At 48.4% G+C, this 71,633-nt stretch overlaps 1 protein-coding gene across 6 annotated transcripts; it reads right to left on the reverse strand.

The window, feature by feature from the left end:
- Positions 1 to 27,634: 27,634 nt before the first annotated feature.
- On the reverse strand, positions 27,635 to 57,192 carry TMEM114 (transmembrane protein 114). Of its 6 annotated transcripts, none has more exons than XM_070779629.1 (4): positions 56,616 to 57,192; positions 56,223 to 56,303; positions 35,938 to 36,098; positions 27,635 to 30,153 (listed from the first exon to the last, which is right to left on the reverse strand). In XM_070779629.1, exons 1-4 carry the CDS (start codon positions 56,833 to 56,835, stop codon positions 30,091 to 30,093), a joined length of 525 nt encoding a protein of 174 aa, XP_070635730.1. In that variant the 5' UTR covers positions 56,836 to 57,192; the 3' UTR covers positions 27,635 to 30,090. The 6 variants fall into 6 exon arrangements, with proteins under 6 accessions (XP_070635730.1, XP_070635733.1, XP_019843933.2 ...); XM_019988374.2 differs by lacking the exons at positions 27,635 to 30,153; positions 35,938 to 36,098 and adding exons at positions 39,540 to 42,516; positions 44,326 to 44,463 and having other exon boundaries at positions 56,616 to 57,172; XM_070779632.1 differs by lacking the exon at positions 35,938 to 36,098 and having other exon boundaries at positions 56,616 to 57,184.
- Positions 57,193 to 71,633: the final 14,441 nt, after the last annotated feature.

Consider the following 71,633-nt stretch of genomic DNA (forward strand, 5'->3'; position numbering starts at 1 on the left):
CAACAGTTCCCAGATAAAACAGAGTCCTAGTTCCTCCTCAAGGGAAATACATTACAATCCAATACAAATCTTTGGGTTCCATAAGAACTAAGGCCCCTACCCAGGTGGAGGTAACTTCAGGCTGAGACCCCAGGTTGATCAGAACCTCAGTGCTGATGATGTTGACCTTTTCTGATCTTTGTGACTTGAATCAACTAAAGCTTGGATTCTGTCAACCTTTGCCCTAATTCTAGGCTATACTTCCCTCTGCCCAAGCCCCTTCATGAATATGCAGGTACTCTTAGCTTCTGTGTGTGTGCTCAGTTGCTTCAGTCATGACCCCATGACCCCACCCCTATTTGTGACCCCATGGACCTGGCAGGCACCTCTGTCCATGGGATTTTTATAGGCAAGAATACTGGAGTGAGTGGCCATTCCCTTATCCAAGGGATCTTCCTGACCCAGGGATCAAACCTGAGTCTCCTGCGTCTCTTGCATTGGCAAGAGATTCTTTACCACGGTGGCACCTTTAGCTTAAAAATTCCCCAATTTTGCCATTCAGGAAGATACTGCTTTGGGAAAGATCCCCAATGTTCTCCTTACTTGCCGCAAATGATCAATCTTTTCCTTTTCCCATCTTTGGCTGACTGTGTCTTTTGACTCGATATCCACAAAGAAGTGAACCCAGTTTTCAGGTAACACCCTGTTATGTGGATGTCAACCCATCACCTTGGATCTGGCTCCTCCCTGTCACTGGAAGAGAAGTGGTGGCTGGACAATGGGCCATGGAGGAACGGAATCAGAATATCTGGGAAGACAAGCCCAGGAACCAACATTTACAATCAACTCCTGCAGTGGTTCTCATGCACACTAAAATTTTAGAACTTCTGAGCTACAGAGCTTCTGAAGAACACTAGAGCTTCTGAAGAACTGTGTCTGGACATTAGAATTTGTCAAAGGCAAGTTTTAAAAAGTACTGATGCTCCAGATCCCAGCCCTCAGAAATCCTGATTTAATCAATGCTCCGTGTTGTTTGGATGTGAAGAGCTTTAAAAGCTGCCCCCAGCTGAGGTGCAACCAAGGTTGACCTCTATGGAAGCAGAGGAACTTTAGGCTCTTACATTCCCCTAAATTCATGTCTGCATTCAACTTGAACTTCTCTAAGTAATGGCACGCTCCCCACTTTACCTGGTTGTTCATCCCTTGACTGATCATCTGATTGTGAGACCTTATACCTCCAACTGAGCTGAAACGTCACCTCAATTCCACTTGCTGGTCCTAACCGCCTTGAGATCAGTCATCTCAATGGACAAACTCTAGAGTTGATGAAACTCATATTTGCTGAAATTGATGAGGTTGCACTCACTTTTCCTTGTTACATTTCCTCTCTCAGGGCCCTCACCTCTTTCCCACCCTCTAATCCCACCTGGAAGCCAGGGTCCTAATCTCTCTCCCTCCATGAAAACACTCTCAAGGAAAGTGTCAGAGATGAGTCAACTGCACCTTGGCATGAAGGAGTTGTTGGAGGGGTGAGTGTTACATGTCAGTGACCTGGCGCCAGCTGGTTCTACTCATGTAGGATCTTGGATGTGACCCATTCACTCTCTGGGCTTCAGAGTTTCTGACCTTAAAACAAGGAAGGGTTCATCTAGATTCATCTTCGGCTCCTGCAATCCAATCTGGGAAAGGTGGGAATAATGGCTGATGTAGATGACCGATAGAAAGAGCATGATGGGGGTAGGTGTGGGGGAGAAGGAAGGAGACAAGAAGGGAAGGAGGAAAGGAAGGTAAGAGACAAGGAAGGAAGGGGAGGAGAGTCAAACAGGAGACGAAGGATGGGAGGGAGGGAGAGAAGCAGAAAATGGGAGGAGGGAGGAAGGAAAGGAGAGAAGGAGGAAGGAAGAAGGAAAGAAGAAGGGAAGGAGGGAAGGGAGGGAGGCAGGGAGAGGAAGAGAGAAGGGAGAAAGGAAGGATGGACCCCTGGAGTCCTTTGAGAACTTTCTAAGGCATCGAGTAAAATATTTTGAAACTGTAGACAACACGACTCTTTATATAGTTGCTTATTACACGGTGCTGGTGTGCTGTTTGAATCACAAATTGCATGCTAATGGTCTAATTCATAAACCATTGACATTCTTTATGAGTCCTTAGCATTCAGAAATGAAGAATTTGTGTGCAAAATGTAATTTGCATTGCAAAATCCAATAATTTAGTTTCTCATATTCATTAATGCCTAAAACCACAACACATAACTTATCCCATTCCAACTCCCTCTTTAGGACGCTGGGAAAAGAAGTGGTTCAGCCAAGATCTCAAGTACTGCCTTTTAGGGCCAAGTAGGGAACGGCTCTGAGAATCATCACCAGGGGCAGCCATGCTTTCCTTAAGGAGTGGACCCTGGAGGAGTCGGCACACTAAGAAAATAGAGCTAGGAGAGCCTCTTCAGCACATGCTTGTTTCAACTTCGCAACTGAAGAAACCCCATCTGAGACTTGCCCAGCTCAGATAGTAAAGAATCTGCCTGCAATGCAGAAGACCCAGGTTCCACCCCTGGGTTGGGAAGATCCCCTGGAGAAGGGCATGGCAACCCACTCCAGTATTCTTACCTGGAGAATTCCGTGGACAGAGGAGCCTGATGGGCTACAGTCCAGAGGATCGTGAGTGGGACACAATTTAGCAACTACAATAACAACCAAAAGGAACCACGTGAGTGTCATTCAAAGCTGTATTCCCAGCACCCAACCTACACATCATACATGCTTGAGAAATAACCCCCATTCATTCAGCAGATGTGCTCTGAACACGGACAGTGTGACAGGCTACCTCCAAAGCAGTGAAGATGCAGTGAAGAACAACACAGATCAAGTTCCTACCTCTGTGGGGTTTCCATTAGAATGGAAGAAACAGGCAACAAACAAGTAAAGCTCACATAAATGAATGCAAGCAAAGAAGCTCGAATAGTGATAAGAGCTGATAAAATGGGCTTCCCGGATGGCCCAGTGTTAAAGAGTCAGCCTGCCAATGCAGGAGACTCGGGTTCTCCCACAGGAGATGCACGTTTGATCTCTGAGTCAGGAAGATCCCCTGGAGGAGGAAATGGCAACCTGTTCCAGTGTTCTTGGTGGGAAAATCCCATGGACAGAAGAACCTGGCAGGTTACAATCCATGGGGTCTCAAAGAGTCGGACATGACTGAGGGACTAAACAAGAGCTGATAAAATAAGGTGACGAGATGGAGAATGGTAGGGATGGGCTATTTAGATTAGGCGCTCAGGCTTATCCTCTCTGACAGTGGAGGGAACATTTAAGCTGAGATCTGGACCAACAAGAGGCAGCCACAGGAAGATGTGGAGGCAAAGCATCGGAAAGAGGGTGCAGCAAGTGCAAAGGTCCTGAGGCAGAAACATGTCTCTGTGTGTTCATAAAAGATGAGCAAAGGCCCAAATGGATGGAGTATTGTGACCGAGGGACAATGAGTAGGTGAGGCGGTCAGAGTAGCACTGGGAATTGATTATGTAGGGCCTCCCAGGCCCCTGGTCAGGAGTTAGGAATTTATCCTAAGTGTGACAAGAAACTCTGGAATGTATTAAGTAGGTTAGTGGCACAATCTGGTCCTTAGCTCTAAAGACACCACTGGGATGCTTCATGGAAAATTGAACAGTTGAATGAATGGATGGGGGTGCAAAATATCTCCTCTGTGAGCCTGGGAGGGTGATGCCCACCCTTGAGAAGGATGCAAACATTCAGAAACCCAGCATGACCCCGGCTATGATGGCATCTGGCCAGGAGAGCCACTGCACCCACCTGGCACCCAGCTCCTCAGTGTGAAGCCAGGAGTGACTCTCATTCCAAAATTCACTCAACATCCGCATCCTCCCATCTCTGCACATGCTATACAGCCTTGTCGTGAGACCAAGTCATTCATCAGCAAATCTAAAATATTTATTAGGCATATTTTAAAGGCCAAAGTGCTACATCACTGAGCTCTGCCCAGAAGGGGACAAACCTTCACGGTGCCAATGACCAGGATGAGGACGTGCTGGACAAAATTGCAGACAGTTAATCTGAACAAATGGAACTCTCTTCAAAGGGAACTGAAGGATTCACTTAGGTGCCAGAGACAAACCAGCCTATAATGACCACCATTAAAATTTAATGCAATTTGCTTATTTTGAGAAAATGAAATTCCTCATGTCCTTTATGGCCATCACTTATCCTGCAGGGGAAACGTGAGAGACGGTAGGACTCCTCTGAGGGCAAATCTTGAACCGAATTCTTCAAAGAGGGTCTCTCCAGAGGCATCCACATTGGTAGATGTTCATCCAACACTACTTTTCCTCGAGGAGAGGTGAAATAAAATGTTTAAGTCCTTGGTGGAGGTGTTGGAGGAAGAAGCACTGGTGGGCAAGGTGCACAAGATGCTGATTGTTACTGACCTTGAGCAAAGGCTCTACTCTTCTCTAAGTCTCAGGATCCTTATTTATCAAAATGAGGTGAGAGGAAAATCTGTTCTGTGGGGTTGTGGTGAGGACTGAACAGGATGGCACATGCAACAGGCTGAGTACTGTGCTTGGCACCTGGTCTCATTGGATCCACATAACCATCGTCATGGTTACGCTGGATCCATGTAACCATCATCATAGCCAATAGTGGTTGGGGCTCCATTATTACGGATATACTACCTAGAGAGCAGCTATGAGGCTTTGGGCAAATCTCCTAATCTTCCCATAAAATGGGGTTACAATTGACTCTTCCCCACGGAGTTCGTGGGAAGATTAGACAAGGCAACATATGCCAATACTTAAGACCGAATACAACTCCAGCTGTTCCCATCATTATCACCATCTTCATCATCTTCAGAGACTGACTTCATCCTCATTCAGGAGTCATCTTGGAACTGAGGCTGGTGCTCAGATGTTATCAGAGTGGAACCAAGCAGTCGGAAGACTCAGCATCCAGGTGTCTGCTTTCCCTAATCCCTATGCTTCTCCATACCTCAGTGTCCCCAGTCGATATGTCAGTAATCGTATTGGACCCACAATTTTCATTAGCACTGTTTTCAAATGAAATGCAAGCATGGATACTGAGGACCTTTGTTGTTGTTTAGTTGCTAAGTTGTGTCCAACCCTTTGCGACCCCCTGGACTGTAGCCCACCAGGCTCCTCTATTCATGGGATTCTCCAGGCAAGAATACTGGAGTGTATTACCATTTCCTTCTCCAGGAGATATTCCTGACCCAGGGATCAAAGCCGTGTCTCCTGCATTGGCAGGCGGATTCTTTACCACTGAGCCATCAGGAAAGCCCACCTAAGGCACTAGAAAGGTTTAAAAAAAAAAAAAAAAAAGCTGTCTATAAATATAAGGTGTGGATGGTTATTATTTATTAAGTAAAGAGGAAGATTTTTTTTTTTGCTATTATTTTGATTCTTCCAGCCCTGAGATAGCAGATAAATCAGAGCAACATCAAGTCAGAGTGAAACACGGGTTTCCAAAATCCAGGGAACCAAGTTTCATGGGGACTTTTTTTTTTTCTTTTGGCAATCTTTGCTGAAAGACATTTGAAGTGAAGTTAATAATTGAAATGTAATGAATAACTGCAGTTTGGGGTCCATAGCACAATCATAATTGCCAGTTTATTACTTTTTTAATATATTTGCCGAGTATTAATAATATTGAAATAATGCGAGAAGATCATGGGGAAAAAATGAAATATATCATTTGTCAAGGAAAAAGGATTTCCAAACTGTAGGCACTGCTCTTATGAGTTCTGTGATGAATGCGGCAGGGCACCGAATCCTTCATCATGGAGACATCACCTGCAAATTTGGCTTCCTGCAGAATTCTCATCAAGTCAAATCAAGGTGAAGATCCAGAAGGTTCCTTGCATAGACAGCCCTGCCATCTTTTATGTGCTTCTTGTGGTGGGGAGGGTGTTGTTTATGGTGCCATAGAAAGTCCCTGAGAGAGGAGGAGCCCTGGCTCTTTGCTCTTGGACAAGTCCCTCCCCCAAAACAGGTCTTCCTGGAAAAGTGGATAAACAGCATGTAAAGTGGAAAGCAAAAACAGAAAAATAGGATAAAGGGGTTAGGAACTTCTCTGCTGATCCAGTGATTAAGAATCTACTTGCCCACACAGGGGACATGGGTTTGGTCCTTGGTCCAGGAAGATCCTGCAGGCCTCGAGGCAACTAAGCCCGTGCACCACAACTACTGAGCCTGCACCCTGGAGCCCATGCTCTGCAACCCGGAGAGAAGCCCCCACAAGGAGAAGCCCACGCACCGCAACTAGAGAGTAACCCACACGCAGCAGTGAAGACCAAGCATAGTAAAAATAAGTAAAGACCAAATTTTAAAATGACACAGCTTGGAATAAGATCCTGGATCCCAACTCTGTTGTCTCTAAGAACCCATGTTATTATTTTTCACACACACACCCCCCACCCCCACCCCCCATCCCTGCCCAGGGACCGCCTGTTTTGAAAGTTCTTCATATACTAATTTGAACTTGACTCAATTCACAAATTTTACTTTGCCCGCTTGAGGTGAGGAGCTGACTCTTTGGAAAAGACTCTGATGCTGGAAAGATTGGGAGCGGGAGGAGAAGCGGGCCACAGAAGATGAGATGGTTGGGTGGCATCATTGACTCAATGGACATGAGTTTGAGCAAACTCCAGGAGATGGTGAAGGACAGGGAAGCCTGGCGTGCTGCAGTACATGAAGTAACAAAGAGTTGGACATGACTTAGCAACTGAACGGTGACAATTCACCAAGGCTTGTCTTCTGCCGGAGGAGCAGTAGAGGGAATATACATCCTCATCCGTCAAGTGAGCAGGTTGATTTGGGCAGAGGCATCTCAGCACTGGAGAACCATGGCTAACGATGGGGAGGTCACAGCTAATTTATTACTACAATCAGCTGAAGTGATGATGTCTGCAAGTGAGGCTCTAAAACAAATGAGAGTAGATTTGAAGATCTCTCTGACAAAGCCATTCCTGCTTCTTTATGTACAGACACTTTACCTTTTATCTGCTACATGTCTAAGGCACTTTTGATATGCCCAGCACCCAGGGAGGAGGTGGGCTTACAGCTGAGGTTCCTAGGACCACCACCATTCCTGGTCTGTCTTCCATCCTCTGCTGCTGCTGCTGCTGCTGCTGCTAAGTCACGTCAGTCATGTCCGAATCTGTGCGACCCCACAAATGGCAGCCTACCAGGTTCCCCCGTCCCTGAGATTCTCCAGGCAAGAACACTGGAGTGGGTTGCCATTTCCTTCTTCAACGCATCAAAGTGAAAAGTGAAAGTGAAGTCGCTCAGTCATGTCTGACTCTTAGTGACCCCGTGGACTGCAGCCCACCAGGCTCCTCCGTCCATGGGATTTTCCAGGTAAGAGTACAGGAGTGGGGTGCCATTGCCTAAAGGGTTGCCATCCTCAGCCTATAGTAAAAGGCAGTACACCAGGTCTGGAGGGTGGGATCACAGCCCCAGTAATCCTAAAGGATAGAGCCTTGAGCCAAAGAGGATTATTCTCCAGTCTTAAGATTTCATGGAATTTGTCTCATAGTTTGGACTCCCTTGAAATCTGGTTTTTTTTCTTATTTTCCATTTCTCTCTTTGAGAATAGATATGTCTGTCCCAAACTTGTCCCAGTATTTCTTATGATGAGCTCTGCACATAAGTTAAATAAGCAGGGTGACAATATACAGCCTTCATGTACTCCTTTCCTAATTTTGAACCAGTCTGTTGTTCCATGTTCAGTTCTAACTGTTGCTTCTTTACTTGCATACAGATTTCTCAAGAGGAAGGTAAGGTGGTCTGGTAGTCCCATCTCTTGAAGAATTTCCCAGTTTGTTGGGATCCACACCGTCAAAGGCTTTGGCGTTGTCAATAAAGCAGAAATAGATGTTTTTCTGGAACTCTCTTGCCTTTTCTATGATCCAACAGAAAATTTATTTGATCTCTGGTTCCTCTGCCTTTTCTAAATTCAGCTTGAACATCTGGAAGTTCTCAGTTCATGTACTGTTGAAGCCTGGCTTGGAGAATTTTGAGCATTACTTTGCTAGCGTGTGAGATGAGTGCAATTGTGCAGTAGTCTGACATTCTTTGGCATTGCCAAGTTCTAGCACCATGGATTAGTTTTGCCCCTTCTCGTAATTTATGTAAATAAAATGATACAAGTTTGTCATGCTGTCATGTCTCAATAATTTGTTCTTTTTTATTGCTGTAGAGTATTCCACAGTATGATTATACTAAAAATAATTTAACCATTCTCCTGTTAATGGCCACTTGAGATATTTCTAAGGTTCTTGTTGTTGCTGTTGTTATTAGTATATCCTAAAGGAGAAGGAAATGGCAACCCACTCCAGTGTTCTTGCCTGGAGAATCCCAGGGATGAGGGAGCCTGGTGGGCTGCCATCTATGGGGTCGCACAGAGTCGGACATGACTGAAGCTACTTAGCAGTAGCAGCAGCAAAGAAGATGTGGTACACATGTACAATGGAATATTACTCACCCGCCATTGTGTTTTAGAAGCTCATTTGTTGGATTTCACATGGTTCATGCTAGAGAGCAATTTGTCTCAGGATAACTCAGACCTGGTGTCTCTCCCATCTCTGATTGAGGTGATGCTTAGATGAGATTTAGGATTTTAGACTTGAAAGCTGATGTTGGGATGAGTTAAGATGTGGGAGTTGTTGGGATGTAATGAATATGTTTTGCAGGTGAGAAAGACATGAATCAGGAGGATCAGGAGTGGAATGCCATAGACCACATGTTCATAGTCCCCCCCCCACCACCACCAACAAATGATACCAAAAGCTCAGCTTCTCTGTACACCAGTGTGGAATTGAATCTCAGAGACAGCCTTGGGTGAAGTAGAAAAGAGGCACTTTATTACTTTGCCAGGCAAAAGGGGACGCGGTGGGCTCATGCCCTCAAAATTGTGTCTCCCAACTTGGAGAAGATAGTGAGAAGTTTTAAAGTAATGATTCAAAGAGCGCATGATCATGTCATGGACATTCTTCTGATGAGTTGGTGGTGAGGTAAGTAGGAGTCAGCATCATCAACCTTCAGGTCCAATTGTTGGTCCGGGGTCTACATGCTTGCGGGCAGTCATACCATCATTAATCTTTAACTTCTCCCACCTGGAGGGCATTTCAGTATCTGCAAAACAGCTCAAAGATACTGTTATGGGTATCAGTCGATGGGGAAACAGGACCCTGCCCTGAGGTTGCTCTTGACCATTTCTCCCTGGTCTCACATCCCCTCCCTTCCCTAATTAACAACTGCTTGAATCTGCCCAGTAGAACTCAAGGAAGGCCATGGAGGCTGAATGAAGGCTGCTTAGCAAATGAAGCAACGGACAAAGAATTAATCTCAAAAATATACAAGCAACTCCTGCAGCTCAATTCCAGAAAAATAAAAGACCCAATCAAAAAGTGGGCCAAAGAACTAAACAGACATTTCTCCAAAGAAGACATACAGATGGCTAACAAACACATGAAAAGATGCTCAATATCACTCATTATCAGAGAAATGCAAATCAAAACCACAGTGAAGTACCATCTCATGCTGGTCAGAACGGCTGCTATCAAAAAGTCTACAAGCAATAAATATTGGAGAGGGTGTGGAAAAAAGGGAACCCTCTTACACTGTTGGTGGGAACGCAAACTAGTACTGCCACTATGGAGAATAGTGTGGAGATTCCTTAAAAAATGGAAATGGAACTGCCATATGACCCAGCAATCCCACTTCTGGGCATACACACGGAGGAAACCAGAATCGAAAGAGACACGTGTACCCCAGTGTTCATCGCAGCACTGTTTATAATAGCCAGGACATGGAAGCAACCTAGATATCCATCAGCAAACGAATGGATAAGAAAATGTGGTACATATACACAATGGAATATTGCTCAGTCATTAAAAAGAATACATTTGAATCAGTTCTAATGAGGTGGATGAAACTGGAGCCTATTATACAGAGTGAAGTAAGTCAGAAAGAAAAACACCAATACAGTATATTAACACATATATATGGAATTTAGAAAGAAGCTAATGATAATCCTGTATGCGAGACAGCAAAAAAGACACAGATGTATAGAACAGTCTTTTGGACTCTGTGGGAGAGAGCGAGGGTGGGATGGTTTGGGAGAATGGCATTGAAGCATGTAAAATATCATATGTAAAACAAATCACCAGTCCAGGTTTGATGTATGACACAGGGTGCTCGGGGCTGGTGCTCTGGAATGACCCAGAGGGATGGGATGGGGAAGGAGGTGAGAGGGGTGTTCAGGATGGGGAACACATGTACACTCATGTCGGATTCAAGTAAATGTATGGCAAAACCAATACAATATTGTAAAGTAAAATATATTAATTAATTTAAAAAATAATAAATTTTTTTAAAAAATAGGGGACACAGAAAGGCTTTGTGCCCAGGAGACTCGCTGAGTCCTGATGGGTACCACAAATTCATATGATGAAATTCTAACTCTCAGGGTGATGGTGTGTGGAGGTGGGGCCTTTGAAAGGTGATTAGGTCACGAGGGTGTGGCCTTCATGAATGCAATTAGTACTTTGATAAAAAAAAAAAAAGACCCCAGAGAGCTCCTTGTCCCCTTCTGCCTTGGGAGGACTCAGAGAAGACAACTGTCCGTGAACCAGGAAGCAGACCCCCATCAGACCCCAAATTTGCTGGCACCTTGACCTCAGACTTTCAGCCTCTAGAACTGTGAGAAATAAATGTCTGTTGTTCATACCCACCTGGTGCGCCTCAGATGGTAAAGAATCTGCCTGCAATTCAGGAGACTGGGGTTCAATCCCTGGGTTGGGAATTTCCCCTGGAGAAGGGAATGGCAACCCAGCCCAGTTTTCTTGCTTGGAGAATCCCCATGGACAGAGTACCTGGGGGGCTACAGTCCATGGGATCACAAAGAGTTGGACACAACTGAGTGACTAACACTTTCACTTTTTCATATATATATATATATATATATATATATATATCTCCCTGCAGTACAGGAGACCTGGATTGGGAAGATCCTCTGGAAAACAGAATGGCAATCCACTCCAGTATTCTTGCCTGGAGAATTCCATGAACAGAGGAAACTGGCAGATTACAGTCCTTGCACAAAGAGTTGGACACGACTGAGCAACTAACACACAGTATGTTTTACACAAACATGGTAATATAGGTGCTCAAATATAATCTGTTTTTTTTCCACCAGTTCTTTTCTATCCCAGGAACTTCTTTTCATGACAGCAAAGCCCTGCAGAAGTTTTCCATTGTATTGGTTTACTATTAATAATTCACCATTGACATCCCCACGGCTATCAAAAAGTAGCAGTAAAAGAATATGAAAGCTTTTTTGTGTACTTACAGGGAACAATCTTTACGATCAGTTGTTAAGTGTAAAAAGCAAGGTTAGAACAATGTTTACTTTGCTCCAATTTGTGTAAAAATAAAAGAAAGGAAAAGTAAGGTGGAGTAGGAAGAATATATAAACACACCTGCTCTGGAGAACCTAAAGGGACGGTGCTGGGTGGTTTCTGGGAGAAGCCCCAGTGGGCAGGGACCTGAGGCTGGAGAGAGACCACTCACTACAGACACGAGTCTATCTTCAGAAATTTGGGGCCGTATGATTGTATTAACCCAGACAAGACATGTGTGTGTTGTGTTTTTCGTGTTTTATACACTTTACTGTGTATGAGTTAAGGTTTGGGGTCTGTTAGGATATAATGATCGGAGAGGGCAATGGCACCCCACTCCAGTACTCTTGCCTGGAGAATCCCAGGGACAGAGGAGCCTGGTGGGCTGCTGTTTATGGGGTCACACAGAGTCGGACACGACTGAAGTGACTTAGCAGCAGCAGGATATAATGAATGTATTCCAAGTATGAGAAAGACATGAATCTGGGGGACCAGGAACGAATGCTATAGATTGGATGTTTGCCTATAGCCCTTTAGGTTCTCCAGAGCATATATGTTTATGTATTCTTCCTACTCCACCTTACTTTTTCTTTCTTTTTATTTTCACACAAATGGGAGCAAAGTAAACACTGATTTAACCTTGTTTTTCACACATAACCACTGATCTTAAAGATTGTTCCCTGTCAGACAAAATCCACCCAGTGCTTACTGACCACTCAGTGTATAAAAACATATCATTTTAGACAGGGTGCTCAGGGCTGGTGCACTGGGATGACCCTGAGGGATGGGATGTGGAGGGAGGTGGGAGGGAGGGTGAGGATGGGAACACATGCACACCCATGGCTGATTCATGTCAATGTATGGCAAAAACCACCACAATATTGTAAAGTAAACAGCCTCCAATTAAAATAAATTTTTTAAAAAACATATCATTTTAGATGACACAAATGAGCTTATCTATTAATACGAAATAGAAACAGACTCACAGGCATAGAGAAGACTTGTGGTTGCCGGGGTTGGGGGGTGTGGGGAGGGAAGGATTGGGTGTTTGGGGTTAGCAGATACAAACTATTATATATAGAATGGATAAACAACAAGGGCCAATTGTATAGCCCAGGGAACTACATTTGTGCTGAGTCGCTCAGTCGTGTCCAGCTCTTTGTGACCCCACTAGACTGTAGCCCACCAGGCTCCCCTGTCCATGGGATTCCCCAGGAAAGCGTACTGGAGAGGGTTGCCATTTCCTTCTCCAGGGGGGAACTACATTCAATACCCTCTAATAAGCCATAATGGAAAAGAAAAATAAACTTTTTTTTTCTATTTCTACCTATTCTCCTTTTTTTAAAATTCTCATCAACTTCTACCATCTTCAAAAGATGATTCTGGTGTTGTTGACTATAATTATTCAAAATAAGTATGTAAAAGCAGCAATGTATATCATTTTAATATAATAGAGAAATTTGTGCTATATTTAAATTATACCGTATCTATTTGAGACTTAAAAATACATCCCCAGTCACTGTATCCCCAGTCCCCAACCAAGTGCCTAGAATATAATGAAGGGCTCAATAAATCTTTATTGACTAATTTAATCCTTGGATAAATTAATACATTGATTACTAAAATACCATATTTGTGAGTTGCTATTTTTTCCACAGTTACTTCCATTCTCTTAAACTTGGAGGTTTTGTCACCATCTGGCTGTCATCTGTGTGAACAATATAGGGGGGATGAACAAATGTTTGAGATCCCTGAGCCATTTTTGCTCAGGCAGTCCAGGGTTCCAGGACAGTATCTGGAAGACACAAGAATCAGGAGTCTTTTCTCTTGTGGGATGCTTGGGGAGGAGGGGAGGGGAGGTGGGGGCGTGGCTGGGGAAGAGGATGGGATGAGGCTGGGGGTGCTGTACAGTAGGACCTTGCTGGGTATCTATTTTATATATATGTAGTGTGGATATGTTAATCCCAAACTCCTAATTTATCCTTCTCCCCTTTCCCCTTTGGTAACCACATTTCATTTCTGTTTTGCGTGTAAAGTTCATTTGCATCATTTTATTTAGATTCCACATATAAGTGATAACATATTTGTCTTTCTTTGGCTGGCTTACTTCATTTTGTGTGATAATCTCTAGGTCCGTTCACGTCCCTGAAAATGGCATTGTTTCATTCTTTTTGGTGGCTGAGTCATATTCCATTGTATAAAATTCACCCACTTCTTACTGACCACTTGGGATGTCTCATCATTGCACTGGGTACCAGGAACCAGTGACATGCAGACGGGACACAGCTCCTGCCCCCTTGGTGCTGACAGTCTGGCAAGAGAGATGAGCGTGAACCAAAGGATCAGCAAACTGAATGGAAAAGCACTCCAGCGTCAAGTTCTACAGGAGCGAGGTGTACGAGGCTGCAGGAGCTGATAATGGGGGATTTGATCTCACAGGAGGAGTCGGGGAAGGCTTCCCTGGGAGTGATGTTTGAACCAAGAGCTGAACATTAATTAAGAATCATTCAGGTGGAAAAGGGAAGCAGCCAGTGGCCTGAGGCAACTCGACAAAGAACCGAAAGAAGTCCCAAGTTGCTGGAGAGAGGCTGTCTAGGGGAGTGCAGTGGGGAGGTGAGGCCACGAGATAAGTATGGACCAGGCCTCTGCAGAGTCTAATGACAGTAATGACCACAGTTATGATGGCAGCGATCATATATTAGTCACTTGCTGTATGCCAAACACTGTGCCAGCCACGTCACTCATCTAAACTCCTAATAACATAGAAGCAGTGTTACTATTATCTCCTGTCTACCAGTGAGAATCCAGGCTAAAGAGAGGTATTGTGCTCCAGTGTTCATCGCTGCACTCTTTACAATAACCAAGACATGGAATAAAGAACATAAAGTGTCCACCGACAGATGAATGGATAAAGATGGGATACAAACATATAATGGAATATTACTCAGCCACATAAAAGAATGAGATGTGCAGCAACACAGACGGACTTAGAGATTATCAGACGGAGTGAAGTAAGTCAAACAGAGAAAGACAAATACCGTGTGATATCACTTATATGTACACACAGACACACACACGTGGAATCTACAAGATGACACAGATAAACCCAGCTATGAAACAGAAACACACTCACAGGCTTAGAGAACGAACTTACGGTTGCGGAGGGGAAGGATGGGAGGAAGGGCTGGTTAGGGAGGTCGGGATGGACACACACACACAGCTTTATTTCAAACGGATAATCAATAAGGTCCTACTGTGTAGCACAGGAAACTCTGCTCAATGCTATATGGCAGCCTAGATGAGAGGTGAGTCTGGGGGGAGAATGGATACATGTAATAATATATTAATGGCTGAGTCCTTTTGCTGTCCACCTGAAACTATCAAAGCATTGTTCATTGGCTGTAGTCCAGTACAAAATGAAAAGTTTAAAACAATAAAAAAAAAAATTTTTAAGCAAAATTTACACTCCGTGGGGGAAAAAAAGTGCTGGGGTGTACCAAGAACTTGAACCGGTTATGTCTAATGCAAAAGTCCTTGCAGTCTTGGACTCAGAAGGCCATATAATTTGTCACCCAAATAGGAACAGCGATCATTATCAATAATGCCAAGAACACAAACATAAACCAAGACCGTCCCAGGCCATACTAGAAAATATCTCAAGATAAAGAAAATGAAAGCACTTTGCAAACAATCCCGTCTTGTAAGAGACAAGAGACTTTATTAAGCTGAGCATGGGGTTCAGGGAGAGAAAACTTAGTGTCACCAGAAGATGGTTTCTTGAACCAATTCTTCCCTCTGCTACAACAGGAGACCCTGTTCTACTCTGGTCCCACCTCTGAAATATCCTTGACATTTCAAAAAAAAAATTCTGTGTCAGTTTTATTAATGTTTTAAAATATAAATTAAAAATGTGACAAATGAATGAGAAACAGCAGTCTGTTTTAATGAAAATTTCATACTCTCCATCAATAAATCATAGATCAGAGAGAACCCAACATGGGCCACAATATTTCTTGCCTGTCAGGGTAGGGGTTACTGGAGTTTACTAATGTTAACCTGACAGGATTCCACTTGGGGACTGGGAGTCGCTTGTCCCGGGAGGATGGGAAGCCGGCCCCCTCCCACCCCCGCACCTCGGAGCCCCTGGTCCAGGCTCTGTTCCAACTCGAGGACCTGTTCCCCAAGTTTTCATCCAGAACCTCTACTAATATTTTGTCTTCTCTTTTTTGAAGTCTTATAAAACATGCTTTGGGCTTCCCTGGTGGCTCAGCAGTAAAGAATCCACCTGTAAGGCAGGAGACACAGGAGACAGGCGTTAGATCCCTGGGTCAGGAAGATCCTCTGGAGGAGGGCATGACGACCCACTCCTGTATTCTTGCCTGGAGAATCCCATGAACAAAGGAGCCTTGCAGGCTACAGTCCATACAGTCGCAGAGTTGGACACGACTGAAGCAACTTAACACGCACTTGGAGGGTCTTTAGTTGTGGCGTTTGGTATCTCTAGCTCTGGTGTGTGGGATCTAATTCCCTGACCCTAGGACTAGAACTTGGAGCCCCTGCACTAAGAGCGCAGAGTCCTAGCCACTGCACCACCAGGGACGTCCCCATCCAAGCTAGCTTTTAATCCGAAAGTTGGCTCCTGCCTTCAACCCCATCTTGGAAAACCTTCATATTTGATCTGGGGTTTACAAAGAATTGAGTCAAGGACTTCCCTGGTGGTCCAGTGCTTAAGAATCCACCTACCAATGCAGGGGACACAGGTTCAATTCCTGGTCTTAGAAGTGACCACTGGCCATTAAGCCTGTACACCACAATCACAGAGCTGGCCCTCTAGGCCCTCTAGAGTTCATGAGCTGCAACAAGAGAAGCCACCACAATGCAATGAACAGTGGCCTCCACTCAGCACAACTAGAATAAGGCTGCTGGCAGCAACCAAGACTCAGAGCAGCCAAAAAGAAATAAAATAATAAATACAATTTTTAAAAATTCAATTAAAAAGAAAAGCAACAAATGGAGTCAATTCACTGTGTCTGGAATTAGTTGTTGGAAAACTTTAAGTATACAAGAATGATTTGGGGAAAGCGGGGCAGCTGAAAATGCAGATTCCTGGGCCAAGGTCTTATAAATGCCGATTCCCTGGGTTGGGGGAGTGGGGGCCAGGAGTGTGCCTTAGACACAAGCATTCCACCAGGTCTAATGAAGGTCATTTGAAGACCATGCTTTCAGAAGCACTAAGCTGAACAAACCTTGGCTGGGGCATGAAGTCTGAAACCTGGGTGGGCAGTGGGTGGGTGCTTGGGAAAACTGGGATATTTCCCAGCAGAACCACCTCAGTCTCAGCTCTCCAGTCTTCCTCGACTCTTTCCTCCTTCTACGCCCGAGTTGAGCAAACCTCGTCTTCCGAGGCCAGATTGAAATGCCAGAATGTATGGAGATTAATCACAGAATAATACAAACTGCCGCTTATCATCTCCCATATATTTGACATAATTACCCTACAAGCAACATGAAAATGTTATACTGTAATAACTCCCAGGCAGAAGAAAAAGCAGTGTTGCTGATAACATGAAAATAGAGTAGACAGAATAGAGCCCTTCGAAAACTTTTAATTAATTTTCTCCCCTTTCAGCATAATTGATGTCAATTCAGGCTTCAGAGTTTTCAAAGAGCTTGGCCTCGGAGCAAAGGAATTTAGGGCTGGTGGAGGCCAGCTACAGAGCAAAGTTGGGTCCTCCTGCATTTCTGCATCTTTTTAAATTATTCTATTGAAGGATAGTTGATTTGTGATGTTGTGTGATGTTGTGTTAATTTCTGATATATATCAAAGGGATTCAGCTATATGTAAATACACATTCTTTTTCATATTATTTTCCATTCTGGTTTATCACAGGGTGTTGAATATAGTTCCCTGTGCTATATAGTAGGACCTTGTTGTTCATCCATCCTATAAATAATAGCTTGCATCTTCTAACTCCAAACTCCTAATTGACCCCTCCCCACCCTCCTCCAACTTGGCGATCACAACCTGTTCTCTATGCCTGTGAGTCCGTTTCTGTTTGAACGTTCGTTTGTGTTGTACGGTAGATTCCCCATATAAGTGACGTCACGTGGTGTATGTCTTCGTCTAACGCACTTCACTTCATATGATCATCTCTAGATCCATCCATGCTGCTGCAAATGGCGTTATTTCATTTTTCACGACTGAGAAATATCCCACTAAGGGCTTCCCTGTTGGCTCAGCGGTAAAGACTCCGCCTGCCAAAGCAGGAGACATGGGTTTGATCCCTGGGTTGGGAAGATCCCCTGGAGAAGGAAACGTCAACCCACTCCAGTACTCTTGGCTGGAGAATTCCATGGACAGAGAAGCCTGGCAGGCTACAGTTCATGGGGTTGCAAAGAGTCTGACATGACTTAGTGACTAAACAGCAACAACAATATATGCTGGTAAAGAACCCACCTGCGATGCGGGAGACCTGGCTTCGATTCCTGGGTTGAGAAATCCCCTGGAGAAGGACATGGCAACCCACTCCCGTATTCTTGCCTGGAGAATTCCATGGACAGAGGAGCCTGGCTGTCTACAGTCCACGGGGTCATAAAGAGTAGGACAGGACTGAGTGACTAACATTTTCATTTTCTGTGCATATAAAGAGGAAAAACACACAGGTCTCCTCACTGAAGGAACTCTTTGTCTCCTGGGAAGCAGTCATGATTACAGCACAGTGCAGGAACCTGACATGATGGAGGCGTGTCCTGGGTACCATAGGAGTAAAGAAAGCAAAACATGAGGCTTCCTGGGGAAGTTGGGAGGGGCTTCTTGCAGGGGGTGGTGTTGAGTGGGGTCTTAATGGACACATAGGAGTTCATCAGTTTGCTTCAAGAAAGTGCAGCGATATTACAGGGGGACCACATACGAGATGGAGGGGTCAGTAGACGACCAGCCTGTTAAGACAAGGAAGGCTAGATCATGAAACGCGCAGAGGCAGACCCTGCTGCTGAGTTTAGATTCTATCCTACGGGCCACTGGCCTATAATAACTGTTTTGCATACCAGGATCCTGTTTCAATGTTCAGAAATTTCACGGCAGTAGTTTCATTGCAAATTGTCTGAGAAAACATATCACAGCAAAAGTTATGGTAAGCTCAGTGATGCATTTAAATTAATTTGTACTTTGATCAGCCCAATCAAATCTACAGATGTTTGAGAAATAGCTGTACCCAGCAAAACATACGCTGTTCTCCTCGTAGCTATAAATAAAATATGACTGGGTCTATTCTACTCAGTAACCCTTCTCCCCAGCATCTTACATGGTGAGGCTCAACACTGAAGTACTACGATCTCTGTGTTATGTCTTTCTACGTGGTACCCACTTGTGGACTGCTTCTATCAGATGCTCCTCTCTTTTATGTAATTAGGCCTGTTCCGCACCTTTTCTCTTCTTTATAATTGCTTTCTGCTTTCTTTCATGTTCTTTCTGGATAATGTGTTGTCAAATTGCACTCTGAGGTGTTCATCTAAATCAGTGGTTCTCCAACTTTCCTGCTCATTGGCATCCCCAAAGGGCTGGTTAAAACACAGAGAGCCCAAACTTCCCTGGTGGTCCAGTGGTTAAGAATCTGGCTGCCAATGCAGGGGACATGGGTTCAATCCCTGGCCCAGGAAGATCCCATAAGACTCGGGCCAGCTAAGCCCATGCACCACAGCTACCTTAAGCCCTCGAGGCCTAGAACCCACTCTCTGCAACAAGAGAAAGAAAATGAAAGTGTTAGTTGCTCAGTTGAGTCCAACTCTTTGCGACCCCACAGACTGTAGCCCTCCAGGCCCCTCTGTCCATGGGGTTCTCCAGGCAAGAATACTGGAGTGGGCTGTCATTCCCCTCTCCATGGGATTTTTGCAACCCAGGGATCAAACCCAGGTCTCCTGCATTGGAAGCAGATTCTTTTACCAACTGAGCCACCAGGGAAGCCCAAACGGCTACACCCCAATACAAGATAAAAAGTTAAATGTTTTTAATTTAATATAGAAAATTAATTAATTAATTTTTAAAAATACAGATTGCTGGGCCCACGCCAGAGTTCCTAGATCAGTGGACTGGGACCTGGAAATAAGCATTTCTAACAAATTCCCAGGTGATAGTGATGCCACCCGTCCTGGAGCCATTTATTTACATTATTTCTCTTCTACTTTATTATCAGCCTGTCTATGGTTTCATGGATTTCTTACAGTTTTATCTTCTTAAAATTTTCAACTTCTTGATTTCCTAAGGAAACACTCAAAAAATATGAAATAAACAGGTTAAAAAATAAATGTCAGGCAGTACATACAATCCTTTTAAGAGTTTTACATCTGCTTGATGTTTTAGATGGATGGTACATATCCCTAAGAATTATAGTGTTGCAGAAACCAGCACCCAAGAAACCAAGCCCCACACCAGAGAGTTGGAGAACTCAGGTTTATTATGCTGGCGGGCCCAGAGGAATTACCACTCCAAGCTCTGAGCCCCAAACAAAGGGGTTACAGAGTTTTTATAGACAGACTATAGTGGGCAAAACTAGCTGCTAATAGGCTGGTTTAAACTAAGGGGTTTCACTCGAGGGAACAGCGGTTAAGATGGGGAGGGGGATGCCTGAGCTTTACACAGGCATGATTAAGCAGGATTGCAGGGGCCAGGCAACTGCAAAGAGCAAGACAAGGGTGAGTGAGATAAGCTCCAGTTCCTAGTATTAGTGTAAGTCCCCACTTTCCGAGACTACATGACCTACGTGATCTAGACTTTGCAAGGAGCAAGCTGAGTTACAGAGGCAGAAGGAGCAGGGGGTTATGTAAAATTTTAACTTTTCCTCTTCAATAGGAATCCTTAACTCATTTCAAACTAGGTAAATAAATGCTTATAATTGTATTACCTCTGTCTCCAGTCAGTATATGGAAACATATACATCTATTAAGAGCCAAACTTTTCCTCTTATCATTCTGTTTATATATTCATTATGGGAAAATGAATACACAAACAATGACCAGACCATATTTAAAAGATATTTGTGCTCTACTCAGCACTCTGTAATGATCTATATGGGAAAAGAATCTTAAAAAAAGAGAGCGGATATATGTATATGCATAACTGATTCACTTTGCTGTATACCTGAAAACTAATACGATATTGTAAATCAAATATACTCCAATAACAGGACTTCCCGGTGGTCCAGTGGTTAAGACTCTATGCTCCCAGTGCAGGGGGCACTGGTTCAATTCCTGGTGAGGGTACTAAGATCCCACGTGCCAAACAATGGGGCCAAAAATAAATAAATAAAATAAAACCCTATAATAAAAATTAAAAATAAAATAAATAGAGTTCTGACCCATAGTCTACAGCAACCAGCCCTGGAAACCGTTCCATTATGTACTCTAATCTGGCTAGGAAGCCAGCCTGCTCTCTATAAGTACATACATTCTGTAGGTCAGTCTGCAGGAAGTTGGACCACCATCTCTAGCAGCCAGTCCAGAAAGTCAAAACTTTGTACTGGCCTCAAATGATCAGGAGTTGATTAATAACTGACATCTTCCCTAACTGTTGTCCATTCTGGAAAAATGGGACTAACCAGAGAAAGTTAGATACACCTCTAGCCATCCACATAAGATGCCCTACTTTTTAAGAATTTTTAAAAATATTTATTTATTTGGCCGCTGCAGGTCTTAGCTGGAGAACTGGGGATCTTAGTCAGGGCATGTGGGATCTAGATCCCTGACTAGGGATCATGAAGGAGGAAACAGACAGAACAGGCTCCGTCTTGAAAGCAGGACTCCATCTTGGGCTGGACTGTGGACTTTGAGCTCTACGCCCAGTATCTGTGGAAACAACATACCAACTGGAAAACCAGACCCCCCCCACCCCATGGAAGAGCCCCAGGGCTCGTACCTAGACTCTCCTTCACCTAAAAGAATACCCTAATTATCTGTGTAACCGAATAGAATCATAAATTCTATTATGCTTACTGGGGTATGACCACAGGCCTATTGATAATTGTCCACTGTTAACTGCCTAGGCTTAAGGCATATGAATCACAGGTCAACTTTGATTGTATCTTTCTTTTCCTTTGTTCAGACTAGTTTCAGGGAATTTAGGGAGGTGGGTTTGAACACGAACACTTAGGGTATATAAGGTTTTCACAAAAATTGGTCAGGGTCCTTGGCTAAGAGGAGACTCTGCCTTGGGCCCACCAGTGTAATAAACTGCACTCCACTACCTGCATTGTCCTTCTAAGTGAGTTTGTTTCCCGGAACGTGTGGCTACAACAATCGAACCCCAGGCCCTCTGCATTGGGAGCCTGGAGTCTTAGCCGCTGGAAGACCAGAGAAGTCCCAGTGCCTCACTTCCAAGTGGCTCATCCCCAACCTCCCCATGCCAACAGCCTCCAACCTGGGCACATCTGAAGCCTCCCCCTTGTTCTCCTACAAAGCTTTCCCACTCCTCTGCCTGCCTTCGAGCCTCTGCCAAAACACAAGGGAGTCAGCCACCATCACTTGTGTTTTGTCAAGCTCCGAATAAATAGCCTTTTCTTGTTCTCATCTGGCTGGTCTTTGTTTATTTCCTCTGTTAGCTGGAGGAGCCAAAGGAAAGAAAGCCACAGCCAACTGAACCCTGGGGAAAAGTGTTAGTTGCTAAGGCATGTCTGACTCTTTGCGACCCCATGGACTGTAACCTGCCAGGCTCCTCTGTCCATGGAATTCTCCAGGCAAGAATACTGGAGCAGGGAGCCATTCTCTTCTGCAAGGAATCTTCCCAACTCTGGGATGGAACCTGGGTCTCCTGCATTGCAGGAAGATTCTTTACATCTGAGCCACCAGGGAAGCCCTTAGGTGTATAGAGGGTGGTGTCTCTAAAAAGCATTTCATGAAAAGAGTTAGACTTGTAAGATCCATGAGGGTATTTTTCCAGACTATACAGTGGTGGCTGTGCACATGTGTTCTCGGGCCCTTCTTTGTAATTTATGTTAAAGGATCATGTGGCCTCAGGGATGGCAACCATGACTGTAGGCAAGGGGAAGCCCTCTAGGAATTTTTGAGCTGAGACATGTATGTTCGGTGAGTTGAAAGCACCATCTTAGCTGTGTGGAGGATGAAGAATAAGGAAGAATAGGATGAGTCAACCAGGGTTTCTTTAAGGAAACAGAACTAGAATTCTAGATGAATCCTGTATCCAGGGCACCTTTCCCTGTCCTGACATGCATTCCCATTGTCCTTGGAGAGCCAAGCTTTCATTCCTGATCAGAAAGGGTGGGGTCATTGTCTTCCCAGGCTTTCCCATTGTCTTCTTAGGGTCTTGAGTGAAGCTACATGGAGCCCCAGGCCACAGTCATGGTTATTTAATTAGCAGGGTAGATTTGCAACAGGAAGCCAGGGGCATATTCACAGCTGAGAATCCCCTCTTAATTGCTGGGTATGGGATGCCTATCATTCCTTTGATGGGAGTGAGGCTTGCTCTTTTGACTTCCAACATCTGCCTTGCTGGGGCCCTGGAAGTGATTCCAGGCTCGGTGATTGGAATCCCAGGAATGAGACTCTGGCCTAACATTTGGCGAGACTTTTTAAATTTCATGAGAATGGGAAATGCACACTTCATACTCTCAGAGATGCTGCAAGCAAGACCCCCCAGAAAACCCTGCATATAACTGATCTGAATGCGTGCTCAGTCGTGTCCGACTCTGCAACCCCATGGACCATGGCCCGTCAAGTTCCTCTGTCCATGGGTTTCTCCAGGAATCAATACTGGGGTGGGTTGCTATTTTAACCCTGATCTCCCAGTAAGGTCAGATGTCCCCAAGTTTGATCCAAGCCTCAGCGCTTAGCAATGGCAAGATCCTGAGGGTGCAAGGGCCTCACCGCTCCACCCCTCCACTTCCTCATTTATAAGATGTTGCAACGTGAACATCTGCCTCTCAGAGAGAGATGGTGGATCTGAAGGACTTGGTGGCCTGGCCCGCAGCAGATGCTGATGACAGTTACGACACACACATCTCAAGTTCCAGGTGATACTTTATGGCATCCCGCAGTTCAAGTCAGCAATTCCCAAATGCCAGCCCCTAGGGCGCAAGAAGATCCACAGCAGCTCTTCATGACCTTTTATTCACCATCACCTCCCCGAAAGAGTCTTTTAGACTTCTTTTCTTAATTGCTACCCCACCTGTGAAATTTTAATAGCACAGATACGCTGTACATTTATGGACTACAGTTCTTTGGAGAGTCAAAAACCATGAATTTTTTCACCTTTAAGAGCCAATTTTTCTCAGCAGAGATGAAATCTTACATGCATCTTTGATTCTTCTCCCCAGTCAGAGGGAAGTTAGCAAAGATTCACTGTTATCGATACATGTGCAAAGAATATACGGGCATGTATGGATGATGGTAGCTTTCTTTTAATTAACAGATATGTTAGGGGAAGCACACTGATTGAAACCGCCCACCCTGGCCAGGCACCATAGTAACTATTTGCATGAGTTGTTTTATGACAGGAGATCCTGATAAGGAATACGGAACTAATAAGCCACCACCAACCGGAAGAGTTCGGGAAAGGTCGAAAGGAGACACCGCGTGTCCATCCACTTCCCAGAATCCTTCTCGCTAGCATCCATCTTGGCTGAGCGATGCCTGCGCCACCAGGAAAGACTCTGAATTAGAATGATTGGCCAAAGACCACCCGGAAACTAATCCTATCACCATAAAACCCAAGACTTCGAGCCACATGGCAGAGCAGTTCTCCTGGGTTCCCTCACCCTCCTGCTCTCCACCTGGGTGCCCTTTCCCAATAAAATCTCTTGCTTTGTCAGCACATGTGTCTCCTCGGACAATTCATTTCCGAGTGTTAGACAAGAGCCCAGTTTCGGGCCCTGGAAGGGGTCCCCCTTCCTGCAACAGATATGACAATGTAAAATATTTACATTTTACACAGTAGAGGGTCCAGTGTTAAATAAAGCACCTCCTAAATTTTAAAATTAGAAAATGTCCATTTTCGCTCATGTTAAGACTGCATGGGGACTTCCCTGGTGGTCCAGAGGTTAAGACTCCAAAGCAGGGGGCCCAGGGTCCATCCTGATCTGGAAATGAGATCCCACTTGCTGCAACTGAAGATCCCGTGTGCCACAAATAAGACCCAGCACAGCCACATTAATACATATTTTTTTAAAAAAGAAGTTACATACTGTATGACTCCACTCATGTCATCGTCCCTAAATGTCAAAACTCTGGTGACGGAAAATGTGACCAACATAGGGCAGTGGTGGATATGCAACTCGAAAAATGTAGCACAAGGGCGTTTGTTTATGACTGGGGGAAAGTTCTGCATCTTAATTATAGTGGGGGTGCAGGAATCTATATGGAGGAGGAAACTGCATAGAACTATACATCAGGGGCTTCCCTGGTGGCTCAGACAGTAAAGAATCTGCCTCCTACGCAGGAGACCCGGGTTCAATCTCTGGATCAGAAAGATCCCTTAGAGAAGGGAATGGCAACCTACTCTGGTATTCTTACCTGGAGAATTCCATGGATAGAGGAGCCTGGTGGGCTACAGTTCATGGAGTCACAAAGAATTGGACAGGACTGTGTGACTAACCGGAGAAGGCAATGGCAACCCACTCCAGTATTTTTGCCTGGAAAATCCCATGGATGGAGGAGCCAGGTAGGCTGCAGTCCATGGGGTCGCTAAGAGTTGGACACGACTGAGCAACTTCACTTTCACTTTTCACTTTCCTGCATTGGAGAAGGAAATAGCAACCCACTCCAGTGTTCTTGCCTGGAGAATCCCAGGGACGGGGGAGCCTGGTGGGCTGCCGTCTACGGGGTCGCACAGAGCCGGACACGACTGAAGCGACTTAGCAGCAGCAGCAGCGTGACTAACAGTTTCACACACACACACACACGCGCGCACGCGTGCAGAAATGAAGTCTGTACTCCCTCTTGCATTGCACCAATGTCAACTTCCCAAGCTTAACATTGCACCCCCATAACAGGGTGTCAGCCCTGGGGTTCACGGGACTCTGTGCACTATTTTTGCAACTTCCTGTGAATCTATAATCATTTAAAAATACAAAGTAAAAGCCCCAGCAAAAGACAATGGCTGTTGATTCAGGTTTCTCTGGAGTTCTCCAACTCTGAGACTTGAAGGGGAATCCTCGCTGGCTGGGCACCAGCCCCTGCCCTTTCTGCAGCCAGAGTCAAGGCTGACACAGCTCTCAGCCAGCTGCGCTGTGAGTCCAAAGCGCCTTTGATCCCTCCCTGTCCGTCTCTCATCACTTAACGCTGCCTGTGTTTCACGCTCCCTGACTGATCTCCATCGTTTCATCCGGGCCCTTTGATGACTTCGCTCTGGTCACTTGCTAATCCAGCCAAGCTTCCTGCCTCCCACTAGGTTTTCTTCCATCTTCTCATCATCTCCTTTGTTGCTGGCCCTTTGCTGGGCTGAGAGGCCATGACCAAAATGCCAGGAGACTGAGGAACTACTGACCACAGCTGGGGCCTCCCTCTGGCCTGAGGAACACTAAGCTGACCCCGGGACTTTGGCTCACGAATTCCGCATTCCCAACCAAGACTTATGATTTAATGGGCATCGTTTCATAATACTTTGAAATTGGAGTGCTGGGAAAATCCATCGACAGGTGGTTCCTTCTGTGGGTACTTGTGGCCAGAGAACTCATTCAGGAGCACTACAGAGGCTGTTGAGTTTAAAGAATCAGGAGGTGGGGATTCACACAGTCGCATCACCACTTGCCAACAAGTGGTTACCTCTCCTAGAGACAGAAATAACTCATTCTGGACCTATAGATGTGCTCCAAGCAGATGATAAGACAAAGGCGGGAAAGGGATCTGAAAATAGGACAGCACTTTGCTAATCAAATTTATAAGTTACTACTCTAGTGACTTCCTTGGTGGTCCAGAACCCACATGCCACAGGGAGAGATCCAACATGCTGTGTCCTGCAATTAAGACCTGGCACAGCCAAATTTATTTAAATATAAAAAATAAAAATTAGTACCCTAGTTTTATCTTTCTCTTCTTAGAACATTTTTTTGCAGTTGCCTCACTGGCGGTTCCATCAATGTCTTTCTGTCATTAGACAAACCGAAGATGTCCCATCTAAAGGCAAGGAAGCTGGAGTATCTACAAGCTCCACCCTGTTGTAGGTTGAGAGATGTTCCCAGGGACCCTAATCCCTCTATGCTTACAGCCTAACCCAGGTATTAGGCAAGCAGACGTCTGAGGACAAAGAGAGGGTCATGGATACTAGATACAGAAAACCATCGGTCCAGAAGGAAATGGTGACAGCCAAAAGGAGACGAGTGGGCACTGATGGTCTCTGCTGTAAACACAATATTCCACAGAGTGCTGATCTACATGGCCTCCCCAGTGGCTCAGCAGTGAGGCATCCGTCTGCAATGCAGGAGACAAGGGAGACGTGGGTCTGACCCCTGGATCAGGAAGATCCCTGGAGGAGGAAATGGCAACCCACTCCAGTATTCTTGCCTGAACAATCCCACGAATAGAGGAGCCTGGTGGGCTACAGTCCATGGGGTCCCAAAGAGTCAGACGCAGCTGAGTGACTGAGCAGGACCATAACTGTTCTACATATCTAGTGCTGCCTAAAAAACCACCCCGAAACAGAGTGATCTATCACCACAAACGCGTTTGTTTTGCCCATGAATCTACAAGTCGGCAGGGCTCAGTGCAGAGGACCAGTCACTGCTCCACTCAGCCTCAGCTGGTGGTACAGCTTGGAGGATGGGATTTGGAATCCTCTGGATGGTCACTCCATCGCACATCCAGGGGTTGATGCTGGCTGTCGCCAGGACCGAAGCAGGAACCAGAGCTGGCACACTGCAGATGCTCCCTCCACCTGGCTGCCTGGGCTTCCTCACAACGTGGCAGCTCAGTTTCAAGGGCACAGAGAAGCCGGGAGAGGGGGAAACCGGGCAGAAACTGCATTCTTTTATGACCGAGACTCAGAAGTCATGCAACAGTACTTCTCCTGCCTGTTGGTTGAGAGCAAGTCATGAGGCTAGCCCGTATTTAAGAGAAGAGGGGCACTCGCTGGTGGGCCAGTGGTTGAGCATCCACCTTCCAATGTTGCGGATCAACACTTGATCCCTGGTCTGGAAGCTAAGATCCCACCTGCTGCAGAGCAGCTAAGCCCACATCACAGCTAGAGAGAGCCCGAGCACTGCAATTAAGACCCAGCACAGCAGCCAAAACTTTTTATTTTTTTTTTAAGAGAAAAGGAATTAGATTTCACACTTTCAGAGACTCTGCAGACGTATTTTAGAGCCACCACACTGTACGCTTCCATTCCATTTTACAAACACAGAGCATTTCCTCTCTGTCAAGCATTTTGCTGGATACCAAGATGACAGAAAAGGACAATCCATTTCGAAAAGAGATTTTAAAAAGAATTCTGGAGTCAGTGTTTAGGTTCATTGCCGTACTTATCTCAAGAGTAGTTTTATAATTTGCATGAATTTTTGATTAATGCTGATTTCTTCAGAAATGATTCAGAAATACGTACGTTGTTCGAGAATGCTTTTGTGCTCAGGGCCAACACTTACGGTAGGGCAGGTTGAGCACGGCACAAAAGCACCTTCCCCTTCCCCAAGGAACCAAGGTCGGGAAGAAATCCAAGTTGCACCTGCTCATCAGACTGTGCCCTGCTGCTGGGCTGGTTCATAAAAGGGTGTTTTCTGGTTCCATGTGCTAAACCATTCACCCCTATCTGGAGAGGGCATCTTTTATTTATTTACTCAAAGGTACCAAAAAATAGAACATAAATGACAGAAGCAATATTATTAAACATTTAATAAAGATTTTTAAGAAATATGTAAAAATATTAATAGATGTCATCACTGCGTGGTGAACTATAGGAGGCTTTTATTCACTTTCTGTTGCTTATGTGTATTTTTCAAATGTTCTATAATGAACACATACTATTGTTGTGAAGAAAAAAGTAATAATAAATTCTTAAAGTCATCTGACAAGACCCATTCAACTGTACCTGTCAAGCTGTCCAGGGAATGGAGCAGAAAAACCCCCTTGAACTTGGATCTGACCCTGGACCCTAGTTTGTGACCCTGAACACACTATCTTTTTTCTCTGGAAAAGTTTCTTCATCTTAGTTTCTTCATCTGTGAAATGGGTGAACAACACCCCCCATCTTGGGTATTTTTTGGGACTCCCAAAATCTCAAAAGAGATCTCAGAAGTGAGCGAGCTTTGGAAGCCATAAGATGCTCTACAAATAGGAAGAACATTTCAACCCAAATACCCTCAAAGTAAAGGGTAGGTCCAGCAGGGACCCACGAGAATCAGAACTAGAGCGAGGCAGTGAGCCACTGGCCCTGGGTGCAAAATCTAAGACCACCTCCACGACTCGCTCACCTGGATAAATAACACAGCCGTGTCCTGCTCTTTTTAAAACAACTTTAAACTTTTTCTTTTGTATTGGACTATAGCCAGTTCACAACGCTGTGATAGTTTCAGGTAGACAGCAAAGGGACTCAGCTGTACATATACACGTATCCATTCTCCCCCACGCTCCCTTCCATCCAGACGAGCACAGAACGGTGAGCACACTTCCCTGTGCTATACAGCGCGTCCTTGTTGGCTGTCCATTTTAAACGTAACAGTGAGTACACGTCCATCCCAAACTCCCTAACTACCCCTTCCCCCATCCGAACTTCCTCCGTAAGTTCCTTCTCTGTTTATGAGCCTCTTTCTGTTTCGTAAATTCATTTGTATCATTTCTTTTGAGAGTCCACTTTTAAGGGGTGTCATATGATATTTCTCCTTCTCTGATTTACTTCACTACTGTGACAATATCTATGTTGCTGCAATTGACATTATTTCATTCTTTTTAATGGCTGAATGATATTCCATTGTATGTATGTACCATATCTTCTTTATCCTTTCCTCTCTCAATGGACATCTAGGTTGCTTCCATGTCTTGGCTATGCTGCAATGAACATTGGATACACTGCTTTTTTAAAGCCTCCAAACACCCATGGTGAACAGAATAGCAACATCTGTAAATGAAGACAGGATCTGATTCAGCACCTCCACCAGCCTCCCTCTCCTCACCCTGGTCTCGACCCTGAGACCTGGACTCTAGAGCAGAAGTGATTGGAGGTTTAGCGTCCAGGAGGGGAATGGCCTGAACTCCAGGTCATCCTTCTGGTCTGGAGGTCGAGCCTGAACCAGGGTCCAAACCTCCCAGCCTTTAACCAGGAGTATTTTCCATCATGCCAGGTGGTATCCCCCCTACCAGGATGACGCTTTATGGAAGATGTGTGTATGTGGGTGTGTCCCCTGTCCCCACCATCTATGCTAAAATCAACCCGAACAAGCAGGTGGTTTTCTCCAGAAAAGCCAGGAGGCTTAGGAACAGCTTTAACGCTGCCCCTGTTTCTCTACATTCTCATCCACATTTTGAGAACTTGGTGTTTCAATCCAAAGCTGAGCTTGAAAAGACTGAAGCCCCCTTCAGTAGAAATAGTAGGCCCTAAGACTGCTTCACAGGAATGCTTTCTCCAGGATGATGAAAGATGCATTGGAGAGGGTTTCCATCCTTGACTTGCTCCCTTGGTGGAGGGTCAGGCCCTGCAAACAGCTGTTGCTGAGTTGCCTGAGGAAGCTGCCCACAGCTGAACCGAGAAGGCAGCTAAACCGAGAAGGAGTCTGCATCCCAGCTTCTCTTGCCCTTCATCACAGCGCTTGTCTCCATCTGTAATTACATGTGTGACATTTGATTAATATCTGTCTCCCCACCCCTCCCCAAGCCCAGGCTTTCAACAGGCCAGGGTCTGCCTGCCTCCTGCTCACTGCTTCTCTCCCAGGGGGAGCATGGAGTAAGGCTCCTGGACATATTTGCTGAATGTATGAATCATGGAGTTAATTAAACCCGTGAACTAAGGCAAAGTCCGAGGTCTGGAAATGAGTAGAATACTAAGAACAGCAACCCCGATTTACACTTTCAAATGAGAAGCCTGGTCCGAAGCTCTGTGCGGCGGAGACGCATGTAATCGCCACAACTCTCTGGAAGGCAGGTACCACTGGGAGCCCTGCCTGTATTAGGGCTGAGGAAGTGCAGACATGAGAGGCTTAAGCCGTTGGCCCATCGCACTCTGCGGTCCCTCCCCGGTCACAGAGTCCAGGCAGAAAGGTGATGCTCATGGCAGGTGAAGGGAGGGAGATGGGGTAGCAGACCACACCCTGATCTGCCTTCTTCTGGGCTTGTCCCTCCTTCCTCCCCCCAGTCCCTCTTTCTTGATGAGTCTGGTGGTCTCTGCTTGTTGTGCCCCATTGGAGCTGGGGCACAGACAAAGCAGGCCTCTCCGCTCTCACACCACACTGACCCTCTGAGCATCTCAAGGAGTCCAGAGGTTTACACCGCCCTCTAGATACAGATTCTCCAAAGCACTGGACCAAGTGGTTCTCATCCGGAGCAACTGTGCCCCCCACCCCCAGGGGACATCTGGCAATGTCTGGAGACATTTGTGATCGTCACGCCTGAGAAAGGGATGTAATTGACATCTCCTGGGTAGAGTCCTAGACAGCATATTTAAAAGCAGATACATTACTTTGCCAACAAAAGTCCATCTAGTCAAAGGTATGGTTTTTCCAGTAGTCATGTATGGATGTGAGAGTTGGACTATAAAGAAAGCTGAGTGCCAAAGAATTGATGCTTTTGAACTGTGGTGTTGGAGAAGACTCTTGAGAGTCCCTTGGACTGCAAGGAGATCCAACCAGTCCATCCTAAAGGAAATCAGTCCTGAATATTCATTGGAAGGACTGATGTTGAAGCTGAAACTCCAATACTTTGGGCACCTGATGCGAAGAACTTTTTGAAAAGACCCTGATGCTGGGAAAGATTGAAGGTGGGAGGAGAAGGGGACCACAGAGGATGAGATGTTTAGATAGCATCACCGACTCAATGGACATGAGTTTGAGTAAACTCCGGGAGTTGGTGATGGACATGGAAGCCTGGTGTGCTACGATTCATGGGGTCGCAAAGAGTCGGACACGACTGAGCAACTGAACTGAACTGGGTAGAGTCCAGAGATTGGGCACCCCATCAGTGCACAGGGTGGCCCCCACAACACACAGTGATCTGACCTCAGACTTCACTAGGGCTGAGGCTGGGAAGTCCCAGCCAATCTGACCCTCTGTGCTGAGAAGTATTCCCAGGAATTCCCTGGCAATCCAGTGGTTGGGACTCTGCACTCCCAGTGCAGGGAGCACGGTAGTCCCTGGTCGGGGAACAAAGATTCCACAGGCAGCACAACACAGCCAAAAATAATAATAACCTGGAAAGCAATGTGCACGTACGTGTGCTGTCGTGTCTGACTCTCTGCGACCCCATGGACTGTAGCCCGCCAGGCTTCTCTGTCCATGGGAATCTCCAGGCAAGAATGCTGGAGTGGGTTACTAGGGGATCTTCCTGACTCAAGGATGGAATCTGCATCTCTTGCATCTCCTGCATTGGCAGGTGGGCTCTTTTTTAAAAAAATATTTATTATTTATTTGGCTACTCCAGGTCCTACTTGTGGCACACGGGATCTTTAGCTGTGTCATGCAAACTCTTCCTTGTGGCATGTGGGATCTAGTTTCCTGACCAGGGGTTGAACCCGGGCCCCCTAGCTTTGGGAGCTCAGTGTCTTAGCTACTGCACCAGTCCAGGAAGTCCTGGAGGGTGGATTCCTTACTACTACACCACCTGGGAAGCCCTTTCAAAGCAAAGCATAATTAAAAAAAAAAAAAAAAGGATTCCCAGCTGCCACCTGGGTGGGTCCGCTTGGACGTCCCCCGGGGTCTCGTGTCCTCCAGAGCGGAGTCACAGTTTGCACCCCTCCTCCAGCACCACCAGTCGGCCGGCCTTCCAGCATTTTCCAGTTCTGGAAACGCCAGTTCCACTCACGTTACTCTCCCACCTGGGAAACTGCTATCACCTGGGCACGTCAGGCACCCACCCACTTCCGTAACCCCATCACCTAAACGCCAGCTCTGAATTCTTCTTGCCTTCCCATCACCTCCACCCTACCTGAGCCCCCACGCTCCCTGCACCGACCAGCCTCTCTGCTGGCCTTGATCCCTGCAGCTTCACCACCACCCACTCTAGCCCGTCACCCACGCAATGAGCAGAGAGATCCTTCTCAAGCCTGAAAGTGTCGCCTCTGGGACTTCCCCGGAGATTCAAGGGTGAAGACTCTACATTTCCAATGCAGGGAGCACGGGTTCAATCCCTGGTGGGGGAACAGAATTCCCATGTGCCCCACGACTCAGCTGAAATATAGAAAATAAAAGCATCACCTCCTCCAGAAAAACCCCCATTTAGTACAGCATTTCCTTCTAGAGTGAGGATAGTGTTCTAGAACGAGATGGTGATGCTTGTTTAACACTGTAAAGGTGCTAAATGCCCCTGAATTGTGTGTTTTAAAATGTTTAAACTTTACTCTGTGGATATTGGACCACAATTTCTTAAAAACTGCCCCCCTTGACCTCTGGGCTCCTCTTTGTGGCTTCCACAATCTGGGCTCTGCCTCTCCCTCTAGTCTTGCTAAGGACTCAGATCAGTCACTGGGCTTTGCTGGGGACTGGAGCAGGGCGCGGGGGGGAAGTAGAGATGCCTGAGATCTTGCGAGCGGAAATAGTGAAGCAGTGAGATTAAGAAAGCAAATTAGGCTTCCCTGGTGGTCCAGTGGTTAGCACTTCGTGTTTCCACTGCTAAGGGCCCAGGTTCAATTCCCAGTCAGGGCACTAAGATTGCACAAGTGGTGTAGGGCAGCCAAAAAATGATAATAAAGTAAATGAAAAAAAATTAATTAAAAAAAAAGTAGAAACTTCCCTGGGAGCCCAGCAGTTAAGAATTCACCTGCTGATGCAGGGAACACAGGTTTGATCCTTGGTCCAGGAAGATCCCACAGGCCAAAGGGCAAGTAAGCCTGAGACTAGAGCGTAGCCCGTGCTCAAAGACCACAAGAGAGGAAAAAAAAATGATGGCTGCTGGTTTTAGATGCTGTTTTTGGGGTGATGTGTTATGAAGCAACAAAGAAACAGGCAGCTGGTCAGCCAGCCTCGACCCGTGTCCCAGACCCACCTCTCACCAGAGGTGTGCGCTTGGGCCATCATTTCCCCTCTGGAAGCCTCAGTCTAACTTCCCTAGTGGCTCAGATGGTAAAGAATCTGCTGCAACGCGGAAGACCTGGGTTCGATCCCTGGGTCAGGAAGATCCCCTGGAGAAGGAAATGGCTACCCACTCCAGTATTCTTGCCTGGAGAATCCCATGGACAGAGGAGCCTGGTGGGCTACAGTCCATGGGGTCACAAAGAGTCGGACACTACTGAGTGACTTTACTTTAGCCTCCGTCTGCTCGTCACGGAGGAGAGAAAAACAGCACGTGCCTCACAGGTGTCTTCAGACAGAAGAAGAGAAAGTACGCTCAGCACGTGACAAGCACTTACTATGTAGCTGCGGTTACTATTCTGATGTGTTTTTTAAAGTACGGATTTGGCTACACCAGGCCTTAGCTGTAGCGTGTAAATCTCTGGGTGCAGCACGTGGGATCTAGTCCCCAACCCGAGGTGGAGCCCCAGCCCCTTGCATTGGAAGTGCAGAGTCTTAGCCACTGACCACTAGGGAAGTCCCTATTCTGATTTTTCAGAACAACCCCGGTTATAGGGCCTGTATTCATTTCCCAAGACCACCATGACAAAGGACCCGAAACTGGGCACCTAAAAACAACAGAAATTTATTCTCTCACAATTCTAGAGGCCAGAAGTCTAAGACCAAGGTACCAGGGGACTTCCCTGGCGGCCCAACTTTCACTGCCAGGGCCCAGCCTCAATCCCTGATCGGGGAACTAAGATCCTGCAAGCTGAGTGGCATGGCCCAAAAAAAAATTTTTTATGAAAAAAAAAATAATAAGATCAAAGGTCAGGAGGACCACGCTCCATCTGAAGACTCCAGGGCAGGATCCTTCTTCTTGTCTCCGGAGGCTCCAGGTGTGCCTTGGCTTACGGCAGCATCGCTCTGTAAGCCGGGTCCCTTCTCTGTGTGTCGGTGGCTTCCTCTGGCTTCTTATGCCTGCCAGTGCAGGAGACAAAACAGACTTGGGTTTGACCCCCAGGTTGGGAAGATCCGCTGGAGGAGGAAATGGCAACCCACTCCAGTATACTTGCCTGGAGAATCCCATGGACCTGGTGGGCTACAGTCCACAGGGTTGCATAGAGTCAGAGATGACTGAAGTGACTCAGCACACGCACACATGGCTTCTTATAAAGACACCAGTTACTGGATTTACCCTGGTACAGTGTGACCTCGTCTTAACTAATTACACCTCCGAAGATTCTCTTTCCAGATGAGGTCGTGTTCACAGGTACTGAGTTATGAGTTTTGGAGTATACCCCTGAGCCCACCTGTGTGTGTGCACACACGTGCCTGTTCACCTCCCACTCTTTTTTGACCTCATGGACCATAGCCCGCCAGGCTCCTCGGTCCATGGGATTGCCCAAGCAAGAAAACTGGAGTGGGTTGCCATTTTCTCCTCCAGGGGATCTTCCTGACCCAGGGATCGAACCTGCATCTCCTGCATTGGTGGGCAGGCTCTTTACTACCGAGCCACTTGGAAAGCCCTTGAACCCACAGCAGTCCCTTTGCAAGTAGGTGACTACCTGAACACACACGTCCCCTCTCAGGGCCTCATGGGTGAAAGGTGAAGGTCAGGTGTGGACATCAGGCCGTCTAGGACTGACGCCAGCTGTGGTTCCATGGTGCAGAATCAGGACCACGTCCTCGGTGAGGAGGAAAACCAACAGCTGGCTCCAGGCATCACAGGTGAGGCCTCAGTTCGCCACTCGGGCTCCCCCAGGCTGCTGCTTCCAGGCAAGGACTCAACCACCCAGGGAGGCGCAGGAGGGAGCGAGCCCCACAAAGGAGCGGGGAGGCAGGGGACATGGGAACTCAGCTCTCCCAGCGCATAAATATTGTATTAGTCATCCCAGGCTTGTTCCTCCTCTGGGGCTCCGAGTATTCCATTAAATTAAGCATTTCTAATTGAGGAAATAGAAAGGAACACGGAACAAATGCCAATGTTCTGAGAAAATCCCCATATCCTCCTGACGGGGAGAGGTCCGCTCCCCAAGCTGTGGTTGGAATACAGGCAACTTAACCTGGTTGCTGTTGAAAGGGCAGGATCTCCAGGGACAGCTGCATCAGGTGCCCTGGGGCAGGGGGATCCTCAGACCCCAAGGAGGGTGGAGGCGGAGGCAGAAGCCCGTGGCTCAGTTGAGTGATCAGAGCAGCAGTTTGGGGTCTCGGTCCCGGCCCATGACCTTGGAGCGTCCTTGGCCTCGCTGAGCCTCTGCTGGTGTGCATCTGATGGTGGGAACCACAGAGGACGCGCCCCCCTGCCCCTTGCAGGACAGTGGCAGGGGTCAGATGGGAGCCAGGAATTTAGGAAACTCTCAAATGCTCCCAGGTGTAAGTCAGTCACGTCTGCTGGGTGACCCACCTTCAACGGTGCTCCCAGGAAGCTTCCAGAAGAGGCCAGAGCAGATGACCCGTGATTGGGCTCAGCAGGGACGCCTCCTAAGGACAATCGGGGACATCTAAGCAGCCGGGAGGTGATGTGCTCCCTCTCCACCGGCCAGTCCTCCCGAGAAAAGCTCAGACCTGCCAGGGAGGTGAGAAATCGAGACCCGAACACGAGAAGGGACTTTCCCAAGTCATCTGTCCAGGAAGCAAAAGAGCGCGTTCCCAGGAGCATGGCGGCCCAGGCACAGCCCGAAGCCTTTCGCTGCCTGAATCATGCTTTCTCCCCACCAGCCTCAGCCCCACTTACAGAGTCTCTTGTCCCCTGGCTGGACCCCTGCTTATGAGAGAGGGTGACGGGGTAACGGCCGCCAGAGAGCCAGTAGAATAGGGGACGCCATTCCCCTAGGCGGGACTTCCTCGACCCAAAAGTCACATCCACACCTAGGGTTTCGCAGGACCTTGTGACAACCTATTTGGCTGACTGGTGTGTTCCCAGTGCCTGGCTGAGGACTTGGCATGAAACAGCTCTCAGGAGAAACTTGTGGGATTGAACTGGATGAAATGGGCTTGGGGAGGATGATCCGTGTGCCCATTTTACAGACAAGAAGACTGAGGGAGCCAGGGACTTCCCCAAAACCATGCCCCTGAGCTGGAAGAGGTGCATCGGCTGTTCCTGGCCTTTCTCAGACCTGACATTTCACAGCTCCCCAGTCTCAGCTGGGCTTCCTGAACCTCCCTCAGCCTCTTCCTGTCTTTCCCTCTTCTTTCTCTCTGGACTTGGCTCCTTCATTCTCTGTCTGTCTCTGCCTTCAGTCCACTCCTCTCTGTCTCTCTCTCCACGCCTGCATGTTCAGTTGTGTCTGACTCTGCGACCCCATGGACTGCAGCCCTCCAGGCTCCTCTGTCCTTGGGATTCCCCAGGCAAGAATACTGGAGTGGGTTGCCATTGCCTTCTCCAGGGGATCTTCCAACCCGGGGATGAAGCTTCCTCTCTTACGCCTCCTGCATCGGCAGGCAGGCTCTTTACCGCTGCACCACCTAGGAAGGCCCCTCTCTGCCACTACCTCTGTCTTTATCTCTATAAAGGTGTTGCTATGTTTCTCTGAGCCTCTTGTGTCTGTGCGTACGTGTCCCTCTGTCATTCTGTCCTCTCTCCCTCTCCCTTCCCCTATCCTCCAGATGCTCCAGGAGTGGGGGTTGGGGGGTCCCCAGTTGTAAATATTTGGGAAAGCGCAGGCTTCCCGGGTGGCACTAGTGGTAAAGAACCTGCCTGCCAACGCAGGAGATATGAGAGGTGCAGGTTCGATCCCTGGGTCGGGAAGATCCCCTGGAGGAGGGCATGGCAACCCACTCCAGTATTCTTGCCTGGAGAATCCCATGGACGGAGGAGCCTGGCGGGCTACAGTCCATAGCCCGGGCTACAGACTTGAACACAGCTGAGCAACTAACACTTTCACTTCATAAGTGAGTGAAGAAGTGAATGAAGAATATGAGTGAATCACTACATATTGATAAATGATGAACATATCTGTGAATGGCTGGATGGAGGGTGGACAGTGAGTCAACGAATGAGCGGACGAATGAATGAATGAACTTTCTCACCAGGCAGAGCCATCCTGAGTAGGGAGTGGGTCAGTTCCATGGACCATCCACATCAGAGGGTCCAGCCAGGTCTGGACCGAAGGACACAGGTCCAGGCAGAGCTCCCTCTGCAAAGGGGAGGCAAGTGTTTCCTCCCCTTCTTGTCCTATTTACTTTTCTGAGAGTAAAAGCCCACTCCCCTCAACCCCCAAAGCCCACCCTGAGTCCAAACCCCTGAGTCCAAGTCCCCCTGGTCCAAACACCCTCATCCCCCTAGATGATGGGAGAAGCCCCTCCTCCATCTGCTCTCCACCCCCAAGACCAAAGGAGCTTCTGTAGGGGTTCTCACCCCACCCCTGCTCAGCACAGTCACCTGGGGAACTCTTTTTTTTAAATACCAGTGCCTGGGCCCACTTTCGAAGTTTGGATTCCTTTGGGCTCAGTTGTTAGAAGTTTGGTTTTATTTTAAAGCCCCTGAATGATGCTAATGTGAAGCCTGTAGTGAGAACCACTGGGTTAGAGCCGACGCACCTCTGCCGCCCAGACAGCAATGGAGGGACTTCCCTGGTGGTCCAGCGGTTAAGACTCTGCACTTCCCCTGCAGGGGGCACAGGCTTGATCCCTGGTCAGGGAACTAAGACCTTGCATGCTGCACTGTGTGGCCAAAACATTGAAAATATATTCAAAATAGGGACGGAATAAAATGGAATGGGGTGTGATAGGACTGAATCCCAAACACAGCTCAACCATGAAGAACCTCCTTACCATGGACCAGAGGGAACCCCTAGCCCTGTTCCTATGCCTCCTCCTCACCTTTTCACCTCCTACCGCCATCCCCCAACACGCCTTCCTTCCCTCCCTCAAACACCTAAGCCTGTTTCCCACCTCAGGGCCTTTGCACGTGCTGACACCTGCCTGGTCGGCTGTTTCACATATGAAGGGCTCCTCATCTGAGTCTTTGCACGAATGCCACCTCCTCCCAGAGGCCCTTCCTGACTGTCCTTCCGAGAGCAGCCCCTCCCAGCACCTTCCATCTCATGACCCTGTTTTCTTCACCATGCGAGTTTCTCATACTGGTTCGAACGTGCGCCGTCGGTTTCCATGTAACGCCAGGGATCTTGTCATCCATGCCCACGGATGTGTTCTCAGACCTCAGCACGGTTTTCAGCATATAACAGGTGTTTGGTAAGTATTTACTGAATGAATGAAATTCTTTACAATTGTGTCAATGGCACCCCACTCCAGTACTCCTGCCTGGAAAATCCCATGGACGGAAGAGCCTGGTGGGCTGCAGTCCATGGGGTCGCTAAGAGTCAGACACGACTGAGAGACTTCACTTTGACTTTTCACTTTCATGCATTGGAGAACGAAATGGCAACCCACTCCAGTGTTCTTGCCTGGTGAATCCCGGGGACGGGGAGCCTGGTGGGCTGCCGTCTATGGGGTCGCACAGAGTCGGACACGACTGAAGTGACTTAGCAGCAGCAGCGGTCAGTTCTTTGAAAACACAGGTGCTCTCTCTTTGTAATTATTTCTTTTCGTTTCCACAGCCAGGTTTCTCACACTTGGTGCTTTGACAGGTGGGACTAGATCTTTCTTTTTGGGGGGCAGGGGGGGCATCCCATGCCCTGTGGAAGTTGATCAGCGGCCCTGACCTCCACCAACCGGAGGCCAGTAGCACCCGTCCCCAGTAACGACAACCAGAAATGTCTCCAGATAACCCCAAACGCCCCAAGTGGAGAGGGAGCGGCGAATCTCCCCCAGTGAAGAACCCCTGCCCTGAGTGTTTAACCCACTGAAAGGCTGAGAACAAATGGCCTTGGTCTGATTTGAACATCAAAACCAGCCTCTGGTGCAGTTCCCCCATGTGACCAGAAGGTGGCAGCAGAGACCGCCCTCTTACCATCACAGTTTGCTCTCGCTTTGTGAAAACTTTTTCATCTTTCTCCCCAGACTAGAAACTGACTTTGGGGAAAGCACTCACCCACTGCCACGAGGTGTTGTGACCAATCCACTTTATTTGCACTTTTCCAGATTAGACAGAAAGGGAAGCAGCAGCAATGATTTGAACCCAGAAGTGAGCTGGAATCAGGTAGATGTGAATTTCAGTCCCAATTGTACCCCTTTCTCTCCTTAGCTTGGGCTTCCCCGGAAGTTCAGCTGGCAAATAATCCACCTGCAACGCAGGAGACACCAGTTCGATTCCTGGATTGGGAGGATCCCCTGGAGGAGGGAAAGGTGACCCACTCCAGTATTCTGGCCTGGAGAGTTCCATGGACTGTATAGTCCATGCGGTCACGACGAGTCGGACACGACTGAGTGACCGTCACTCTCTCCTAGCTTAGTCCATGTGTACCTCAGTTCTGACCTGTACGCACTTTGCGCATCTCCATAGTCATCACCATCAGCCATATATTTCACCTGCCTCTGTCCTCAACCACGTGGCAACTCAGGGAGCAAGGGCTCGCTCTGGTGGGGTCACTGCCCCTGGTTCCTAGCATAAACGGCCGGCCCTCAGAGGTTTGTCGAACGACTGATGGATGGGTTCACTGGACGATGCAGGGGCAGAGTAAGCAATGACTCAGTGGGTGTCAGCCGTGACGATGACCATGCCCTACTCAGGATGCCCTTCTTCACGAAGGTGAGGGGAGGACATCATAGTGAAGGCAGTGACGTTGTGGCAAAAGTAGTGATGTCATGGTAGAGTGATGTCATGGTAGAGTGATGTCATGGTGAGGATGATGACATTATGCAGTTGATCTTAATGTTCGCATCTTACATCCACACCAGTGGTCCCCAAATCTGAACCATCAGCCCTTCCTGAGGAGTTTCTTTAACAGGTATTTTATTTTGTTTTTAGCCACGCGATGCAGCGGGTGGGATTTTAGTTCCGAGACCAGGGATCAAACCTGCACCCCCTGCATTGGAAGCACAGAGTCTTAATCACTGGACTACCAGGGAAGTCCCTCCTGGGGAGTTTCTTAAACCTGCAGCTCCCCGGCCCTCCACACATCTCATGACTCAGAATCTTACAGGAGCAGGTTCTCAAGCTTAGCTGATGTTGAGTCATCAGAAGAGGTCTTAACAATTATCAGCGCCTAGGCTGCCCCCCTGGAGACCATCAGAGCAGATGTTCAGCCCCAGCATCAGGCCTTGTGATTCTAATGGGCAGCAAGGCGACAGCCAGCCCTGACACTTAACAAACTCCCCAGTTCAGTGTGATACAAAGGGTGGTCCCAGCCCAGGAGTGTCTGCAGCACCTGGAAACTGCTTAGAAATGAGCCCCACCCAGACCCACCAACTCAGAGACCCCCTGAGTCAGGAAGACCCCCTGAAGGAGGGCATGGTAAGTGGGTCTGGACTCCCGGTGGACTGACATGTGAGCAGCACTGCCCCAGGGGAGTTCAGACACACAGCCACTCTGGGGACCCCCATCCCCACTGGCCAGAATATCAGGAGGAGAGAGGGATGGAATTTTCTGGAGCAGGGAGGAAGAGTTATGATTAGTCCCCAGAGATCGCCCTAGCCATTGACCAACTCCTCGGGGACCTCCCAACTCCCTATTCTAGACTGAACCTCCCTGCCACACGAGAAAAAGCCAAACTACAGTGATTTTCACCCCAAAGGAACCGAGTCTTCTCCGAAGAGTGTTCAGTGCCAATGGGGCCACGGAGGTGGGCAGAAGTCCCCAGGCAGACCCACTGGGGCCACACCAAGGAAACACCTTCCACCTCCAGTCACAGAACTGCGATGGGGTGTTGTTTTTTCACAGAAGAGCTGTCATATGTCCCCACGACCTGGCCTGTGACAGCAGACCTCCAGTGTTTGCAGAAGCAGCTCACAACCCCCACTGCTCCAGAGGAGACCGTGTGTGTACACAGTGTGTGCGTGTGTGTTTAATCACTTCAGTCGTGTCCGACTCTGCAACCCCACGGACTGCAGCCCGCCAGGCTCCTCTGGCCATGGGATTCTCCAGGCTAGAACACTGGAGCAGGTTGCCATGCCCTCCTCCAGGGGATCTTCCTGACTCAGGGGTGGAACCCAGGTCTCCCGAATTGCAGGCAGGAGAATCATCGTACCAACGAAGCCTGTTCTGCTGAAGGCTCAGGATGGGACTAGGTGAGCATGAGCCTGGCTGGGGCAGGTGAGGCAGGACACATCCACCACCTGCCTGTCAAGGAGCCCACGTCTCTGCGGTCTTCCCCCCGGTTCCCCACGGGACCTCCTGCCTGGCCCCAGGTCACGGGGAAGCCTGAAGCCCAATGTCTGAGATGCAGCCGCCTCCACACGCAGGATCCAGGTCGCAGCCAGTCAGCCGGAACCACCCGGAGAAGCTTCGATGTCGGAGAATATGCCTCTATCTTGCTGTGTCTTTTTCCAACACTTACCTAACCTCTCTGGTCCTCCATTTCCTTAACAGAGAGGCTCATCCAAAGGGCAGGTGTGAGGATGCAGTGAAGCCAGAGGAAGTGCACAGAGGCTGCAGTGACGCAGGGGGCGCTTTTTGTGGTCTCATGGGTTCGGGCTCCTCCAGGCCACAGACACACAGGTGCCTGGACACAGCATCCCCCACGCCAGGCAGCGCTAACATGACCGCCAGGCCCCGAGTTCAGCCCACAGTGGCTCTCTGGTGGTGGCCTCAGACCAAGGGGAAGCCGCAGCCCACCAGGATGGTGTCCCTGAGCACCAGCACCTCCAGTCTAAGCCGCTCCCGCCACCCTCGAGCTGGAGCCCGCCCGCATTCAGATGGCCTGGTCCTGCCGCCGTCTCAGGCTGAGCACACGGGCCGCCACCAGGAAGGTGGCCCCGGTGAGCAGCTCGGCAATGCAGCTGACCCAGCCCAGGGCCAGGGACCAGCCGAAGCGGATGTCCACCTGGTCCAGCAGTGTCTTCTCCTGCAGAAGACACAGCGCCTCCTGGAAGGCAGCGGCTGAGTAGGCGATGTAGACGCTGATGCCGGCGAGGGTCACCAGGGCTGCAGTGGACAGAGGAGAGCTGGTGGACCCCCACACACACCCAGCACCACCCCTCCTTCCCTCTGCTGCCCATCCTCTGTCCCACCCCCTCCTGCCCCTGGTAGCTCTTCCCCATCCATCTTTCACGCACGCGCTCGTGTCCCCTCTGTCCAGGGGATTCTCCAGGCAAGAATTCTGGAATGGGTTGCCATGTCCTCCTCCAGGGGTCTTCCCGACCCAGGGATAGAACCTGCATCTCCCCCAAATTGGCAGGCGGATTCTTTACCACTGAGCCCCCTGGGAAGCCCCCATCTATCTCAGCTCGTGTCGATTCCTGGATGCCCTCCCTCCCACTGCAGAGCTGGCCAAACCACCCCCTCCCATGGTTTCACAGCGTCTCACAGCGCTCCATCACTACCCAGGTCAGAACTGGAATTTTGCAACTATTTGTGAACCAGTTAATGTCCGTCTGCCGCAGTGTGAGTCCCAAGGGGTCCGCCCTGGATTCCCCAGCACCCAGAACAGCACCCTGCACACGGCTGGTCCCTGTCCCTGTGTGATTAGGGCCCGCTGTCCAGTTGACGGTCCTGGGTGGCTATGTAAACACATTAACCTCAGTCTACATCTCAGCTCCATGTTGGCATCTGCCTCGTGTCAAGTGCTCATTGCCTGGTCTCATGGCAAATCAGGGATGGAGACTTCTCCTGGGGAGGCGCCGTTTGGAGAATTCATCACTGGGCAAACTGTTAATGCCGATATTCTTAACAATATTACAGTGGATGGTGTTCGCACCTCCAGGCGCCACTTTGCCGTTCCCTCCATGGACTCCGAGTGTCATCCCTGCTCTTGTTTTGTGTTGCTTCTGTGACTGTGCAGGGAGTTTAGCTGCAGCATGTGGGGTCTAGTTCCCTGAGCAGGGACAGAGGGCGGGTCCCCTGCGTGGAGAGCATGAAGTCTTAGCCGCTGGACCACCAGGGAAGTCCCTGTTCTTGTTCTTTTTTAAGGGCCATTTCAAATGACCCAGGAAAATTCCCCAGTGGCCCAGTGGTTAGGACTCCACACCTTCACTGCCAAGGGCTCAGATTCAATCCTTCGTCGGGGAACTAAGACCCCAAAAGCCATGCAGCGCGGCCAGTAAATAAGTAAATAAGCAGGAGGCTATAAAACTACCGGAGAAGGCAGTGGCACCCCACCCCAGTACTCCTGCCTGGAGAATCCCATGGACGGGGGGAGCCTGGTAGGCTGCAGTCCATGGGGTCGCTAAGGGTCGGACACGACTGAGCAACTTCACTTTCACTTTTCACTTTCATGCATTGGAGAAGGAAATGGCGACCCACTCCAGTGTTCTTGCCTGGAGAATCCCAGGGATGGGGGAGCCTGGTGGGGTCTCACAGAGTCGGACACAACTGAAGCAACTCAGCAGCAGCAGCAGCAAGTGCTAGATCCCATCTTTGAAACCCAGCTATTGCCTGACTTGCCTGATTTTAATCAATCAAAGCAAAGCAATGTGTCAGGATGGCAGGTGTGCATGAGACAGCGAGGGTCTCCCGCCAGCCCGTGACCCTGACCCTGAAGCTCTCGGGACTCGGCTTCTTTTATGAAACAATGAAGATGATTCTCAGAACCTGCTCTCACCCTCAGGCTTCTCTCCTGGGACCACAGACCCAGGGACCCTGGGCAGGAAATCTGTTCACCCCTTCCAGCTAGGAGATCACAGCGGGGCAAACCGAGCCCCAGAGGCAATGCAGTCTCCTCCACCCTCCTTCCTTCTGGGGGACCGTGCACAGACCCTCTCGGCACCTGGGGCTCCATGCCAGGCAGGCACCTACCTCCAAAGAGGAAGAGGGTCCCCGTGAGCAGAAGGAGGCAGGAGGCTCGCAGGAGGAAGCTCAGAAAGCCCGTCATGCCCCCGAAAACCATAAGGATCAGGCTGAGCGGCAGCAGAATCACGAATGTCCCATGCATGGCTTAGGGGAGACAGAAGGAGGCAGTTACTAACATCCTTCAGTCAATCAGCAAACACCTACTGAGCACTTCCTGTGACCTGCACCCAAACGCTGGGGGGAGGGGGGAAGTTGCCACTACTCTGCCCGATAATGATGATGATCTGGGCTTCCTGGTGGCTCAGGGGTAAAGAATCTGCCTGCTAACACGGGAGACCCAGGTTTGATCCCTGATCTGGGGAGATCCCACATGCCACAGAGCAACTAAGCCCATGCACTACAACTATTGAGCCTGTGCTCTGGAGCCCAGGAGCTGCAACTACTGAAGCCCGTGCTCTGAAACAAGAGAAGCCCTGGAACCACCACTAGAGAAAAGTCCGAGCAGCAACAAACCCAGCACAGCCTAAATAAATAAACAAAATTATAAAAAATAGCCATGATAATAATATGATTAATGTGCTGTACTAAGTCACTTCAGTCATGTCTGACCCTATGAACTGTAGCCCGCCAGGCTCCTCTGTCCATGGGATTCTCCAGGCAAAAATACTGGAGTGGGTTGCCGTGCCCTCCTCCATGGCATCTCCTGACCCAAGGATCGAACCTGCGTCTCTTATGTCTCCTGTACTGACAGGCGGGTTCTTTACCACTAGCACCATCTGGGAAGCCATTGATATGATTAATAGCCACGGTTATCGAAGCTCAGTTATGCCAGGCTTTGTGCTGCGTAAGTACCATCTCGTTTAAATCCCATGCACCCTATAAGTAAGTATTGTCCTTGTTCGTTCGCTTATTCACTCAGCACATGTGTATCGAGTACATGCTGGGTGCCAGGCTCTGTGCCTAGATTGGCAGATGCATAGGCAAATTCACCAAGGCTCCTGCCATGCGGGGTCAGCAGTGAACAAGTAAGTGATGAAGTTGAGAAATGGTGACAAATGCACGGGGAAGGGCGTGAACAACGCTGAGAAGCGGGCAGGGCAGTGGCTCTACTGAGGAAGTGACATCAGAGCAAAGACCTGAAGGAGGTGAGGGAGGCAGCCGTGCAGGAGGGGCAAGAACTGAGGGACGACAGGGAAGGATGGAGCAGGGGGGAGTCAGAGATGGGAGGGGTTGTGCCCGGTGGGGCTTCCTCTGGGAGAGCCAGCGAGGGTGGCTGCGGGGAGGGAGAGTGAGGACGTGGGGAGGGGAGATCGTTCACAGCAGCTCGCGTGGGGCTCGGGGCTCCGGAGCCATCAGGAAGATTTTTCATTTCTCTCTGAATGAGAGGGCTTCCCTGGTGGCTCAGATGGTAAAGAATCTGCCTGCAACGCAGGAGACCTAGGTTCGAGACCTGGGTTCGATCCCTGGGTTGGGAAGATCCCCTGGAGGAGAGCGTGGCCACCCACTCCAGTATTCTTGCCTGGAAAATCCCCACGGACAGAGAAGCCTGGCGGGCTGCAGTCCATGGGGCCACAGCAAGCCGGACAGGACTGAGTGACTAAGCGCAGCCCTAATTAAGACGGAGGCCACCAGACTGTCTTGAGGCACGAGGGACACGGGCTTTAACTTCACTTTCTACAGGTCGCTCTGGTCGCTATATTGCGAGTGGCCAGCAGAGGGGTGTAGTGGGCTGAAAGAAGGCTTCCAAGTTCACGTCCAGACTTCTTTTCTTGGGCTCCAAAATCACTGCAGACGGTGACTGCAGCCATGAACTTAAGACACTAGCTCCTTGGAGGAAAAGCTATGACCAACCTAGACAGCGTATTAAAAAGCAGAGACATCACTTTGCTGACAAAGGCCCGTCTAGTCAAGGCTATGGTTTTTCCAGTAGTCATGTACGGATTTGAGGGTTGGACCAGCAGGGAACACCGCCAGAGAAGATGCAGGAGTTCACCCCAGCCATGGCCCCACTCCCTTCCCAGCCACTGCAGGCTGAAGAGTGACAGGTGGGGGCGGGGGGGGGGGGGGTTGAGCAGGAGAGAGGAGGGGGAAGCCAGAGAAAGAACCACTCAGAAAAGTGCCACCAGCATCCATCCCCTCCCCCTTCTGTCCCCAAACTCCCTGTCTTTTGTGAGTCACTTCATTCCTCAGAAGCTCGTTTTCATGTCTCTGACCTGGAGGTCATGAGATCCGGTTCGCTGTGTTACCATAAGGACAATGTGCGTGGAGGAAATGGAGAGGCCCATAGAGCCCGGATTAAATCAACCATGACCCCACCAACCATAAAGATGATGAAGGTAATCATCCGGTCTGCCTTCCCCTGTGATCACACCCCTTGGTCTGCAAGCCCCTAAATGCCAGCAGCCTTGGCAAGTCAAGGAGACAAGGCTCATCTCCTTCCTGGGGCTGTCACAGGACAAAACGTGATTCCAGGGGACGGGGACCTGGGGTCTTTCCTCCTTTGCTCCCTCCCTCTTTTCCTTCCTTTCTTTCTCAAGGAAAGATCTTGGGCAAGGAAGCACAACAGCTGGTGTGAAAACCGGGTTCTGTTAAGATCTGTCGGCTGCACGGCATTGCCTCCAGACGCTGGCTGAGAACTGAAATAATTTCTCATTTAGAAATTAATGAGGTTTCCCAGAGTTGGTTCGTCCCCGCAGCCCCACGTGTGAGCTCCCCAGACACGCTGCCGGCTGAGTTCCTGTACATGTTCAATTAAATATCCGGACGAGAACAGTGCTCCCCCTGGGAGAGTTGTAACATTTCCTGCTGAAATTTGGTTTAGTACTTTTTTTTTTTAATGTGCCTTGGTCTTTTGTTAGTTTTTTATTTTCATGACTGCTGTCTGGGGACATAAATATTGATTCTGAGTTCTGTTCTACTTGGAAAGGTCCCCAACTCCAGGTACATCTCATTCAGAAACGAATGTCTAAGGGCCCCATAGAGCCTGGGCATCAGCAGGGGACAAGGTCTCTGGCCTCCCGGAGATCACAGTCCAGGAAGGACACAGACTCTCAGGAAAATAAAGGGGATGATTACAGACCGAGTGTCACAAAGGACATGAGCATGATGATGTGGAAAAAAACAAGGTGGCCACTTCTATAGCTGAGATGGCTGTTTTAATTTCCTAAAGCTGACATCATAAATTACTACAAACTAGGGGTCAGGTATGGATGTGAGAGTTGGACCATAAAGAAAACTGAGCACTGAAGAATTGATGCTTTCAAACTGGGGTACTGGAAAAAACTCTTGAGAGTCCCTTGGACAGCAAGGAGATCCAACCAGTCAATCCTAAGGGAAATCAACCCTGAATATTCATTGGAAGGATTGAAGCTGAAGCTGAAGATCCAATGCTTTGGCCACCTGATGCGAAGAGCTGATTCGTTGGAACAGACCCTGATGCTGGGAAAGCTTGAAGGCAAAAGGAGAAGGGGGCAGCAGGAGATGAGATGGTTAGATAGCATCACCGACTCACTGGCTATGAGTCTGAGCAAACTCCGGGAGATAGTGAAGGACAGAGGAGCCTGGCGTGCTACAGTCCATGGGGTCAAAAAGAGTCAGACTTGACTTAGCAACTGAGCGACAACAGCAGATGTCTTAAAAGCAGGAGGAATTTATCCTCTCACATCAAGGTGTCAGCAGGAACTTGGTCCCTGCAGAGGCTCCAGGGAAGACTCCTTCCTGCCTCTTCCAACCTCTGGTGGTTGCTGGCAAGGCTTGGCATTCCTTGGCTGGTGGCAGCATCCCTCTGATGTCCACCTCCATCTTCCTATGACCTTCTTGTCTCTCCTCTGCGATTCTCCTTTTCTTACGAGGACACTTGTCATAGGACGTAAGTTAGTCCACAGTGATCTTGAGAGCCTTAACTAAATTGCCTAAGATATTTTTTTCCAAATGAGGTCCCATTCCCAGGTACTAGGATCTGTGAGGACATGGTCACATTTTTCTGGAGGGTGATACCCTTCAATCCACTACAGCGTTGGGACTTCCCCGGCAGTCCAGTGGCTAAGACCCTGCACTTCCAACGCAGGAGCCTGAGTTTGATCCCTGGCCTAGGAAATAAGATTCCACGTGCTGTGTGGCAAAAACAAAAGAATCAATGAACCCAATCCAATACAGGGTTTACAGTAGGAGCACAACCCAGGAGAGCTAAGATTACCATCTAGAATTAATCATGGGCTTTCCTGGTGACTCAATGGTAGAGTCTACCTGCCAATGCAGGAGACACAGACATGATCCCTGGACCAGGAAGATCCCACGTGCCATGGACCAGCTACAGCCTGGGAGCCTCAACTACTGAAGCCCGAGAACCCTAGAGCCTGTGCTCCACAACAAGAGAAGCCTCCGCAACGAGAAGCCCTCGTGCCGAAACTAGAGCAAAGCCCTGAGGCAGCACTGAAGACCCAGAAGAGCCATAAATAAATACAAGTATTTAAAATAATACTAGTAATCGTGTTGGCGATCAGGAAGACGATGAAGGTGCAGTCCCGGTCCTACAAGGAGCCACGTTCTGGTGACAACAGATTCGAAAATTCACAAAAAATATAAAAATCCACTTCCTTACCAGGTATAATAGGATTGAATGTCTCTGAGGATCTCGTGGAGTCTCCAAGTCATACTGACAAGGTTTGAAGCTAAAGATAGCGATGTTTTCCCCTTTGGGAAATGGTTCCTGAGACTTTCTTCTTTTGCTAGCACTCTGATGTTGTTGGAGAATGATACCGCTCTGCTCTTTTAGCTTCTCTGATGGCTCAGTGGTTTAAAAAAAGAAAATGTGCCTGCAATGCAGGAGATGCAGGCTAGATCCTTGGGTTCGGAAAATTCCCTGGAGAAGGGCATGGCAACCCACTCCAGTAATCTTGCCTGGAGAATCCCATGGATAGAGCAGCCTGGTGGGCTATAGTCCATAGGTCACAAAGAGTCGGACATGACTGAGCACACACGCACCTCTCTGCTCTCTGTAACAGAAAGACTATTACTTCGTTACCTACCCTGGGGCTTTCTGACCTCACAAGCATTCCGGAAGCCTGATCTGCCCATCAAGCTATTCTTTGAACAGTGCGATAATGAATCATTCACGCAGTTATTCTTGGCATGAACATCTTGGCTTTTCTCTGGGTTTGCTTTTCCTTTGCAACAAAGCATTTCTGAATCAAAAAAATCTCTTGCACCTGGGTACCTATTTGCTCTTGATGAAAAAAATGACCTGTCAACATTATTAGTATTATTAATTCTACATGGTAATCTTAGTTCTTAAGTGAGCTCCTACTGCGGGCAGTGGAGAAGAGCGGGGCTCCGAACCCAAAAAAAACAGGCTAGGAATTTTTCTTCCGGTCTCAGAACACTCACATTATACTGAAATTATCCTCGGTGTAGCATCATTCTAAAAGAGTAGAAACTGCCTGTGTTCAAATCCCAGATCAACCAGTTACTGTCCAAACTTTGGTCACTTACCCAACCTCTCTGTGCCTTGGTTTCCTCGTTTGAAAAGTGAGGAGGATAAATCACAGTAACTGCCTCATGGGACTGTTGTGGAGTTTAAATGGATGGAAACATGTGAAGACCTCAGGACAGGGTCTGACACACAGCACCTGCTCTGTAAGCACTGACTGTTATTTTTACTGCTCTTCAACCACTCCACAGAAAGGGGCCCCACCTCCCTTTACTCCATGCCCCTGTTTTATTTCCTTTGTTACAGCTACTACTATTTGAAACCATTTTATGTTTATTTATTCACTGCTCACCAGGTGTTTATTATCTGCCTCCTGCACTAGACAGTAAGCTGTAGGTGGCAAGCACCCCACAATCTCACCATGTTTTATCCCCCAAATTAAGTTTAAAAAAAAAAAAGGAGTTTGCAATAATTAGCCCCATTTTAGGGCAGGAGGAAAAGGGGAGGACAGAGGATGAGCTGGTTGGATGGCATCATGGACTCAATGGAAATGAGCTTGAGCAAACTCTGGGAGATAGTGAAGGAACAGGGAAGCCTGGCGTGCTGCAGTCCAGGGGGTCACAAGAGTCTAACACGACTTTGCAACTGAACAACAACACCCCATTTTACAGATGAGAAGCCTGAGGCTCAGGGAGGTAACATGACTCAACGCAGGAGAAGGAGACCACAACTCCCCTCCTGTTTTGGGTAACCTAAGCTGGATGCTTTACCATCTCCTAGCGACTAAAACAACTATGCTGGAAGTTTTGCTTATATGACCTCATTTCATCTCAAAGCAGCCCATTTATTTTTTAAATTTATTTTTCATTGTAAGTGAAAAGTGAAGTCACTCAGTTGTGTCCGACTATTTGCCAGTCCATGGACTGTAGCCCACCAGGCTCCTCAGTCCATGGAATTCTCCAAGCAAGAGTACTGGAGTGGGTTACCATGTAACATTAATTATTGCTGTACAGGAAAGTGACTCAGTTATCATATATATATGTTCTTTTTCATATTCTTTTCCATTATAGTTTATCACAGGATATGGAATATAGTTCCCTGTGCTATACAGCAGAACCTTGTTGTTTATAAAACAGCCCATTTATGGAAGCAGATGACTAGCCAGAAGTTACAGAACTGGTCAGGGGGACCTTATCTATGATGAGGTTGACCCCACCCCATCTTGTTGAGAGAGGCACATGACTCAGCCTGACCAATCAGCACACTCCTTGCCCTCGGCCATAGTGATTGGCTCAGTCCTAGGCATGTGATCCGATCTGAGCCAAAGAGAGACCTACCAGGAGTTGCAGAATGATTGGGCAACAGTCTCCTATTTTGGTTGCTGAGACTGGAGAGGATTTAGTTGAAAGCAGAATCTAGAGGCAAAGCCCAGAGAGAAGAAGAAAGAAATTGTGCTTAACTCTTTAGGTCCTGGGGGGCTTGAGCTTTTCAGCTCCATGGACCAGGAATTCCGTGTTTTGTTTTAACTAGTATGATTTGGGAGCTTTCCCGGTGGCTCAGAGATAAAGAATCTGCCTGCAACACAGGAGCTGCAGGAGATGCGAGTTCGATCCCTGGGTGGGGAAGATCCCTGGAGGAGGGCATGGCAACCCTCTCCAGTATTCTTGCCTGGAGAATCCCATGGACAGAGGAGCCTGGTGGGGTACAATACATAGGATCACAAAGAGTCAGACACAACTGAAGCGACTTAGCATGCACGCACAGTATGATTTGAGTTTCCATCACTTTCAAAAGGCTGATACAGCTAGCCTGGGTGGCTCTAAACTGTGGCTCTTTTATCTAAACTGTGCTGGAACTTTCCTGGCAGTCCAGTGGTTGAGACACTGAGCCTCCAATGCAAAGGGCGAAGGTTCAATCCCTGGTCAGGGAACTAATATCCCACATGCCATGCAGCGGGACCAAGAAAATATTTTTAAAATATAAAAGTAATAATAATAAACTGTGCTGAATTTGAAGAGTGCCTCTCTGCCAAAAAAAAAAAAATCCCAGTCCCTAGCCAGGGAACCAAACCCTTGACATCCCCAGGGCTAATCAAGAAGATAAAATATCCAAGCAAGGTGGAGTTTTACTGGGTACAGAAGCAAGCTGCCCGCATGGGTTTTCTTGGAGGAAAAATCAATTGTTCTTCCCATCCACCCTCAGGAGGGACTCTGTCTGGAAGGCTGCCTCACAGAGCATGCAGCTTGTCACTTGGCCTCTGTCCTCTGTGACTCTTCTGCAGGTCCAGAAAGGAACACGGGCTCCTTTTAAAAGAACTTGGCCAACATTCAAAACTCTTTCTGGGGATAAAGAGATTCTGGGAAAAAGCTGTCTCTGGGGGTGATTTTCAGTGAGCACAAGGTCTGAAGGGCCAGCCTCCTCTCTGATGATACAATAGTACTAAGAGCAGCTAACACTCAGGGTACACTTACAGGGCCAGACACTGCGTGAGGCTCTGGAAATATACTCTCTCGTTTCACCCTCGACTGTTCTTATGAGGAGAGATGAGAGTTATTTTCAATTTGCCTATGAGGGAACTGAGACTCAGAGAGGCAGAGGAATTTGCCCAAAACCATCATGTACGGATGTGAGAGTTGGACCATAAAGCAGGCTGAGCACCGAAGAATCGATGCTTTCAAATTGTGGTGCTGGAGAGGACTCCTGAGAGTCCCTTGGACAGCAAGGAGATGAAACCAGGCGATTCTAAAGGAAATCAACCCTGATTATTCATTGGAAGGACTGACGCTGAAGCTGAAGCTCCACTGCTTTGACCACCTGATGTGAAGAGCTGACTCACTGGAAAAGACCCTGATGCTGGGAGAGATTGAGGGCAGGAGGAGAAGGGGTGACAGAGAATGAGATGGTTAGATGCCATCCCCGAGTCAATGGACATGAGTTTGAGCAAACTTGGTTAGATGCCATCCCCGAGTCAATGGACATGAGTTTGAGCAAACTCGGGGAGATACCGAAGGACAGGGAAGCCTGGCGTGGTGCAGGCCATGAAGTCACAAACAGTCAACATGACTGAGCGACCAAACAGCAACAACATGCCTGGCTGGCGGTGAAGCTGGGGCTTAGATCTGGGGCAGAGGGTGAACAGAGGCGCAGACTGTGGACGTGGGTTTTGCCTGTTTCTCAAAACCCTGGACCACACAGGGCTGCTGCATTATCAAGCTTCACGAAGAGGCCAGACCAGTGCTGAGTGGTTAGCCATCCAGTGAACCCACTGATGTGATAAGTAGGCTGAAGGCCAGCATGCAGCCCAGCAAAGGGCCACAGATGTGACTGCGTCTAAAAGAGGCGGGAAGGAACGGTACAGAGGACTAGTGTTTACTGACCACTTAGTGCGTGTCTAGCACGTTTACATCAAGTCATTCTTTGATGCAACAGGGAGATCACACAACAACAGGCACTAAGCCGGGTGCCAGGTCAGGTCCATCTTTTCAATCAGCTAGTTCGTGGAATCCTGACCCCACACCCCTTTCGGGTTTTGTTATCTTGTTTGGATAAATATGGAAGCTGAGGCTCAGAGAGGTTAAGACACCAACCCTGGGATCACAGAGGGGTCCTGGGAAAGGTCTAAGCTGGGCTTTGACTTCCAGCCCTCAGTTTATGGGCAAAAATTCTAGATTATTCTCTCCCCGCCCCCCACCATGGGAAAGCCCTCTTGTTTATTTGATTAAACAAATAAACATAAATAAGCTGGGGCTTCCCTGCTGGTCCAGAGGCTAAGACTCTGCACTCTCAATGCAGGGGGCCGGTGTTCAATCCCTGGTTAGATCCAGGGTTAGATCCCATGGAACTAGATCCCACAAGCCACAACTAAAAAGATCCCTCATGCCACAACAAAGACCCGAGATCCTGTGTGTCGCGACTAAGACCAGGCGCAGCCAAATAAATACATTTTTAAGTTTTAAATAAATAAATAAGTTGCATAGGCACAATTTTCACATGCAAAGGGACACCCAACTTTGTTTTAAGGCTGTAGTAACTGATACAGCATCTCCTGGTTACATTCTCCAGCCTTCTCTGTGGACCAGAGTGATCCATTCAGAAGCCTGCTAGCTAACACGTAACAGGAGTTTTGGAATGGGAATTCCTGATGATGCTTGAAATGCTCTGAGAATACCCAGAGGTCCTCCTGGTGCAACTTGGAGCTGAGGACAGAGTTCGTGAGATCCCTTCCTTTCCTCCATGCCCACCCACCTCACTTTCCAAGCACCTAGCGGATATTCCCTTCAGTGGGACTTCACACAGTAGTGTGCAGGTGGTGGTTTAGTCGCTAAGTCATGTCTGACTCTTGTGACTGCGTGGACCGTAGCCTGCCAGGCTCCTCTGTCCATGGAATTCTCCAGGCAAGAATATTGGAGTGGGCCGCCATTTCTTTCTCCAGGGCATCTTCCCGACCCAGGAAGCGAACCTGGGTCTCCCGCATTACAGGCACGTTCTTTACCAACTGGGCTACAAGGGCAGCCCGTGGGGTGCTGGAGTTGGATTATATCAGAGTTGTTCTATCGCTAAGTCTTGTCCTACTCTTTGTGACCCCAGGGTCTGGAGCACACCAGGCTCCTCTGTCCTCCACTATCTCCCAGAGTTTGCTCCAATTCACGTCCACTGAATCAGTCAACTGTTAAGTTTTCAGGAATATGCGGAACCAGTGGACGTCATGTTGACAGCTTGAAATTGACCGCAGTGGGAATATTTATTCCACAGAGGTTGGCAAATGCCACAAATCAAGATGCTCCCCTCCCCCAGAGAGCCAATTATTAAGCATTTTCCAGCACACCAGTGGACTTCAGAGAAGCAGTCTGGTTCACTCATGTACTTATTTATTCATTCAACAAACATGGATTGAGTTCCACCTCTAAAAAATAGTTTACATTCACTCTCATACCTGCTCAGCCAACCTTGGCTCATGGGCTACTCTGTGCCAATGCTGTGTGTGCTAAATCACTTCAGTCGTGTCCGACTCTGCAACCCTATGGACTGTAGCCCACCCAGCTCCTCTGTCCATGAGATTCTCCAGCCAAGAGTACCGGAGTGGGTTGTCATGCCCTCCTCCAGGGGATCTTCCCCACCCAGGGATCAAACCTGCATCTCCTGCATTGGCAAGCAGGTTCTTTACTGCTAGCACCACCTGGGAAGCCCAGGCTCTGTGCTAAATACTAAATATTCTGTGCTAAATTCCAGCTGTGGCAAGAGAGACATGGTCCCTGCTGGCATGGAGCTTGTTTAGTGAGGGGGTCAGCTTTTAACTCTAAAAATGTCACACAGCCTGTACTGTGAGTAGGAACTGACTAAGTCAAGCTGGCAGGATGGGAGCAGGGAGACTCCGAGTGGAGGCAATGGCGTGTGCAAAGTCCCTGTGGCGGGAGGAAATGTGCCACCTTCCAGGAACTGGTGCCAACACAGCCGGAGAGGAAAGAGCAAAGGGGAGAGTGGAGCTGAAGAGGGGCCCTGGCAGCCCTAGTGGGCCATGCCAGGGACTTGTCTTTATTCTAAGAGTCCCATCCCCAACCCTCAGTAAGTCTATCAAAAGCTGCCCATACTTGTCAAGGTCTATGGAACTCAGCTCTCATTTCCTCATCATTTCCTTTGTATGGCACCTCTCTCTCTAGGAGTGTTTCCTCTTTGGAAAAGTAAAGATTAAGATGGAGACGACAAGAACTTTGCAGGAAGGCTGTGAGGATTAAATGAAGGCTGAAATGGAGTTCAGCTCCAGGTCTGGCCGCTGGTGAACTGAACTATGGCTCTGATTTTCCCTCTTCCCTCCAGTGTTTATTCAGCCCCTTTGCTTTCCCAAATTCTATCCTCAAATCCTGCCGGCTTTTCTGACTTCGGAGCACCGTGCCAGGCACTGGGAAGTCAGCCAGGAACAACAGACACAAGGCCCCTGGGGATGGGGAGCTGTCCTTTGCCTCCTGGTTTTCCTCTCTTGGATCGTTCAGCCAATATTTACTGCATCCTTGGTGCTGCCAAGCGCTTGTCCTCAACAGCGAGGATGCAGCGACGGCTGACCATGGGGTGTGCCAGTCAGCTCCCCAGGCTGGTTAAGGTGTCTCCTCGGGCTCCGAGTCACCCTCCCCCGTGCTGCTTGCCACTCTGAAATGGAACTGCGCACTTCCCCCTCGGTGTCGCCAGCTAGCCTCTGCGCCCCGAGCGCTTGGCCTGGGGCTTGGAGCTCAGCACCCCGCTGCCCCGCGCACCGAAAGCCTGCAGCCAACGTTTGTCGAATGAATCCCCAACCACACTTCACCCGTGGAGCCAGAGGGTCCCACCTCCTTCTCCTATACCCCTTCCCCTGCTCCTGCCCGTGTCAGAGGCCACCTCGGTGGCCCTCTCCTCTGCAGGGCCCCCACCCCCAGTTTGAATAAAAGCTCCCAAACTGGCGTCCAGCCCCGGGTTCCGCCCCCCATCTCACCCTCCCCGGACTCACTGAGAAGTTGCCGGCTCGAGTCGCTGACGGTCACGTTCTCCTGCCAGAAGGGGTTCATCAGCGGCGCGCACGGGCTCTGGACTGGGTGGGGCAGAGGAATCGGTGGGCGTAGGGGCTGCGGGGGGCGGGAGGGGGGTCCCCGGGGGTTCAGACCCAGCCCGCGCCTTCGTCCCCACGTCCCTCCTGGATGTCCCACCCGGGGGGTGTAGGGTCGCGGAGCAGCGGTGGGCTGAGCCGGGCACCTCTTTATAGGGGTGATGGCAGCCCCAGGACCCTGGGCCACCTCCCGTCCGGCCCCGGACCTCGCGTTTCGCGGGCTCCGGGGCTTGAAAGCCGAGTGCGCGCCAAGCAACAGGTCCGGCCACCGCCCGGGCTCCCCGGGTGCCCCCTTACCCCGGCAGGTCCGCCAGAGGCCGGAGTGCGAGCTCAGAGGCTCGAGCTGGCTGCGGTTGTTGGCTCCCACCGGGCCCCGCGCCCCTGGGCCGCCCCGCTCCAGGCGCTCGGTGTCGATGATGTACCAGAAGTCGGTGCCGATGGCCGCCGCCAGGAGCACGAAGCTGAGCGCCCCGGTCAGCGCCGCCGCGCCGGCCAGCGCGCCCAGGTGCACCCGCATCGCCGAGCCGCGACCCCGGCCGCCGCCCACAGTTCCCAGCGCCAGAAGCTCGCGCGCCCCGGTTCTGGGAGCCAGAACTGGTCCTCGGGACCTCGATCCCTCCCTCCGCCACTGGCTCCGCCCCTCAGCCCCTCACCTGCAGGCTGGGACCTGCACCGCCTCCCCGCTCAGACCCCATCACGATCTAAAACCCCACCTCGATTAACACTTGGAGCCCAGCGCACCCTTTCGCTCCCGCTCCTCAACTGCTCGCAGACCCTCCTCCCACCTATCCGCTCCTGCACTCCCCACGCATCCCAGCTGTTCCCCGCTCTGCCGGGCCTCTGCGTTCCTCCCAGCCCTGCCCCGCGACCCCACCGCCCACCCCCAACTCAGGGAGTCTGCCCTCCGACGCCCTTCCCGCAGCTCTGGGCTCAGTGGACGCGTGCTCCTCCTCTGTGCACAGCGCCCAGGCGCCCCGCACAGAGAAAAGGGCAGGGTGGTGCGGGGCAGAGGGCGGTCTTCCCACAGAGGGGGTGAGGGGGTGGGGTAGGGGCGGGGGGATTAGGAAGGACAGCTGGCACCTGTCCTGTTTCCAGGTCATCCTCAATAGCCTCTCCCTCCAGCTTCAACCACCCTTTCTCCAAAATCTTCCCTTTCAGTAGATTTTTCTAGTCTCGCTACAGAGAAAAAAGATCAGTTTTTTAATATAAAAATTCTTTAACGGATAACCAAAGGGTCCAACTGCATAGTAAGGGGAACTATATTCAGTATCCTATGATAAACCACAATGAAAAATAGTTAAAGAAGAATGTGTGTGTGTGTGTGTGTGTGTGTAACTGAATCATTTCGCTGTAGAGCAGAAATTAAGAAAACATTGTACGTGGAAGCAACAGGTGAATGGATAAAGAAGTTTGGTATATATATGTATAATGGAATATTACTTAGTCATGAAAAGGAATGCATTTGAGTCAGTTCTAATGAGGTGGATGAACCTAGAGCCTATAATACAGAGTGAAGTAAGTCAGGGAGAAAAACAAATATCGTACATTAATGCATACATATGGACTCTAGAAAGATGGTTCTGATGAACCTGTTTGCAAGGCAGCAGTGTCCATGGGGGTGGCAAAGAGTTGGACAGACTGAGTGACTAACTCTTAGTGGAGACACAGAGAACAGACTTGGACACAGCTGGGGAAGGAGAGGGTGGGACGAATTGAGAGAGTAGCATGGAAACATATATTAATACATTTCCAAATGCAAAATTAGAAAGCCAGTGGAAATTTGCTCTGTGATGCAGGGAGCTCAAATCCTGTGCTCTGTGACAACCTCGAGGGGTGGGATGGGGTGGGAGGTGGGAGGGAGGTTCATGAGGGAGGGGACATATGTGTCCCTGTGGTTAATCCATGTTGATGTATGGTAGGAACCAATGCAATATTGTAAAGTGACTAGACTCTGATTAGAAATAAATAAAAATTTTAAAAGACCACATTGTAAATCAACTGTCCATCAATAAAAGTCTGGTTTCTAGTCTAGGCTCCTGGTCAGTTTTGAAAAGAGTAAGTGAAATGTTGTAATTTACATTTTTTAAAATCTCACTCTTCCTCCCGATTTTATTGTGGAGCAGAGACTGTCGGGAGACAGCACAGGAAACAAGGAAGCCAGTTAGGAGCAACTTAACAACAGAAGCACAAGAGATGTTTGGATGGTCAGGCCACGGTGGTGGCGGCCAGGAGTAGGTAGAGAAGTGAATAGATTATCTTTTTAACTGAGAGGGGTTGACTTGATAGGATGTGGTGATAGACTAAGGCTGACAACTACTCTTTCCCTTGTTTAATTCTGTCTTACCAACACCATCCTTCTCTTCATCACTAGCGTCCTCATCTCCATCAGCAGCAGCAGCACCCTGAACAGAGCCATCAGCAGCAAGAACACATGCTCTCCTTGATTTTACCACCCCATTCTGCTCTAGGACCCCTTCAACCACCATCTGAGTAAGACTGATATCTCCCGTTACCATCCCCTTAGTTATCCCAGGTGGCACAGTGGTAAAGAATCCACCTGCCAATGAAGGAGAGGCATGAGACGCAGGTTTGAGCCCTGGGTCGGGAGCATCCCCTGGAGAAGGAAGTGGCAATCTGCTCCAGTATTCTTGCTTGGAAAATCCCACGGACAGAGGAACCTGGTGGGCTACAGTCCATGGAGTCGCAGAGTTGGCCATGATTGAGCATGAACGCACGCAAAATAACCATCCCCACTAAAGAGTTCGCCTTCCACTCTATCATGTTACTATCGTTATCTTCAATTACACCATCATCCAAACAGTCCTCAACTGTTCCATTGACATTTGGGAGCCTAACTGAAGGTACAATTCAATGAGGTGGGTCCCAGGACCCCCTAATAACGTCTTTAAGGTTTAATTCTTCTCTCTCCATTCCTCTACATCTCTCCGTTGTTTGTCCTCTCCTGGCTTCGTTCTTACTCAGATTCTCATTGGTTGGAACCCCAGGAGCTACTTTTTTCATCACTTAGCAATCCCAATAAAAAAAACAAATGTCTTTCTCAGTGGTGCAAATCAGATTTCCAGGATTCCCATCTCTGACCCAGTCTCTAGGAATGACAGGAGTAGAAGGCACCGCCTGGCCAAGCCTGGATCAGTCACCCCCTGCTCCTGAAACCAAGGGAGGGTGAATCAGTCCCATCGTCATCATTTGAGTTAAGAGGCCTCCTGGCTGCCAGATGCAGCAAATAAAGGTGCCCCGTTAGGTACATCTGAGGCCTTCCCAGGGGCACTAGAGGTAAAGAATCCACCTGCCAATGCAGGAGACTTAAGAGATGCAGGTTCGATCTCTGAGTCAGGAAGATGCCCTGGAGGAGGAAATGACAACCCACTCTGTAGTATTCTTGCCTGGAGAATCCTCCAGACAGAGGAGCCTGGCGGGTTGCAGTCCATGGGGCCACAAAGAGTCAGACACAGCTGAGCACACACACACACACACACACAGAGTTACATTTGAATTTCAGATGAATAATAAAATTTTAGTATAAATATGCTCCATGCAGTATGTGGGAGATACTTATATTTTTAAATTGTCGTTGGACTTCCCTGGTGGTCCAGTGGTAAAGAATCCACCTGCCGATGCCGGGGTCACAGGTTCGATCCCTGGTCCAGGAAGATCCCACATGCCGTGGGGCAACCAAGCCTGAGAGCCACGACTGCTGAAGCCTGCACGCCCTGGAGCCTCTGCGTCACAAGAGAAGGCACCGCCGTGAGAAGCCCACGCCCTGCAACTAGAGGGTAGCTGCAGCCACCACAATTAGAGAAAGCCCATGCTCAGTAACAAAGACTCAGCGAAGCCATTAATTAATTATTTTAAAAAGAAAATTAAACTGTTGTTGCTGTTTAATCTGAAGTTCAAACTTAACTGAGCATCCTGTCTTTTCCCTGGCAAACGTGGCTGGCTCCCCAAGGGACAGTGAAAGTCACTCAGTCATGTCCAATTCTTTGCAACCCCGTGGACTACACAGTCCATGGGATTCTCCAGGCCAGAATACTGGAGTGTCCCCAAAGGACAACCAAGGTGCTATGACCACAGCCAGGAGAAGGGGCGGTGGCAGGGTGGATGATACCCCCTCCGCCTGGTGCAGGCACTTTCCTTCACTGAGTCCCACGTCCCTCATCCCCATAAGGAGACCTTCTTCCATGCCCCGTTGCAAAGACAACCTTGCGGGCTTTGATCATTCTATTTTTTCCTGAGGATTTTGATAGAATCTACCTGAATCATGCTCAGTCACTGTAAAATGAACAGAAAGTAATGTTTTTCAATGAATCTGGGGCAGGGGAGGGGGTACATCAAACAACGGATGCTGTGACTACTCAGCCGGTCAACTGAAGAGGCAGGATAAAACCGGAAGGCTTCCAAGGCAGAAACCAAACAAAGCACCACCTTTAGGATTAAAGCCACACGCTGAACCCTGAGCTGGTAGAGAAGGGCTTTGCACAGGGGTTCAGGAGGCTGGTCTTGAGTCTTAAATCTGCGTGAGACCCGAGAAGTTGCCTCTCTGAGTTTCAGTTTGTGTTGTTGTTGTTTTTTTCCCAGCTGTAAAAAGCAGGTAATTGTACCCACCAGTCCCAGGAGGGCACTACGAGGGTGTCAGGATGGTGGGTGTAAAAGTACTTTGTGACCAGGTTTCCAGTTAAGAATCCACCTGCCAACCCAGGGGACACAGGTTCAATGCCTGGTCTGGGAAGATCTCACCTGCCTCGGGGTAACCAACACAACCACTAAAGCCCGTGCACCCTAGAGCCCGTGCTCCGCAACGAGAGAAGCCACTGCAACGAGAAACGGGCGCACCGCAGCCAGAGGGTAGCCCCTGTCGCCGCAACTAGAGAAAGCCCACAAAGTGACGAAAACCCAGTGTGGCCGAAAATGAAGGAACGAGAGAAAGAAAGTCTGTTTTTAAAATTTTTTTAAAAAGTACTTTGTGACTTAGGCAGAGTCATGCCAATATTATTATTAGAAGAAGTGAGAGACACTTTGAGAAGCGGGGAGGAGTGCGTTTCAGAGATGCAAGGAACAAACATTTAAAAGAAAGAGAAGGGAAGGAGGGAGGAAGTCAGGATCCTGGAAAGAAGGGTTTCCTTTCATTATGAAGCGTCGAGTGTCATGGGAAAGCCGATGTTTTTTTAATCGGTGAGCTCTGGATTTGTACAAGTGTGTAGCCCTGAGGCCCTGCCAGCCTCGCCAGCCTCACACACCTGGACCTCGAACACATGAGGTTCGTTCCTGCCTGAGGCTTCGCACATGCTGTTCCCTTTAACTGAAATACTCTTATCCCCACTTTTTAAAAAATATCTCAACTTAAAAATTACCTCTTTGGAAGTGAAAGTGTTAGTCGCTCAGCTGCGTCTAGCTCTTTGCCACCCCAAGGATTGTAGCCCGCCAGGCTTCTCTGTCCATGGAAATCTCCAGGCAAGAATACTGGAGTGGGCTGCCATTCCCTTCTCCAGGGGATCTTCCCGACCCAGGGACTGAACCCAACTCTCCTGCATTGCAGGCAGATTCTTTACCATCTGAGCCACCGGGGAAACCTCCTCTTTGGAAAGGGCTTACCTAATCCCCAACTTAGGTTAAAAGCTCTCGGGATATGATGATTTATGATGATTCAGGTAGGGTTAATGCCCATCATAGCTCCTTAGGCTCTCAACCACTTAGTGCATTTCTACAGCACCCACTACACACACCTGTGTCTTTCCATGTATGGACTTCTCTCCCCAGGTGAGAAGACTGATATTGATGGAGGGTGAAGACCCCTAGAACACCAAGCATGAAAGAAGTTGGAAGATAAACAGCCTCAGCTATCTCCCTCCTTCAGGGAGGGAAAAGCTCTGAGGCCTGTCCTACTCCACCCCCTCGAGTTTCCCAGTGGGAGTGAACCCCAGCCGCCCACGGCAGTGAAGTCTTCAATTGATAGCCTTCCTTCTTCATCTTAATTCCCTACTCTTGTACCAGTGTGTCCTAGGATCACCTGCCCCAATAAAATCGCTAGTCTTAAATCCTTATCTCAGAGTCTACTTCAAAAGAAATCCACACTAAAACACATGATATCTTGGCAACAACACTGTCCCCATAGTAATTAACGGTTTTTGAGCAATGAAGTTGTTTTCTACCATCTGTTCCTTTGGACATTCAGACAGGATGGTCGATACTATAGGATGGCTCATCCAACACCAATCTGACCCATCTGCCCCTTCACTTTTCTAGGTACCTTCTAGCCAGCGGTGGCCACGTGACAGACATAATCCTAACCAATGACTTAGAAGCAGAGTCTTTTGGGAAACAAAAAAAAGACCAGGCCCTGGGAGGAGAAGGCTTTTGATCCACTTGGGATAAAGATGTAATGTCTGGAAGTACAACAGCCATCTTGCAACCATGAGGCTAAACCTCCTAGTGAGTGGCAAAAACAAAAGATACAGAGTCTGAGGCTCTGATAGCATCACTGAACAGCTGCCCCATCCTTGAATTGCCTACCTCAGGAATTCTTATTAGAAGGTAAAACTAAGCCCCCATTTGTTTAAGCCACCCTCTCGGGATTGTCTGTGTTTGCAGATGAATTCCTTGTGAACCTCTGCAGACACAATGGTGTTGGTCCTATCCCAAGCACATCTCTGGCTTTTAGGTTAGTGCATGATACACAGTAGATGTGTAACAAAGATTTGTTGATTCAATAAATGAAAAGTCTTCCCAAAAGTCTCTTCTTGCAAGCACAGAGCTTATTTTGTGTGGCAAACTCATAAGGAACCAACTCGAAGTTATAGACATATAGCCAAGATATTGGTACGGTTATTAAAATCACCACACTAGAAGGAAATGGCCTCTGTCTATTAAGTCTCATGAGGTCATGATGTTGTTAGGAGTCATTTGACTCCATGGACCTGACCTGTGCATAACCATTTAAGTTTAAAGCCTCCACTTTAAAGCTTCCACTTTAAGTTTAAAGTCCCTAGAAACTTCTGGAGGGGCTGGCTGCCACTCTTCAAATCCTATATGATGTAATTAATTTTGAATGAAAAGGGATCAGTAATGCACTGGTCTAATTTTCCAAACACATGTCTGGCATGATACCAAGAGATGAAGGCTAAGCAGCCCTTTTTTCGTTTCAGGGAATCTCTTCCCAAATTGGAATAAAAATCCCTCAGCCAGAGAGAAACCGCTGCTGGGAGCAATGTGGTAGGGAAAGAGCTAGAACCATGAGCCAGTGCACCTGGATTCTAGCACCACCACGAGCCTGCTGAGAGATCTGGACTGGTTGCTTCCCCTCTCTGAGCCTCAGTTTCCTCATCTGTAAAAGGGGCTAGCACAAGTGCTCTTCTGGGACTCTATTCCTGCAACAGCTTATATGCGGCATCGCTACAATGTGGAAGGCATCACCATGCACGCATGCATGCTTGTGTGCTCACTCAGTCATGTCTGACTCTTTGCAACCCCATGGACTGTAGCCCACCAGGCTCCTCTGTCCATGAGATTTCCCAGGCAAGAATACTAGAGTGGGTTAACATTTCCTTCTCCAGGGGATCTTCCTGACCCGGGGATTGAACCCAAGTCCCTTGCATCTTCTGCACTGGCAAGTGGGTTATTTACCACTGTGCTAGCTGGGAAGCCCATGTATATAAGCAACCTTCTCCAGTATTCTTGCTGGGAAATCCCATGGACAGAGGAGCCTGGCAGGTTATAATCTACGGGGTTGCAAAGAGTTGGGCATGACTTAGCAACTAAACCACAAGTAGGTATACAAATTTGTAAAAGCCAGACTTGCCTAGGCTTGAACAAAAGGAATTTTCCAAGCAATAATACATTTTAGGCATTCTAAAGCTGAACTGCAGGACACCTGGCTATACTTTCCAGCCTGTTCTCCAGACCAACACCTAACATGCGACGTAGGGGGAAGAAACTGGGTAGCTGATGTCCACAGGCACGCCAGGCCACTTGCCCCTGCAGTTCCTCATCACTGAGACAGAAATAGTAGGTTAGCTAGAAGCTTCAACAGTTCAGCTAAGGGGACTTCCCTGGCAGTCCAAGGCTTTTCCATCCAATGCAGGGGGTGCAGGTCCGATTCCCTGGTCTGGAAGCTAATATTCCCACATGCCTCATGGCCAAAAAAAACCCCAAACCATAAAACAGAAGCAATATGGTAACAAATTCAATAAAGACTTGACTGAAGATCCTATGTGACTCAACTGGGACCCAGTGCAACCTAATAAATAAATATTTCCAAAAATAAAGCAAGCAGGGGACTTCCCTGGTGGTAACTCAGCTGGTAAAGAATCCACCTATTCAATAAAGACAATGATCCACACACACACAAAAAAAAGTCTTTAAAAAAATAATAATAATAAAGTGAGCACATTCAGGGACTTCCCTGGTGGTCCATCGGCTAAGACTCCACATTCCCAATACAGGGTTACATCCCTGTTCAGGTGACTAGACTTTACATACTGCCACGAAGACCGAAGATCCCATGTGACTCAACTAAGACCAGTGCAAACTAATAAATAAATATTTCAAAAAAAAAAAAAAAAAAGCAAGCAGGGGACTTCCCTGGTGGTAGCTCAGCTGGTAAAGAATCCACTTGCAATGTAGGAGACCCCAGTTCGATTCCTGGGCCAGGAAGATCCACTGGAGAAGGGATAGGCTACCCACTACAGTATTCTTGGGCTTCCCTTGTGGCTCGGCTGGTAAAGAATCTGCCCGCAATGCGGGAGATCTGGGTTCAATCCCTGGGTTGGGAAGATCCCCTGGAGAAGGGAAACGCTACCCACTCCAGTGTTCTAGCCTGGAGAATTCCACGGACTGTATACGGAGCGACTTTCACTTTCACTTTCCCGGGTGGTAGAGTGGATAAGAATCCGCCTTGCAATGCTGTGGGCACGGGTTCGAGCCCACGTTCGGGAAGATCTCACATACCGCAGAGCAACTAAAGTCCATGGGCCACAACTACTGAGCCTGCGCTGTAGACAGCCCACCAGCCACAACTACTGGGACCACGTGCTGCCAACTGCTGAAGCCCACAGGCCGAGAGACTGTGCCCTGCGGCAGGCGGAGCCCCTGCAGTGAGAAGCCGCGCGCAACGAAGAGCGGCCCCCTTGCTCACCGCCGCTGAAGCGAGTCCGTGCACGGGAATGAAGACCCGGCGCAAACAACATTAATTAATTTTTTTTTTAGGTAAGAACAATTCTCTTTTCTCCCTCCCTCCTTCCATTCTTCCCTCTGGCCCTGGGGTTTTGTTGAGAAACACCTTTCCATTGTTAAGAAATCTCTCTTTTCTACAACAACCTAGGGAAATGAGGTGTCTAGACACAGGCCAGACGAGCCTGGCCTTACCCAACCTCCGCCACGACTTAAAGTCTGAATAGAATCCCCCAGAGAATGTGTAGGCAGGGACTCCTGGGATGGGCTGGACCGGGGAGGTGTGGAAATGTTCAATATAAAAACCGTGTGTAACTTTTATCACATGCATAGCTCTGAGAAGATATTTAACTAGTTCTTCCTGAAATAACACGGGTAAAAACATTTAGCTGGAGCCTTACCCATAGTAAGCGCTCATGATATATAAGACCTAATTATTACAGTTTTAATCATGCTACATGCAGCATTTTCTCTTCAACTGTCATTACATCATTCAGTTGGACATCATTTGCAAACATATAAACCTCAATCTGCACCTTGCACTAGATAGAAAAATTAATTCCAAAGGGCTCATAGGCCTAAGTGCAAAAACTAAAGCTATAAAACTACTGGGGACTTCCCTGGTGGTCCAGTGGTTGAGAACCCACCTTCCAATGCAGGGGATGTGGGTTTGACCCCTGGTTGGGGAACTAAGATCTCACACGCCACAGGGCAACTACTGAACCCACGTCCTGCGACGGGGGTCTTGAGTGCTGCAACCGAGCCCCGACACAGCCAAAAATAAATGAATATTAAAAAAAAATAGAGGAGGACATAGGAAGAAATCCTTGTGGCCTTGGAGTAAGCAAGATTTCCTAGGCAAACACAAAGAACACAATTCACAAAAGAAAGAAGTGATGGTCCCCAGTGAGCCCACCTTCATGTAATTCCCGTCTTTGTGACTGTGAGTGAGACATGGGACGTGTGTCTAAACAGCAGAAGGCAGCGAAGGCAGCAGGATGTCATTTCTGTGGTTATAAGAGACTGTGATGATCTTGCTGGCATGCTTTCTCCGTTTGCCTTCTCAACCTGCACACTTCATGTTGCAAAGGCCAGCATGGCCAGCAGCTATACATGGCCCTCCAGCTAGTGAGGAAATGAGACCCTTAGCAAACAGCTCTGGAGGAATTCAGTCCTGCCAACAACCCGAGTGAGCTTGGAATCAGATCCTATCTCAGTGGAGCTTTCAAATGAGACCCCAGCCCCAGCCAACAGCTTGACTGTAGGCTTAGGAAAGACTGAAGCAGGACTTCCCTGGTGGTCCAGTGGTTGAGAATCCACCTGTCAATGCAGGGGACATGGGTTCAACCCCTGGTCTGGGAAGATGCCACATGCCACAGGGCAACTAAACCCATGCATGACATTCACTGAGCCCAAGCTCCAGAGCCCATGTGCCCTGGAGCCTGTGCCCTGAAAGAAGAGGAGCCAATGCAAGAAGAAGCCTGCGCCCTGCAACTAGAGAGTAGCCCTCACTCACCGCAACTAGAGGAAGCCCGAGTGCAACAAAGACCTAGCACAGCTAAAATAAATTAAAGAAAAAAAAGACTAAAGCAGAGGCCCTAACCTATCTATGCCTGGGCTCCTGATCCACAGAAATGGTGAGATAATAGAGACGTGCTCTTTAAGCCATTAAATTGGTGGTGATTTGTTACATGGCAACAGATAACTAATACAATTGGCAGGTTTCTGAAGAGCAATCAGGGGCTTTGTGTTGAGGACCTTAACAAGGGCATACTCCTGATCCTGAATTTCCACTTTGAGAAATAGAGAAGCAATTGCTCCAAAAGGTACATTCAAAGATGCTCATCACAGAGTTCCCCAGTCTGAGAAAAGTATCTGATGTTTCATGAGGACCTGCTGTTACAGAGTCCAGGCTCACTCTGCTTGCTACATGACAGGCCAATTAACCAAGAGACGAGGTGTTGAGGCAAGGAAAATGACTTTATTCAGAAAGCCTGCTGACCGGGAAGATGGAAGACTAATGTCTCAAAATAACCATCTTACAGGGTCTGGATGCCATTCATCTTGCAAATGTCTCCTAGAATGGCCAGTCTCAGGGAGGGGATGTGTTGATTTCTTCCTTCCTGTAGCCATCCGCAGGTGGATGGGGTCCCAAACAAAGGCATTTTGGTTTAACCTTCAGGCAGAGGGGCAGGGTTCCCTGAGGAAGGCTGTTATGTATGGACAGTATACTTTTAGAGAACAGAAGCAAATGTTAAAGTAAAAGAGACAGCTCCAACATAGAGTCAGTTCTTCTCTGTAACACTACTACGATATGCCAGGCACTCCATATGTTTTACTTACTTAAGTCTCCCAACAATCTTATTCTTACAACATTATACCTACTTTGAAAGTGAAAGTGTTAGTCACTCAGTTGTGTCCGACTCTTTGTGACGCCATGGACTGTAGCCCACCAGGCTCCTCTGTCCATGGAATTCTCCAGGCAAGAATACTGGAGTGGGTAGCCATTCCCTTCTCCAGGGGATCTTCCCAACCCAAGGATCGAACCTGGGTCTCCTGCACTGTAGGCAGATTCTTTACTGTCTGAGTAACCAAGTCAGAACACACCTAGTTTACATACTAGCAAATTAAGTCTCCAAGAGATGAAGTGACTTATCAGAAACGAATCAGATAATGTTCATCAAATTCTTAGCACTGTGTCTGGCCAAAGGGTAAGTGCTCAATAAATCTCACACTGTTTATCCTTATTCAGTTTCAAGTTGCAGAAACCTAACTTAAAGAAGTCTAAACTCAGGGACTTTCCTGGTGGTCCAGTGGCTAAGACTCCAAGCTTCCAATGCAGGGGACCTGGGTTTAACCCCTGGTTGGGGAACTAGATCCTATTTGCCGAAACTAAGACCTGGCACAGTCAAAGTAATTAATTAAAATAAATATTTAAAAATATTTTTTTAAATAAGAATCTAAGCTCAAAAGAGCTCATATAATTGGGGAGGTCTGGGTGGTTAGCTCCAGCCATGGCTGTATCCAGGAGCTGGAAGGATCTCTATCAGCAGGACTCTGTCTTTACCAATCTATGAGCTCTGCTTGCTTCTGTTTTTCAGGCTCTGTCCACATGCTTCCTCCTGGTCTGGCAACCCTAGGAGAACAAAAGCATCCATCTCCCCAAATCCACAGGTTAATCTGAAAGGAGAATCTGATTGGCCTGATTATATCACCAGGAGGCTGGCACTCTATGACTGGCCATCCTGGGTCTCATGACCATCTTCCAGGGACAGGAGTGTCATGGTTAACAGTCCCACCCAGAACCCAGGTCCACAGAGTGATTTAAGGAAGGCGTGTTGGGGACAGAGTGAGCATAGCTACCTCCATTTAGCATTTATGACTCCAGCATGGATACTGAGGGAAGACGGGTCAGAACACCACCACCCTGCTTTGGGCCTCACGTCCTTCCCATTATGTACGCCTCATCTCCCACCTCCCCACTTTAACCTTTTCACACTTCACACTGTCGGCTGGCCTGAAAAACACCTCCTCTGCCTGACAGTATGCAGCGAAGAAGTGGCTCGTAAAAGAGCCTTGGTGAAGGGAAGCTGACTGGACGCAAAGGTCAGAGCAGGTGGGGTTGACGTGCCCGCTGGTCCTTGCACATCGGGGCTCCAGGGCTACGAGCATTGTCAGCGAGCTCAGGAGAGGGTCTCTAGAAGGTTGAGGGTCTTCTCCGTGTCCCTGCTGTTGTTGTTTAGTCACCAGTCCTGTCCAACTCTTTGCGACCCCATGGACTACAGCCCCACAGGCTCCTCTGTCCCTGGGATTCTCCAGGCAAGAATACTGGAGTGGGTTGCCATTTCCTTCTCCAGGGGATCTTGCAGATCCAGGAATCGAACTCAAGTCTTTTGGGTCTCCTGCATTGGCAGGTAGATTGATGACTGCTGAGCCACCAGAGAAGCCCTTTCCATGTCCCTACCCAGATGATTAACAAAACTATCACAAATCAGCAAACATTTACTGAGTGCTTGCTGTGTCCCAGGCCCTGTGAGAAATACTGTATCCACATTGACTCCATCCTCGCAAAAACCCTATGAGGAATGTGCTAGCATTATTCCCACTTTACAGATAGAGAAACTGAGGCACACAGAGGAAGCGATGCAATTTGCCCAGAACCAACACTCCTAACCCTGCAATCCTGCTGCAAAGAGAAGTGAGATGTTCAGAGCCCACTAGAAAGACCACCATATCCCCCAGAAAGCTCTACTTTAAGTCAGGAATATTTTCATAGGCATTACCAATGATGCTCCTTTCTGACTCTTGACGGGGGGCCAAGGGGAGGGGGTTCCCTGTCTGACCTTGGACACCATGTCCTAACACATGATTGTAGGTAAGGAAGATGCTGAATGGGATGCTTGCTCCTTGGAAGAAAAGCTATGACAAACCGAGACAGCGGATTAAAAAGCAGAAACCACTTTGCTGACAAAAGCCTGCATAGTCAAAGCCATGGTTTTTCCAGTAGTATGGATGTGAGAGTTGGACCATAAAGAAGGCTGAGCGCTGAAGAACTGATGCTTTCAAATTGTGGTGTTGGGGAAGGCTCTTGAGAGTCCGTTGGACAGCAAGGAGATCAGACCAGTCCATCCTGAAGGAAATCAACCATGAATATTCACCGGAAGGACTGATGCTGATGCTGAAGCTCCAATACTTTGGCCACCTAACGTGGAGAGATGACTCAATGGAAAATATCCTGACACTGGAGAAGACTGAGGGCAGGAGGAGAAGGGGGCAACAGAGAATGGGATGATTGGATGGCATCACTGAGTCAATGGACATGAGTTTGAGCAAACTCTGGGAGATAGTGAAGGACAGGGAAGCCTAGCGTGCTGCCGTCCATGGGGTCGCAAAAAGTCGGACACGACTGAACGACTGAACGACAACAGAATCTGCAGTAAACTCAAAGGCACCTTGCTCTCTGCTCGCCAAGACACTTCATGGCAGAAGGGCTTCTGGGGCTGTGATGAGAGTTCCTTAGTGGAGATCTAGATGAAAATGTTGTAGAAAAAAACAGAAATGAGTGAACAGCCTTTGGCATATGCCAGCCAAACAGGCCTGCAGGAGCTAAACACTGTTGGCCGCTGCTGCTGCTAAGTCGCTTCAGTCGTGCAGTCTTTAGCTATCGCTACTAATGAAGGCTTGCAGCTAGACTTGTCCTTCACAAAACTGAACAAAGCTAATTATTCTCAGACACCATGTGAACTGTGCTCTGCACCTGGCATTGTTCACCTCCTACACTCTCTGGCAGCATTCTGCATTTCAAAAAGAAGGTCAAGGGCCGATAACTTCAGGGACACTAGACCCAGCTGCTCAGCCACCTGATGCCAGCTTTGGCAGTAAATTTGCAGAAGAAAAGAAATGCAAGAGCTTCATTCCCAGAAGCCCCGGATATAAAACCTCTCCCTACTTCCCACCGAGAGGGGCACAGTTCTTGAGGCACTAGCCTCCTCTAGTCCCTCTTTGCCTGGCAAAGAATAAAGCTACTCTTTGCTCCTCCCCCCGAACCTCTGCCTCCCTTTTGCTTTCGGGCATCAGTGCACAGCGGGCCAAGATTTTGGCAGCAAACCCTGCTGTTGTTGTATCATGTGAGAAGCCACAAAGGTAAAAGAGTGGGCTTGGCTGTTTGCCAATAAAATGTGCCCATAAAACGTTATTCACAAAAGCCAGGCTGGATTTGGCCTGAGACCAGAGTTCTATGTGAACTGTTCAGGGACTGAAGAGAGACAAATGTATTTATTGAGCAAATACTATAAACCATGGACCAAACTGGGCCGTTCCCTTTAATCCCTGGAACCACTCTGTCATGTGGGGCGCTACTTATCCCCATTTTACAGATGGAAGAAACTGAGGCTCTGGGACATAACTTGCCCACATTCACATAGCTTGTTAGCAAAAGAGGACTTGAATCCAAGACTTCAAAGCCTGGGCCTTGGGGCCCACGTGGCACTGCCTCCCCTGGGGATGGCTGTTGATTCTGAAACCATGTACAAGCCCCCGTGTCCTTGTCTTTTGAAGTAAAGTGCTGACTCGAGAGTTAATGACTGGGAAACATGAAAAGGTAAGGAACAAAGACTTGCTGTTGGGGCTGGG

This window comes from Bos indicus, chromosome 25 (assembly GCF_029378745.1).
Source record: "Bos indicus isolate NIAB-ARS_2022 breed Sahiwal x Tharparkar chromosome 25, NIAB-ARS_B.indTharparkar_mat_pri_1.0, whole genome shotgun sequence".
Lineage (NCBI taxonomy): Eukaryota > Metazoa > Chordata > Mammalia > Artiodactyla > Bovidae > Bos > Bos indicus.

What these genes read in the sequence shown, in the direction of transcription:
- TMEM114 (XM_019988374.2), bottom strand. Translation starts at nt 56,835, where the DNA reads ATGCGGGTGCACCTGGGCGCGCTGGCCGGCGCGGCGGCGCTGACCGGG. An exon ending in CTCGAGCCGGCAACTTCTCA is followed by an intron (nt 44,464 to 56,222) that starts GTGAGTCCGGGG and finishes GTCTCCCCTAAG; the next exon opens with CCATGCATGGGACATTCGTG. An exon ending in GACCCTCTTCCTCTTTGGAG is followed by an intron (nt 42,517 to 44,325) that starts GTAGGTGCCTGC and finishes TGTCCACTGCAG; the next exon opens with CCCTGGTGACCCTCGCCGGC.